Raw genomic sequence first — 68,485 nt, 5'->3', positions numbered from 1 at the left:
AGACAGGGAGAGAGAGACAGAACTATTATCTGTTTGTGAGACAGAGAGAGAGACAACTATTATCTGTGTGTGAGAGACAGAACTATTATCTGTGTGTGAGACAGAGAGAGAGAGAGAGTCAGAACTATTATCTGTGTGTATGTGAGAGAGAGAGAGACTGAAAAATGATCTGTGTGAGACAGAGAGAGAGAGAGAGAGACAGAACTATTATCTGTTTGTGAGACCGAGAGAGAGAGAGAGAGAGCGAGAGAGAGAGAGCCATTATCTGTGAGACAGAGAGAGATAGAACTATTATTTGTGTGTGAGACAGAGAGAGAGACATTATTATCTGTGTGTGAGACAGAGAGACAGAACTATTATCTGTGTGCATGTGAGAGAGAGAGAGAGAGAGAGAGAGACAGACAGAACTATTATCTGTGTGTATGTGAGAGAGAGACAGAAATATTATGTGTGTGAGACCGAGAGAGAGACAGAACTATTATCTGTTTGAGACCGAGAGAGAGAGAGAGAACTATTATCCATGTGTGAGACAGAGAGAGAGAGACATAACTATTATCTTTGTGTGAGAGAGAAAGAGACAGAACTATTATCTTTGTGTGAGACCGAGAGAGAGACAGAACTATTATCTGTGTGAGACCGAGAGAGAGAGACAGAACTATTATCTGTGTGAGACCGAGAGAGAGAGACAGAACTATTAAGTGTGAGACCGAGAGAGAGAGGGAGAGAGAGAGGGAGAACTATTATCTGTGTGTGTGAGCGAGAGAGAGAGAGAGAGAGAGAACTATTATCTGTGTGTGTGAGAGAGAGAGAGAGAGAACTATTATCTGTGTGTGAGACAGAGACATACAGAACTATTATCTGTGTGAGAGAGAGAGAGAGAGAGAGAGAGAGAGAAAACTATTATCTGTGTGAGACAGAGACATACAGAACTATTATCTGTGTGAGAGAGAGAAAGAGACAGAACTGTTATCCATGTGAGAGAGAGAGAGAACTATTATCTGTGTGTGAGAGAGAGACAGAAATATTATCTGTGTGTGAGACCGAGAGAGAGACAGAACTATTATCTGTGTGAGACCGAGAGAGAGAGAGAGAGAGAGAGAGAGAGCTATTATCTGTGTGTGTGTGAAAGAGAGAGACAGAACTATTATCTGTGTGAGAGAGAGAGAGACAGAACTATTATCTGTGTGTTAGACAGAGAGAGAGAGAGAGAGAGAGACAGACAGAACTATTATCTGTGTGTGAGACCAAGAGAGAGAGAGAGAGAGAGAGAGAGACAGAACTATTACCTGTGTGTGAGACAGAGAGAGAGACAACCATTTTCTGTGTGTGTGAGAGAGAGACAGATCTATTATCTATGTGTGAGAGAGAGACAGAACTATTATCTGTGTGTGTGAGAGAGAGAGACAGAACTATTATCTGTGTGTCAGACAGAGAGAGAGATAGAACTATTATGTGTGTGTGAGAACGAGAGAGAGACATAACTATTATCTGTGTGAGACCGAGAGAGAGACATAACTATTATCTGTGTGAGACCGAGAGAGAGAGACAGAACTATTAAGTGTGAGACAGAGAGAGAGAGGGAGAGAGAGAGAGAACTATTATCTGTGTGTGTGAGAGAGAGAGAGAGAGAGATAACTATTATCTGTGTGTGAGACAGAGAGAGACAGACAGAACTATTATCTGTGTGAGAGAGAGAAAGAGACAGAACTGTTATCTGTTTGTGAGACCGAGAGAGAGAGAGAGAGAGCGAGAGAGAGAGAGCCATTATCTGTGAGACAGAGAGAGATAGAACTATTATTTGTGTGTGAGACAGAGAGAGAGACATTATTATCTGTGTGTGAGACAGAGAGACAGAACTATTATCTGTGTGCATGTGAGAGAGAGAGAGAGAGAGAGAGAGAGAGAGAGAGACAGACAGAACTATTATCTGTGTGTATGTGAGAGAGAGACAGAAATATTATGTGTGTGAGACCGAGAGAGAGACAGAACTATTATCTGTTTGAGACCGAGAGAGAGAGAGAGAACTATTATCCATGTGTGAGACAGAGAGAGAGAGACATAACTATTATCTTTGTGTGAGAGAGAAAGAGACAGAACTATTATCTTTGTGTGAGACCGAGAGAGAGACAGAACTATTATCTGTGTGAGACCGAGAGAGAGAGACAGAACTATTATCTGTGTGAGACCGAGAGAGAGAGACAGAACTATTAAGTGTGAGACAGAGAGAGAGAGGGAGAGAGAGAGGGAGAACTATTATCTGTGTGTGTGAGCGAGAGAGAGAGAGAGAGAGAGAGAACTATTATCTGTGTGTGTGAGAGAGAGAGAGAGAGAACTATTATCTGTGTGTGAGACAGAGACATACAGAACTATTATCTGTGTGAGAGAGAGAGAGAGAGAGAGAGAAAACTATTATCTGTGTGAGACAGAGACATACAGAACTATTATCTGTGTGAGAGAGAGAAAGAGACAGAACTGTTATCCATGTGAGAGAGAGAGAGAACTATTATCTGTGTGTGAGAGAGAGACAGAAATATTATCTGTGTGTGAGACCGAGAGAGAGACAGAACTATTATCTGTGTGAGACCGAGAGAGAGAGAGAGAGAGAGAGAGAGAGCTATTATCTGTGTGTGTGTGAAAGAGAGAGACAGAACTATTATCTGTGTGAGAGAGAGAGAGACAGAACTATTATCTGTGTGTTAGACAGAGAGAGAGAGAGAGAGAGAGAGACAGACAGAACTATTATCTGTGTGTGAGACCGAGAGAGAGAGAGAGAGAGAGAGAGACAGAACTATTACCTGTGTGTGAGACAGAGAGAGAGACAACCATTTTCTGTGTGTGTGAGAGAGAGACAGATCTATTATCTATGTGTGAGAGAGAGACAGAACTATTATCTGTGTGTGTGAGAGAGAGAGACAGAACTATTATCTGTGTGTCAGACAGAGAGAGAGATAGAACTATTATGTGTGTGTGAGAACGAGAGAGAGACATAACTATTATCTGTGTGTGAGACAGAGAGAGACAGACAGAACTATTATCTGTGTGTGAGACAGACATACAGAACTATTATCTGTGTGAGAGAGAGAAAGAGACAGAACTGTTATCCGTGTGAGAGAGAGAGAGAACTATTATCTGTGTGTGTGAGAGAGAGACAGAAGTATTATCTGTGTGTGAGAGAGAGAGACAGAAGTATTATCTGTGTGTGATACAGAGAGAGGCAGAACTATTATCTGTGTGAGACCAAGAGAGAGACAGATCTATTATCTGTGTGTATGTGAGAGAGAGAGACAGAAATATTATCTGTGTGTGAGACCGAGAGAGAGACAGAACTATTATCTGTGTGAGACCAAGAGAGAGAGAGAGAGAGAACTATTATCTGTTTGTATGTTAGAGAGAGAGACAGAACTATTATCTGTGTGTGAGACAGAGAGAGAGACAGAACTATTATCTGTGTGTTAGACAGAGAGAGAGAAAGAGACAGACAGAACTATTATCTGTGTGTGAGACAGAGAGAGAGACAGAACTATTATCTGTGTATATGTGAGAGAGAGAGAGATAGAAATATTATCTGTGTGTGAGACCGAGAGAGAGAGAGAGACAGAACTATTATCTGTGTGTGAGACAGAGAGAGAGACAACTATTATCTGTGTGTGTGAGAGAGAGACAGATCTATTATCTATGTGTGAGAGAGAGACAGAACTATTATTTGTGTGTGTGAGAGAGAGAGACAGAACTATTATCTGTGTGTGAGACAGAGAGAGAGTCAGAACTATTATCTGTTTGTGAGACAGAGAGAGAGTCAGAACTATTATCTGTGTGTATATGTGAGGCAGAGACAGAACTATTATCACTGTGAGACCGAGAGAAAGAGAGAGAGAGAGAGAACTATTATCTGTGTGTGTGGGTGAGAGAGAGAGAGACAGAACTATTATCTGTGTGTGAGACAGAGAGAGAGCGAGAGACAGAACTATTATCTGTGTGTATGTGAGAGAGAGAGAGAACTACTATCTGTTTGTGTGTGTTTCTTTAGGGTGGAGCACGCAGGGGAGATCAGAATCAAACGAGGAATAAGAAAATGTAAGCAGTAAATATAATGTACACTCACACACACTCACACTCACACACACACACACTCACACACACACACACTCACACACACACACACTCACACACACACACACTCACACACACACACACACACACACACACACACTCACACACACACACACTCACACACACACACACACACTCACACACACACACACTCACACACACACACACACACTCACACACACACACACTCACACACACACTCACACACACACACACTCACACACACACACAGTATTTGTGATCTCTCCTCTAATGTGTCTTCTTGTGTGCAGATGCATGTGATCTCACACTGGACCCAAACACAGCACACACACGTCTCTCTCTGTCTGAGGGGAACAGAAAGGTGACGTGTGTGAAGGAGCAACAACCGTATCCTGATCATCCAGAGAGATTTGATGTCTGGAAGCAGGTTGCGTGTAGAGAGAGTCTGACTGGACGCTCTTACTGGGAGGTTGAGTGCAGTGGGAGGAAGGCTGGTATATCAGTGACATATAAAGGAGTCAGCAGGAAAGGAGCCAGTGATGACTGTTGGTTTGGACGTAATCTAAAGTCCTGGAGTCTGAACTGCTCTGATAACAGTTACACTGTCTGGCACAATAATAAGAAGAGAACTACCATCTCTGCCCCCTCCAGCTCAAACAGAGTAGGAGTGTATCTGGACTGGCCCGCCGGCACTCTGTCCTTCTACAGCGTCTCCTCTCACACACACACACTCACACACTTACACACACTCCACTCCACATTCACTGAGCCCCTCTATGCAGGGTTTTGGGTTTATTATAACTCCTCAGTGTGTGTGTGTGAGCTAGAATAGCCTCCTGTGTCCTGGAGGAACACCTGAGTCTGCAGGGAAACACACAACTGGTGAACATCATAATACACACATGCCTGCTGAGTATAAAATACACACACACACACACACACACACACACTACACCTTTGTGTGTGTGTGTCTCCCTCTCTCTCACACAGACACACACAAACACACAAAACACCTTTCTCTCGCTCTCACACACACAAACACACACACACAAACACACACACACAAACACACACACACAAACACACACACACAAACACACACACACAAACACACACACACAAACACACACACACAAACACACACACACAAACACACACACACAAACACACGCTACACCTCTCTCTTGCACGCCTGCACACACACACACTACACCCTTGTGTCACACACACACACACACACACACACACACACACACACACACACAATACCACAAAATACACCTGTCTCTCTCTGTCACACACACACGCACAAACACACACCTCTCACACACACAAACACACAGTACATCTCTCTGTGACACACACACACACACTACAAGTCTCTTACGCAAACGTATGCACACACACACAAAACACCTCTCTCTCTTTCTCTCTCACACACACCATTACACACACAAGTCTCTCACGCAAACGTACGCACACACACACACACACACACACACACACACACACACACACACACACACTACCTCTCTCTCTCTCTCCCTCTCACACACACACACACCTCTCTCTCACACACACTCTTACACACACTACACTTCTTTCTCACACATACACGCTACACATCTCTCTCTGTCATTCACTCTATACCTCTCACTCTTTTACACACACACACACACACACACACACACACACACACATACACACACACATACACACACATACAATAAATGATGCTCAAATAAAGGACTGAGCTGCAGTTGATTTCTGTACATATGACATAAATACTGTTCTACAAGTTACACATGCTGTGGAATCATAACCTCACTGTGTTAAACTCTGTACAAATCTACACATTAAAGGTGGAAATCTTTGGAAACTGAAAGGTTTCTCATTCTGTTTTCTGTGTTGGAGTGATACAGATGTTGTACACAGTAGTATGAGTGTAATGTATTATGATAGTTACCCTCCACCACAGTGTGTTCATATGGACTCTTGTGTTTAAGATGCATGTGTGTCTGTGTGTGTGTGTGTGTGTGTGTGTGTGTGTGTGTGTGTGTGTGTGTGTGTGTGTGTGTGTGTGTAAATTAACATACAGGAATTGTTTGGTTAAACTTTACTGATGATGTGATTTAATGAGTAATGTTTAACATGGAAATAGTGTTATTTAGTGAGGACCTGCAGAGAAAGAGAAATTTATTGTAAGTATTTAAGATGAAATATTGTTCTTATAATATGTTACTAGAGTTTAAGTATAATGTTTATCTAGCCAGGAAAGTCTGTATATTTGATTGAAGTAGGTAAAACAAAAGTAGATTAAGAGAAAAATAACTTACCTGTGATTATTTTTGTGGAGAGGCTTCCATGTTGTTTTGGAGGGAAAAGAAACCATAGTGTGTTAAAGGGGACTTTTATGGGGAATATGCCTGCCCAAAGACAGGAAGTGACATCACCTCATTTGCTGTTTTTCCTTATTTAAGTTTTTAAGGGAAAATTCAAGAGTGATGTTTTGAAGTTGATTGATATTGGAGAATTTATGATTGCTGGACTTTTATTTTTGTAAATGCTAAACTTTCCTTTTTTTAACATTTTTGTATGTTTTTGATGGGATGTGGTTTTTCTTTTGCACTGGAGCACTGGGAGCCAATAAAAACCTTTTCTTTTGTATCCATTTGGAGTGCTTAATGTTACCGCCAGATATTATTGCATTACAATAGTCCAATCTTGATGTAATAAATGCATGGACCATCTTTTCTGCATCATGTGAGGAGAGTGTTTTGATTTAAATTGTGAATGTGCTCATTATACCAAGGTACTCATTTTTTGTCCCTAATGATTGTATTCTTAAGTGGAGCAACATCATTAAAGGTGCACAGGAACACCACAAACAAAGCATACGGGGCAGAGCTGGGCAGAGATCTATTAATAATAAAGACAGAAACAAGGGCAGTTAAATTCCAAACTTATATCATTCTAAAGGTCTGGAGTACCAAGAGCTGAGCAAAGAGAACAGTGCCCTCACTCAGCTGGTCCGGAAATACAGTTCAGCATTAACACAGTAACACTACACTAACACACACTAACGCTACACATGCTGAGGACCAGAAAATAACAGCAAACCTAATCAGAATCACCAGAATTACAAACAACATCACTTATTGGGAAACTCAATCAAAATGTTATCTGGCCCTAAATCAAAGGTACAGCGTGGTAGATTACCTAAGAACAGTCTGATCCAAAACTGAGGTCCACCCTGACCAAGTACAGACTCAGTGACCACCGCCTGGCCATAGAGACCAGCAGACATAAACAGTGCTGTTTACCTGAAGAGCAGAGACTGTGTCAGCAGTGCCTGGACTATAAGACCCAGACAAAGATGCACTTTCTGAATGAATGTACAACATTTAGACAGATTAGAACTAAATTCTTTAAGAAAATTAGTCACGTATTCCCTGAGTTTAAAAATCTCCCTGATGAGGAGAAGCTGCCGTATGTTGTTGGTGAACATAAAGAGTTCAGCACACTGGCAGCGCTGTACATTCACTCCTGCCACAGTCTGAGGGACAGTGAGGGACCAAGTCACATACCAGAGACACAGAGACATTATTATTGTTGTTGTTATTGTTGTTATTGTTATTGTTATTATTATCATTATTATTATTGTTATTGGTATTATTATTATTAGTGGTATTGGTATTATTATTATTATTATTATTATTATTATTGGTATTATTATAATTATTGGTATTATTATTGGTATTGGTATTGGGTGTGTTGTAGTTCTATTATTATTGTTGTTGTTACTAATATTGTAAGCGGTTATAATATTGTTGTTGTCATCTGTTGTTAGTGTTAATGTCTTTATCAAAGCTTTGGCAAGAGAGAGGGAGATGCACACTGGGACCCAGACTGCTGATGGAGGGAGAGAGGGAGGGAGAGAGAGAGAGAGAGAGAGAGGGAGGGTCACACGGGGACCCAGACTCCTGATGGAGGGAGAGATAGAGAGAGAGAGAGAGAGAGAGAGAGAGAGCCAAGGAGGGCCACACTGTGACAGACTCTGAATGGAGGGAGAGAGTCTCCACTTCTCCATCTGGAGTTCTGGTCCCCTCCCTCTCTCTCCCTACATCCGTAGTCCCATGCAGCCCTCCCTCTCGTTTCTCTCTCTCTCTCGCTCTCTCTCTCTCTCTCTCTCTCTCTCTCTCTCTCTCTCTCTCTCTCTCTCTTTCTCTCTCTCTCTCTCTCCAGCCTCTTCTTCTACCTGAGGAGAAGCATCTAAGTAAATATTTTCCATCTCTTGGTATGATCTATAGTCACTGGTATACAGCCTAGTTTAGAACTGTGCTGCTCTTCTACGAATCTCCACAGGATCTCAGAGTACAGTACCAGAATTCAAGGCATGTATCCATCTGCTCTGACCATGTTTATGTTCTAAACCAACTTGGACAGAGAGTACATCTGTGTCACGTTCTGAAAAGGAGAACACACCAAAGCCCCCTGTGCCTTTACCCCAAGCAGGTCGGCTATTTTTTTTTTTTCTTTTTTACTTTAAGAGCCTCAATATCCTCCATTACAAATTGTGGAACCCAGCTGTTGGGAAGGGGCAGAGCCACGCCCCCAGACATGACACAGCCACACCCCCTGACATGACACAGCCACGCCCCCTGCCATGACACAGCCACACCCCCTGACATGACACAGCCACGCCCCCTGACATGGTGCTGTTGTGACTAAGGAAGGCTTTACCTTCTCACTCTCTCAGCCAGTCTGCTTCATTCTGTCTATCACTATGAGTTACTTGAGCAAAATCTACATCATTTCCTTTACATTTGATTAACTGAAAAAACTGTGTTCTTTTATTCACATCCCCAGCCCCATTAAGTGTTGCCACACCACACACACTCATTTTGAAAATGAACATTAAATCTAAACAAAAAAGGGACACAAAAATTAAGCAGTCTTCTTACCGTCATCGTTAAGTTGCAGGCTTAGATCAGTAAAACCTTCCTCCTATAAATTGCTTCTCACACACTGAAAAGACTGTATAAAACCTGCCAGATCTGGAAAGTCTTCTTCCACCCGAACCCCTTTTGCATGTTTTGTATTTTACAAGAATGTTCTGATTATTTTCAAAGTACACATTTCTCGAGGTCCACAGGGCTGTTAATACAAGGAAATGTTTCTTTCCTGATATCATTCTGACACACAGGTAAACAGGAATGGAAAAGACCTCCTGCAGCTCTGACAAAATCTGGGTCTGTACATTGTCAACAGTAGGTTATGAGGGGACTCTTTGGGGAGATCCACCTTTTGCTCACCTCTTGGCAATTCGGTGGCTTACATGATAACAGATTTAGATCCTTTCTCTCTCAGGTGATGATAACAGATTTAGATCCTTACTCTCTCAGTACATTCACTGTAAAGCTACTAACCTCTCTGTCTGATCACAGCCAAATCACTGTGTTCATTAATAGGACAGAGACTAACAGTGCTGCACCCACACTGACCAGTCAGCTGTTTAATATCAGGAGACGATACAGATGGGCCCAAAACAGCACAGAGGAGTTCCAGAAAGCTATCAACTCTCAAGAAATTCAAACACTTTTAGACACATTTCTTGAACACTCTTAATAAATCTAAATAAGAAGAATTGGCTTTTCAAAACACATATTGGATAACACATATTAAATTTCTTTACAATCAATTATTCAAAAATACAAGACCTGAACAAAAGCATATAACTGAAAAATTTAATATATTAGAACTACCAATAAAAGACTTCTAGAATCCCTTGGACTCACCCATTACTGAGCAGGAACTTAGAAATCAAATTTCTATTCTTAAAACCAAAAAAAAAGCAAGTGTGTCTGATGGCATTTGAAATGAAATGATTAAACACAGAAGTATAAAATTCCTGAAAAAGACCAAAAGCATCATTTTCCAAAAAGAGCCAGATCTCAAGCAAACACACCACACAAGTTTCACATTATGGACACAAATGCTAGAAACCTGTACAAATTATAATTACTCAGGATTAAAGATTATTTCAACTGGAAACTTCAATCCAGCAGCCAGTCAACTGAGAGAGAAAGCAAGAAGGGCATTCTATGCAATCAAACGTCAAATTCACATTCAAATACCAATTTAAATTTGGCTCAAAATATTCCAGTCTATTATACAACCAATTCTGCTATATGGTTGTGAAGTGTGAGGGCTACTCATAATGGAACAAACACCCAGCTGAATTATTTCAAATTCAAAAAAGGATTATTGAATAGTGGCTATACTTAAAAAAATGGTCACTACTACTGGTACCACTATAAAGCCCTGCAGTGCCAAGATCTGAGCAGAGAAAAGAATCCCTTCACACAGCTGGTCCCCTCACAAAGCAGGTCCCCTCACACAGCTGGCCCTGACACTGAGTTCATTAACAAACACTAACACTGTAGCAGACCAGGACCAGTCTGAAATACAAACAATCAGACCAAACCAAATGATAACACTACAAAAAACCCGTTGGACCACACAAACACAAGCTCAAAGCAAAATGCACTGTTATCTGACCCTAAAATGTCAGTACACTGTAGCAGACTACCTGTACAAAGTGAATGACATTAAACACAGAAACACGTTGACAACGTACAGACTTGGGGAACACAGCCTGCCCATCCAGACCAGCCAATGTAAGTCATGCAGTCTGCAGAAGAGCAGAGACTCTGTCAACAGTGTAAAAATGACACTGTAGAGACAGATCTGCACTTTCTCACTGAATGTGAAACATTCAGTCAAACACAACCAATTTACTTTACAAAATTTGAGACGACCCACCCCAACTCTAAGCATCTATTGAACACTGACAAATTGTCCATCCTATTGGCTGAAAAGAAAGCAGTGCTTTAACTGGACAATATACAGCTCCAGAAAAAAATTAGAGACCACTTCAATTTTGTCTTAAATCAAAATCTCCACATGTATAGCAGCCCTTCCATTCAAGTGTTTGTTGAATTCCTATTTTTTAATGGTACCAATAGAGAACTTAAATGAACATTTAACACTGTTATTTTCTGCACTGTTTGCTTAAGTATATCTGTACTCTGTCAGCAGGGCACTTATTTTAAATAAAAATCTCCACAGGTAATAAAAAATAAATAAAGAAGACCCACCCCTCACCCCCCACCCAACCTTCTCAGTCGACGGCAGGAAGGAAAAGAAGAATGCCAGTGCTGATTATAAAAAAGACATTTAATTGGCCAATGAATCGGTCGACCACTACTTCACCCTGTGCTTCATGATAAACAACTGACATGGTGAGGTCTCGTACGGAGGTCTAGGATCCATTCCTCAGCTATGATTCTACACCAATAAATTCCCCTCCAAAAAAAGAAACCCAGTTACCATAGCAACATGTTGTCACGGTTAGTCCCTCCCAGCTTCTGTGTTCCGTGTTTTCCATCTTGTGTATTTTAGTTCCATTCCGTAGTTTCATTTTCTCCGCCCCTCGTTTGATTTTCCACACCTGTCCCTCGTTTAGTTCATGTATTTAAACACTGTCTTCTTGCCCTTGTCTTGGTTGTTCATGGCATTTGCGTGTTCATGGTGGTTGTTAGGCTTCATTGCGTTTGGTGAATGTTTTTGAAAGCCTGTATATGCATGTATTTAAGTTTGTACTCCGTGCCTTCGTGTTTCCTAGACTTTGTTATAGCCTGCTTCCCCTGTTTGCCTTCGTGTGTTTTATTTGTTTGCTCATGTATCCACGTACTCTCCGTGTTGGCTCCATCACCCTGGACTACAACGATTCTGATTTTGGATTTGCCCGTAATAAATCTCGTTCTTCTCCACACTTGCGTCTGCCTCCTTACCGCTCACTTACATTTGTACAGGTCATTTACTGAGCAGTTCTGTGGTTACCACTGTATTCATCACCCATTCCACACTGCCACTCAGTTTTTAACTGTTTATATGTGATTGTCATGTAAGAGAGAGTTAAACAGATGAAATATAAATGACCACTGTGAACCACAAACATTACTGGGTGCTGAAATAGATTCAGTAATGAAACTTCATTAATTCTAGTTAACAAAAACCTTATAGCCAGACCTGCCTAATCATGAACACACAACTAATTAGATCAGGAAACTAAGCTGTCCTTTAGACACACTTACACACCACCATAAAATAGACTAATAAACATTATCTACATGTAGCCCTGTGGGGAAAGGAATGTGCATATGATGTTATATGTGTATGTATGTATAAGTACTGTATATATTTATTTCCTTTCTTCTTGTTGTTTGAAGGAGAAACGGTGAAATTGTTTAGTTTTTCATGTGTATACTTGATTTCTGTGAGCGTTATTGTCACAGACTGCTACTCACCCATAAGTCACGTGGTGAGGCCTGCCACGTGCAGGGGGATCCACACGTACTGGGAATAAATGTTTTGTAACCACGCCACTTCGGGATTACGTACACAGGGTTTATTGTTAAGTGTCAATGTGTCTATTTAAACCCTGTCCACGTGTGTCCCTTTGTTGGTCATTGTCGCTACGTGTGTGTTAACGCCTGGCCCTGTAGCAGTCAGTGATGGTGTAGTAGTTATGCTGTGTGTTAATATGTAAATGTAGTCAGTGATAGTGCAGTAATTATGCTGTGTGTTAATATGTAAATGTAGTCAGTAATGGTGCAGTAATTATGCTGTGTGTTAATATGTAAATGTAGTCAGTGATGGTGCAGTAATTATGCTGTGTGTTAATGTGTAAATTTAGTCAGTGATGGTGCAGTAATTATGCTGTGTGTTAATATGTAAATGTAGTCAGTGATGGTGCAGTAATTATGCTGTGTGATAATATGTAAATGTAGTCAGTGATGGTGCAGTAATGCTGTGTGTTAATATGTAAATGTAGTCAGTGATGGTGCAGTAATTATGCTGTGTGTTAATATGTAAATGTAGTCAGTGATGGTGCAGTAATTATGCTGTGTGTTAATATGTAAATGTAGTCAGTGATGGTGCAGTAATTATGCTGTGTGTTAATATGTAAATGTAGTCAGTGATGGTGCAGTAATGCTGTGTGTTAATATGTAAATGTAGTCAGTGATGGTATAGTAATTATGCTGTGTGTTAATATGTAAATGTAGTCAGTGATGGTGCAGTAATTATGCTGTGTGTTAATATGACAGACTGGAGCTTCAGCAGTGATCATAGTTATGACGGAGCACAGGTGGTGATCAGGGTGGTGGTTGTTGTTGTTGTTGTTGTTGTTGTTGTTGTTGTTGTGTACACCCCCCCCCCCACTGGTTCATTCACTTTGAACTCTGAATATATTTCTATTCTACATTTACAACAATATCTCTCTACAAGATCCAGATTTGTTTTAGTTTGATTTCTAAACAGTTCTCCATCACTGTACTAGTTACTTCCTGATTGAATTTGATTGAATTTGATCCCACAATCCCTCTTGATCTTGTCACAGTGACCAATCTCGTACATACACATATAATTATAACTCTGTATGTTTAAATACACACACACACACACACAGATCCGCACTGCCTTTCTCTGTCCCATTCAGGGGTCAAAGATCAGTGTATGTATACATGATTAGAGCGCTCCTGAAGCTCACCTGGTAGAGCAGGTACAGTAAGGTTTGATCCTCAGAGAGGACACATGCTGTCATATTGATGAATATGTATCAATCACTATAAGAGGATCTGCCCAGTACTGTAAATATGTTTATGGAAATATTACTATGCGATCCTGTGATGTAATTTAATGCAACTGTAAATACTTTTGTCAAGTCATGGAAAAACAGACAATTTTGTCTGTAGTATCTTTGAATAGTTTAAATAGTTTAGTTGCCATTTGTCAACATGTTTTATTTAAGAGTTCCCCTTATTGTTCAGGTTATTGTAATGGTGAGCGGTAATGAGGTGGTCGCATGTGCGGAGGAGAGCGAGATTTCTTAGGGGCAAATCCAGAGTTGTAGTCAGAGTAGTCCAGGGTCCTAGAATACATAACAAAAACAAGGGCTAGGATAACAAAGCCTAGGAAACACAAACCAAAAGCACACGAAGGCAAACAGGGAAAGCAGCTATAACAGAAAGAAGTAACATACGGAGTTAAGGAAATACAAAACAGCTAGAATCAAACAGGCTAACATAAACAGAGGCTTAGAAACAAAGACGAGCTTACACACATGCAATACATGCAATACATGCAATACATGCAATACATGCAATACATGCAATACATGCAATACATGCAATACATGCAATACATGCAATACATGCAATACATGCAATACATTCCACACAAACACACGCAATGAACAGCAAAAACACAGGGAACCAGACAGGGTTTAAATACTTGAACTAATGAACACTAAACAAGGCGCAGGTGCAAATCATGAACAGTGAAAACCAAAACAGGGACTGGAACAGGACTGGAAAAGTGAAACATGAGAAAGGAAACCATAGAGACGGACAATAGGAAGGACCAAACAAGACATTTATTCATGACATACATTCTGTTTCACAAGTGATGGGCACTATGTCCACAAACTGGACAACAGACTAAAGCAAACCAGGGGGAAAGAGAAGAAGAAAACACATCTGAGAAATTCATCTCATGCGATTGTGAATCCAGATTAGATTACAAGACACTTTTCTTGGTTTCTGTCTTTGAGGTTGTGATTACATTTTAATTTTTGCCTGATTTTACATTATCTACGTTTTGTCCTTTTACTGGAATCCCAGAGATGACCATAAACATCTTACGAGGCTTGTTTTAAATTTCATAGTTGAATTTCCTCTCAACTAAAACAAAACATTTATTTTTTTAAATATCTGCTGTGGAATTCCCTACATGTTCATGTGAGTCGGGTAGAATGTCAGGCTCTCTTGTTAATGCTTCCTTGATGTTTTTAATATGGTGCACCACCTAGTTTGAGTGGCTCACACCCCTCACTTCTACTCCTCATTCTCACCCTTCACTCCTATTTACTCTCTCACCCCTCACTCTCACTTCTCATTCTCACCCCTCACTCCTACTTACTCTCTCACCCCTCACACCTACCCACTTTCACCCCTCACTATCACTGCTCACTCCTACTCCTCACTCACCCATCACTCCTACTCACTCTCACACCTCACTCTCACTCATCACTCCTACTCCTTACTTTCACCCCCCTCCTCAATCTCACCCCTCACTCTCTCCCCTCATTCCTACTCACTGTCAACCCTCACTCTCACTCCTACTCCTCACTCTCACCCCTCACTCCTACTCACTCTCACCCCTCACTCCTACTCACTCTCATCCCTCACTCTCACCTCTCACTCTCACCCCACACTCCTACTCCTCACTCTCACCCTTCACTCCTACTCCTCACTCCAAGTGAGATACTAGTGATGGCCCCTACTGTGCCGAGGCTTCGGAGCATGTGTCGAGAGCTCCAGGAAGTCTTTTATGAAACATGTATCGAGGCTTGCTTCTTTAAGGATGAATGACATCACTGATGCTGCCTGAAACCTCACTGGTTCAGGAAGCATTTCGAGTGTTGGCACAATTTATGAACACACATAAAGCGCAATGGATCCATGCAAAATTTGCATGTTTGTGTTCTGTCAATTTGCCTGTGACATTGATGAGCTTGTTTTCATGGAGCCTGCTAAAAGGAAAAGGGTTTTCCCTGTATGGAAACACTTTGAGCAGATCTCTACAAATAAGGTATTGCACATAATATGCCTGTAAATAATGAAATGTGTTACTACTATAATATTCACAAGGCATTTTTTTTTTCCATTCCAAACCACTGGGATACAACAACAACATCTCATCTGTGTTATTGTACTTGTCATGTATAATGAGGGGGATAGAGTTGGATCCAGCCAAGGTGGGTATGGGTTTCCAATTTTCATATTTGTTAATCAACCATGATAATAATGACATTGACCACGATGCTACATTCATCACACACATCAAAAAATAAAAACAAAACATGTGCACATGTTCATGTAATGACTTCTGACATGCAAATACTGTAATTAAACCATAACCTAATTTAATTTTATTCACTGTTAACATTAATATGCATATATATATATATATATATATATATATATATATATATATATATATATATATATATATATATATATATATAAAATATAATGTGTATATACTGTGTATATATATATTTATATACTGCATTATTCTCTGCACCTTACATGTTATTTGCAGTTTGGATTGGATTACAAAGTGTAAAAATGACAAAGTGTAATCTAATCTTTACAAAGCAGTGACCAGAAAGGAAGAGCTGGATGAGGCTTTGGTCTTCATGATTGTTAGAGACACACAGCCATTTAGCACAGTTGAGGATAAAGGCTTCAGGGATTTAGTAGCAAAATTTGATCCAATCTATATTTTCCCAACTAGGAAAGTATGTGTGGTGACATGGATAAATTATGAGAGTAGTATTAAAAAAATAATATTTTCTTCCTTCCCTTTAGACCGCAAAGGCCATGGTTGAGACCAAATATCAACAAGAGAAAGAGAAGACCAAAGTTGAGGTCCAGAAAGTTCCTGCAGTGAGTGTGACAGCAGACAAACTACTTGGCTGTGACCTGCCATTTTATAGATGACAACACATGACTGAAGTCCACATTACTCGGTGTAGTGAAATTCCCACAGGCACACACAGCTGAAAATTTGGCCTGTGTGAAATCCTCTCTTATGGAAGAATGGGAAATAAAATCCAAAGTAACATGTCTAGTTACTGATGGCGCATCTGATATGATTGCCTGTGGTAAACAGCTGAAGCTGCATCATGCCTTCTGCATTGCTTACACCCTGAAAATAGTTGTTAAAAAAGCTCTTGAACTAACCCCAGTGCTGTCTGCCATTCCTACAAAGGCAAGGAAGCTGGTGGGCTATTTTAGAAGCAGCACAACTGTCAAAGTTAGTAACATTATTTTCACATTTGTTTACACATTGTTTTATATTGCTACATATGTAACGTTTAGGTTTTTATTGTTAAAGGAGAAGCTGGACCTTGTTCAAGAGCATATGGGAAAACCAAAAAAGAAACTGATTCAGGAGGTTGAAACAAGGTGGTACAGCAGCTTTCAAATGCTGGAGCGATTAGTAGAACTCAGGGAGCCTGTAAGCACTGGCAGGCTTACAAACTGGTATTCCTGCTCTGACCTCTGATGAGTACAATAATGTTTGTGAGCTCCTGTCTATACTGTCTCCTTTTCACACGGCCACTGTGGTGCTGTCAGAGGAGAAAAAGGTATCTGGCTCCAAAGTGGTGCTATTATTGAAAATGGTGGAAAAGATGCTCCAGGAAGAGGCAGCAAAGGCAACGGTCCCAGTAGCTAGTGAACTGGGAGAGACCTCATCAGGCTCCTTAGGGAAAAGCTCCACACAGCATGAGCATTATATCGCTGGGAACGCTGCTAGACCCAAGATACAAATCACTTGGATCCTTTATCCCAAAAAAGGCAGATGAAGGAATAAAACAACTCACCTTTGAATGTACCAATGTAATAGGGTCTAGACAGTCACATTCAATACCAGCTGCAGCTTCAACATCACAAGATGCTGTAGCTGAAAGACCTGGTTAATATTTTTGCATTGGATTAAAGTCAATTTCAGAGTTATGACCTCATTCATATTATCTGGTTTTGCTTCTCAGGAAACAAACTGTGGTGTGATTTTGATGCCACATTCATGGAGGCCAGAAGAACACACAATGTCAGTGCTGATGCCACAGTTGAAGTGCAGACCTGGCAGAACCGAACATCAGCAGAACACAGGATCCCCTCCAGTACTGGGAGAGGCAGAGGTGCATATATCCAAATCTCCACAGGCTTGCTGTGGGATACTTGTGCACCCCTGCTTTCTCAGTACCATGTGAAAGTGTTTTCTCCAAACCGTTGAGGTTATTTCCAGAAAGAGAAACCAACTGAGTCCAAGCACAGTGGAAAAAATATTATTTCTTAATAAAAGTGAATGAAGTCACCACAGAATTCGTAAGCATAACCATTGTCCCATCTTTGAAAAACACTGCAACAGTCTTAAAAACATCTCAACATAAACATTTCATGTCCTATTTGGTTTATTTAAACATTGACTGAAATCAACCTGTTTTTTGACAATAGTAGACCTCCAAAACCATTACCTACACATCAAAAACAGATTAGATGAATGAATGAACCACACAAAATCATATTAAGGTGTTTTTATTTCTATTGTTGGCAGTGACTATTCCCATGCTGTCACTGGTGCAAAACAGCCAAGAGATCCATCACAAATAGTTGAAATGACAATAAAGGTTTAGCCAGCAGGGGGGTTTCTGTGCACATAAATATATATACACACACACAGCATATGTGCATTTCAAACACACAGTCCATAAACACACTGTGGTGGAGGGTAACTATCACAAGACATTAAACTCATACTGTGTGCATCTGCATCTGTATCACTCCACCACACAGAAAACAGCATGAAAAACCTTCCCCAGTTTCCAAAGATTTCCAACTTTAATGTGTAGATTTGTAGAGAGACTTCAACGCAGTGAGTTATGATTCCAAAGCATGTGTAACTTGTAGAACAGCGTGTATCATATGTACAGAAATCAACTGCAGCTGGAGTCCTTTAGCATCATTTATTGTGCATGTGTTTTTTTTGTGGACTTCTCACTGGTACTCACAATTTATTATTACATGGGTAGTACACACACACACACACACATACTAACAAGCAATTTTTACATATTTATATGTCATCAAAGGTACAGAGATATTATTGTTTATTTAATGTTTCTTTTGAAAATGTTAGTTTGCTAATCGCAATGTCATGAAATCTTGTATCCTGTGTAAAAACCCCAGCTGCTGTGGTTGCTATGGTGACAGCGATGCTTGTTAATGTTAGCGCAGATCTTTTCGACATGTTATTATGTTGTTTTTTGTTGTTGTGATTTTCTATCTTTCATTGGTTAAATGATAGAATATGGGTTTTCTGGTTAAGTTTCACTTTCTAAATGTTTACTCGATTTGTAATCAACTCGTTATTTTTAGTATTTTAACATGCTGTTTGTAGTGGTTGATCATTCCTGTTCATATTTGTTATTATGACATTAGGCTACTTACGTTATTTATGTGACCTACAGGACATTGTTGTGCTGCGCTTAACATTACACAGCACAATATAGCAACTTAGATTTCCAGATGAAATTTTTTTTTTACTAACGGACCTTGAGGGGAGGAGAGTCTGCCAGTCTCTCTCTCTCACATGCACACACACGCACGCAATTTCATTTTTCCATGTTTTTACAGTAAAGGTTCACAGACCCAGTACTGCCGCTTGCCTCGTGATGTTAACAGTGCCAGAACAAAACGCAGCATCACAGCGAGTAGACAGAATTGTCGGGGTACACAAGCTGGCTTGGTATTGTGAAACAGTGCGGTTGTGCACAGCTGGATCTCTTGAGTTGTCGCGTATTTGTTCACTGAACGTATGGATGGACAGGTAGCTAGCTCACGTTAGTTGTAGGAACTAACCACAGCTTAGCTTGCTCTAGCTAGAAGTGTCCAATACAGCGATACGCTGTATAATGATCCCATAAACTAAACTTCATATCATTTTAAGCAACGGATCATCCAGCATATTGCAGAGAGGAAGAGCATGTTAAAGCAATGAACAAAAGAAAGCAAAAACATGAAGGCATTGTGTAAGGCATTGTTTATGTCTGTACCGACATATTCTGGAGGAGGAGCGGACGGCATGCCACACCTGCCCTCTATACTAACCTCAACTCTCTATTGCAGCGTGAAACTTTGGAGCATGGCTCCATCCCCCCATGAATATTTCTGCTCCATTCATGATGCTGGGTAAGAAACTGTGTAGGGTTATGCCTCCTAACATGACTGATATCAAAAATGGGCAGCTATCACATTTTTCTAGATGGCCCATGTTTTAAACCGTCTGATCGTTTCAATCGGTTATTCTGTCTGCTCTCTGCCTAACCTCATTTGGGAGGCTTACTTTCTCCCTTACAGGTCTGCTCAAGAATCTGAGCTGGTGCTGTTGACCAGGGTCTGCCATCTCCTCCGGGATCAGGTTGTCACCATCTACACTGATTCTCGTTATGCATTTGGGGTTGCTCATGACTTCAATAAGATTTGTCGCTCCGGGGGTTTTGTATCTTGGAAGGTAAGCCAATTTCTAATCCAGGACTAGTGTCTGCAATTTTGTCTGCATGTACACTACCAGCTTGGCTGGCTATCGTAATGATCAAGGGTCATGACACAACCTCTGAGTCTGACACGGCCACTGGCAATGCTTTAGCAGATGAGATTCCACGTTGGGCAGCTGTTAATGCCCCCTCATGCCCGTACACTATATCCTCGATGTGTGAAGCTGTCGCCATGTTTTCTCATTGCTTTGTGCCGAATAATATCAATCTGCGTTTCTTACAAACTCAGGGTACACAACAGGACTGCTCTCACTGGGCTGATTAGGGCTGTAGTCCTGATTAAAATGGTCTAATCCGTGACCCGGAGGGGCATGTGACCCAGAGGGGCGTATCACCCTTCCTAAATCTATTTTGCCATTTCTTGTGTGCTATTTTCATGGGATTTCACATATTGCACAAAGGGGGAGTGACGGCTAACATTCAAAAACAGTTTTGTATTCCTGCAAAACGTATAACTGTAAAACTCCTCCTAGATAGCTGTTTAACCTGTGCCAGAAGCAACCAACACAAGCCAAATATGATGCCTTACTGGCTCAAGAATATTCCTTTCAGTGTCTACAGATAGACTTTATGCACATTCCACCTTGTGGTCAGTTGAAGTACTTGCTAGTGATTGTAGACAGGTTTTCCAAGTGCACTGAGGCGTTTCCTTGTTCTAAGGAAGACTTTTAACAGGCCTGTCATCCCACTGGAACTTACGCTAACTTAATTTAGATTTAAAAAACTGATCAAAATGTTTCCTCTTTCATTTAAATCATCACATCCGTGTTCAGGGAATTCTTGCATCTTTATGGGACTCCCAGGAAGTTCAAGAAACCCGTGTAAGAACCCTGCTGTTCATACTGCCTTGTGTAACCCTAGTCAGATGTTTCTATCAGCAAGAATACAAAACAAAAAACAACAAAACTCCCCAAAACTGTGCAAACCATCATAAAACAATAAAGCTGTTCTAGGTACAGCTGCAATTTAGCAATTCCTGAAAAATGTATTTTCATCTCGATCAGTTCCACTCCTTGGTCCTCTGTGTTTCTTTGCACCTATAAGGCTTGTCTTGTACATATTGTTTGTTGGTGGAGTTGTTTGTGTTTACACTGCTTGTTTACACTCACCTGCTGTCAGAGGGTATATGTATTTTTTCTGTCATTTAGGCATCTGATAAAGTGAAAAAGGAATTAATCTACAAAACCAGTGGTAGAAAAGAGAAATTTTTTAAAACCAGAATTTATTTTTCACGTTACATTCTATATTAAATAAAAATACATTTACTTCAGATCTCAGGGCAGAGCTGTGTACTGTATGGCAAATAGTAAATTGTTAATACATAGATTTAATTAAGTATTTAATGCAGATCATTCGTATTGACTGAATGAACCTTTCACTCTTCTGTCATGTCTATCTGCCTAACTATCGTGTGTGTGTGTGTGTGTGGGTTTTTTTTTTTCTCTCTCTCTCACTCTCTCTCACACACACACACTCTCTCTGTCTCTCTCTCTCTCTCTCTCTCTCTGTCTCTCTCAATGTCACATTCTCTCACTCTCACTCTTGCATGCTGGCCTTTGGTAACATTGCCCTCCACCACCTGCACCTCCCGTTCTCCACCTGTACCTTGTGGCCTCTGCCCTCTGCCCTGTCCTGCCTTGCCCTGCACTGCCCTTCCACCCCACCTGGCTGACTGAGTGAGTACTTGGCCATTCCAGCCAATCCGAGCATCAGGGTCAGCTGTTGCAGAGGACAGACGAGTGTCACACAGTACACTGATCTAAGCCCTCTATTCACCCCTACACTGTTCTAAGCCCTCTATTCAGCCCTACACTGATCTAAGCCCTCTATTCAGCCCTACACTGATCTAAGCCCTCTATTCAGCCCTACACTGATCTAAGCCCTCTATTCAGCCCTACACTGATCTAAGCCCTCTATTCAGCCCTACACTGATCTAAGCCCTCTATTCAGACCTACACTGATCTAAGCCCTCTATTCAGCCCTACACTGATCTAAGCCCTCTATTCAGCCCTACACTGATCTAAGCCCTCTATTCAGCCCTACACTGATCTAAGCCCTCTATTCAGCCCTACACTGATCTAAGCCCTCTATTCACCCGTACACTTATCTAAGCCCTCTATTCACCCGTACACTTATCTAAGCCCTCTATTCACCCGTACACTTATCTAAGCCCTCTATTCACCCGTACACTTATCTAAGCCCTCTATTCACCCGTACACTTATCTAAGCCCTCTATTCACCCGTACACTTATCTAAGCCCTCTATTCACCCGTACACTTATCTAAGCCCTCTATTCACCCGTACACTGATCTAAGCCCTCTATTCACCCGTACACTGATTTAAGCCCTCTATTCACCCGTACACTGATTTAAGCCCTCTATTCACCCGTACACTGATTTAAGCCCTCTATTCACCCCTACACTGATTTAAGCCCTCTATTCACCCCTACACTGATCTAAGCCCTCTATTCACCAGTACACTGTAATGATACATTGCAAACTGCCCTGACTGCCTCTGTCTCAAATGCAGAGCTCCAGTGTAAGATCTGTCATCTACTCCACTAGTCAGCAGTCTGGCAGGAATGATCCACAAAGCATCAGCTATTATGGATCTCTGTATGGACCTCCATTCTCAGACGAGGACCATGGCAAGACTTTAAGGCCCATGCAGTCAAGAGTTTGCCAGTCTAAGACCACATCCTGTTTTATTAATGGACTAAACAAGGTACAGTTTGTTTGAGTCAAAACATCTGGTTTATGAAGCTCATGTGATACACCCATCATCTTTAACCCAAACTGGATCAACTGCACCAGTCGTTGAAGCTATGGTGGCATTCACGACAAATAAACAAAGAAGGATATATGACTGGAGGAGAGCAGCTCAAAGTGGTATGTGTTTTACTGCTTGCGGTGAGCTAGGAGAGTGGTGGATGTTGTATAAAGGCTTCGTCCTAGAGGGCCTTTATGGTGTTTTTTTGCTAGCCATTCATACCATTCTATTACTATCCAGTGATCCTTTAACAGCTCCCCTGTGCAGTTGCTTCTAAACTTCCAAACAGTTTCCTTGTATGTTCTCCAGGCCCTCTCTATATGCTGGGTGTGAGCCCCTGTAGGAGCATCCATGTATGATATACTGTGGTTAACTGTGTAATGTCTGTAGCCAAGCTGAGACAGAGCCTGCTGGTAGACACGTCACTCACCACTGAGGATTGTGGATCCCCTCCTTACATGCTGAATGATACGTGGCACTAGTTCCCTTCTGGACCTTCTCTGAACTAGGTGAAGAACTGGCTCTCTTTGTTTAGTATGGACAGCATTTTCACCCAGCATCCCAGAGACCCACTGCCTCCTCCACAACGCCCCAGCCATCCGCCCTCTTCCATACTGTGTAACATAAAACGTAAAGCTTTATTACATTTATTAAGAACTATTAACAAGATGAAAGAATTAAAGGTATGAAGCATGAAGACTTGTATGTCCATTATACATTATTAAGACTATACAAAATTCTATACCCACATAAAAGATGCACCTGCATTTCTTCTATGCCTGAAGTTACTCTCATCTATGACGGTGAACTGTCTGCATCCTCCTTTCCTTCTTCTGAGTTCTTCCATCGCCACCACACAAGCCTCTCTCACTTTCTTAGACATTTTTGACAAGAAACTTGAGAAAATCGGAAGGGACATAATAGTGCTAAATTTATTAAATCATTTAATAACTGTATTTAACACTTCCTTACTTAGATATTGAATGTACTCAGTAAAATTGTGAAGTTTATTCTTTAATTAAGTTAATTTGTTCATGTGAACTGTTCTGGTTATTTTGCTTCTTTTAATCAAACAATTGACTTGATTTGAATAAAACCAATTAACCTGCTTGTTACACATGGATGTTTGAGATTGCAACATTAAAATATTTTTTACACTACAGAAAGTGTCTAGATGTGCTGAACAAAAATCTGTTTGATTACAGTTCAAATGGCCACTCAGTTCACACTTGTATAAAGTAAGACACATAAGCCTGCGTGTGTTAGCTGCTCCCACCTGTACACATATGTCATCCCTTTGAAGAGACACTTCAGAACACTAAACACAGAGTTGTGTCTGATTGATCTCCTCGTCTGCCTTCCCCTGAGCACAGCACGTTGACACCTCCTGTATGAAAACAATAATATGTACCAGGATAGCGATCTGTACAGAGAGTCTAACAGTCTAGACCCAACGTTACATATGTTCTGCCTATTTAACACTGTTAAATTACTATTTGATGTTAGAATGTGCAAAAAATCACAATGAAAAATGCTTGTAATTAATCTCTGCATTCTTTAAGGGACAACGTTATTTGATAAAGTCTACGTTAGCTAGAAAGTTTAATTTAAGATAAAGTTACAGTAAAACATCTAAGTAAACTCATTAGCCTACCATTCATAGCAGTCCCAGCAGTCGCTGTTGTGTAGTTTCATTTTGTGGTGACAAAGATCGCATTTCATCTTTCTTTGTAGTACTTTCTTATTTTGCAGCCACTTTATTAATTTCAAATGTTTTCTTTTTGATTTCTTGCCCTCCATCAGCTTCCTCAATTTCTTCGGCATTTTGGCCCAATTAAAACCGGATACCTCCCCTTTACATTTGTTATACTGGAATTTATGGCATTCCAGATTATCATCAAGCTTTTAAACTTAACAATACAATGAATAATACATATAAATGTTTTTTTTTATATTGTGCATGTTTATATTCAGCAGACACATTCATATTTTCTGGACAAACAGCTCTTTGTGAATTTCATATAAACCATCAACAGTAAAGGTGGAGCGTTCGTGGACGTTGGAGTTCATTCAGGTCTGCGCCTCTAATGAGGAGACGCCGGTACAGGTGTGTTTGGAGTCGGATGACAGTGGAGATCAGCACAGCACCTGACACTCGTCCTCACAGTACACAAAGAAGAAGAGAGTTCACAGTTCAGAGAGAAAACCAGGGCAAAAATCATCAAAAAACAAAACAAAACAGCCAAGACACTGGAGAGAAATAAAGATGGAGAGGCTGGAACAGGTCAATGCTGTACTGTACTGTAGCTACAGTGCAGCTAAACTAGCGTTAGCTAGAAATCAACATTAGCAGATGTGTTTTCAGTAGTTTTCTTGAATACTAGCATTAGTGGGTTATGCTTGAACAACGCCATGGTAGTTCACCGTCTTTATGACCTTTAGTACATTTTATTCAGTATGAGTGGAATCTGAACACATCCGCTTTGTTAGATTACTCTGAAAGAAAGCTGTCGTACGTTAGCCAACTAGCTAGTAAACTAGCGCGACTGGAAAAGGTGCCGAACACCAGCTGACTGTCTCCGGATTACAGTGGAGATCAGCACAGCCGGTTTCTCCTGTTGTTTGAAGTTTAGCCCTTCGATCCGTTTTCGGTAGGTTTTACGCTCTGGTTCTTTACCTGGCTTTTATTCCCCGTCTACGTACGTCAAGAATGTAAAAGTGAGATTTAATGGGCAAAATTAGCAGCCACAACCGACCGACCGAACTAGCTCGCTAAATCGGTCGCTCGTCTCGGTCATTTATGTGTAAAATACAGAGTGTCTGACTGTCTGGCTAGATGACATTAAAATGGATGATTAAATGCACCCAGTTAGCTTGCATGCGTGTCTGAAGTGGTGCTTCACAACTCGAGATCGACCGTATTGCTGTATTTTCTGTATTGCAGACGTGCAGCGGTGTACCGCGTTCATTGTAAGTGTTCACTAAGCAAACCGCGACCGTGTCGGTACTATTCTATATGTGGCACTGATGTGTGTGTTCTTCTTTCTACAGTTTGGGTATCGACTAGGGATTCAACTAAGTAGCCTGTCAAAGATTTATGCGTGCGCATGTCGTATTTTGTCTCCACAGACGTGCGTGCGCACGATGTCTCTTCCTCTCGTTACCTTTTGGACAGAATTGGACTGCTCAGTGACCCAGCGTCAGCCACTTTGTCCAGGCCGTGTGCCTGGCGCTTTGTCCACTTCACCTGGCCGGTCAGACCATCGTCAGGGTGAACAGGTGGGTTGTTGTCATGAGGGACTACAGTGTCATCTAGGACGTAGTCCTCAGCAGCCCCGGCCTCATGGCCCAGACCCGTATTCAACTTTTTGAGTTGAATCAGCAGACACTGACCCAGTGCTGAGTTTACCGGGTTTTATATTTACCTTATTAGCACTGTGGACTATAAAGGCTGAGCACTAATAGGCTGGGCTGCATTTTTCGTTACGGGTACAATGCAAGGAACAAAAAGCAGGAACAGGATGTTCTGCACCTGAGCGTTGGCCAGTCCAACACTCCCATGTTGGCCCTGAAACCTCTCCCTCCCGTGCCGAGTAAGCTCCCAGAGCGTCTGACTCACGGGCACCCTGCTTTTGACTTTAACATCCAGCAGGATGTGTCTGGGTAGGCTTCTCAGCGTGTCCGAGGCCAGCCTCATCTTCCTCCCAGTGAGACCCTAGCACTAATGGATATGTAGATGTCGGAGAGTGATGTCTTATTATTGGTCTTATTTTGGCACAAATATATTTTACCTGGTTTTTCAGTGATAGACACTTCTGACCTTTTTTCAAAAATGCCGGTAACTCAGATACCACAGGTGCAAACTAAAATTAATTTCTTTACTCATAATGTCTTTAATCATATAGTCAATGTGTCAGCAATCCCTCTTCTGGCCAACAGAGGTCCTCCTAATCTGCAGTGCCATGGTATGAAACATTCATTGAAGTTTAGATTTTTGAGGAGTTCAATTAACTCACTGACTCAGTAGCCACGTGTTCTTGTACTATCTTAGTGTTTTTGAAGATGATCTTACATATAAAATATGCATGTTACACCATATACATAAAAGACACATTTTACATGCTTTTTATGTGTAAGACTCATCATCTAATTATAGGAGAAATATAATCTACTTGTGTGTTTATTATTTTTAAGTAGCTACTAGTATAAGGCCAGAATGGGAAATGGGAAATATTATATACTTTAACAAGCTTTAATATTACTATGCTTCAGTGTAACCAAAACCATATCTCATAGCTAGAAACACTACCAACCACAATATGAAAGTCCTCTGTAGTGACAGGTGGATCCTTTTGAGTTTCTCTCTGCACTGCACTGGCCAAATCTGTCAGCTTCTTCTGTAGCAGAAAACAAACACATAATACAACATCAAGTTGACAAGACATTGAGAACAGCAATTAATGACTGAGAAAACAATTTGACCGTGGATGTCTAAGCATTACATAAGACCAATTTTGTACTGATATATCAGCCCTTATTTATCTCTGATCATCTTTCAGACTGGGTCACAATCATACTTCCTTTTGTTGAGTTTTAGCCAATTGAGCCACAAAAAGTGAAGCTAAACAAAACAGAAAAAAGACCAGTTTGTTTCATACTGTTGAAAAGTTCACAGATTAGGTGCAATGTCTACAACCATCTTAAAACGTTTGACAACTGCAGAAAAACCTATGTTGTCAAGCTCAGTGAGGCCCACAACCGAAATACATACAGAGATATGTGTGACGTGAATAACAGTACACAAAGGCTGATTTTTGTTAATTTTCATTGGAAGATACTGTACATAATATATGTGACTGACAGATTCCCTAAAGAATGATTAGAACATTATTTGATGCCAGTTCTGTCGCCCCTTGTCTGGTATTCTCTGCCTTACTTCATTGTTCTCACCTGTTTTTCTCATTTGTAATTGTGTATATATACCTTGTGTTTGTGTATATACATATATATACTGTGTTCATATTGTGTATATACACAACCTATGTATATACTGAGGTGATAAAAAGAGTGTTTACAGGGAAAAGAGGTTTTTAACATTGAATTAGACATATTAATAACATAAAACATAAGGGAGTATAGAGATTCTGTCCTCTCAGTGTAACGCGAGTGCCGAAGGGTGTGGAGCAGGATGCACAGACTCTCTCGACGTGGACAAACATTTATTTACATAAAACATAAAGACTATAGTGGCATTCCATATAACACAAACAGTGAACATAGAGACACTTAACACTAACAATTTTTAACATTAACACAAGCTAGACAAACATGGTTACGAATGTTACATTTAGACATTAACTCACAAACAACATGCTACATCAACGATGACCAACAACACTGCACACACTGATGCAGGTTTAAATACACAAAGCCAAACAAGGTGCAGGTGTGTGCAGGCGTGGATACAAACAAAGATCCTGTCACTGCACGTGGCGGGCCAAACCACATGACTCGCGAGAGGCGAGCGTTCTGTTACAGAACCTCCTCCCAAGGGGCACGGCTCCCGACGCATTCTTCCAGTGAACACGAGTCTCAGGACACTGTGTACATGTACACACAAGCAGCCGCCTGGGAGAAAGGCAGCTTCTCTGTCTCTGTCAGGGCAGTCCGGTATGCCCCCAACAACGTTATGCCTGTAGATGTACAAAAGTTGTAAACACAAACAAACAATAGCGCCCACACACAAACATATAAGGCGCTGTGACATGGTGCCCGCTGTCTGCGCAGGCACCTTGTATGTGTCCGTGGCCTCAATGGACATGCGGGCGTGCACGCCCTCCCCGGTTCCAGACGTGCTACCTCCCCCAACGGTCCTCCACTCGCCTGCCACTCTAGGAGCATCCCAGCGGCGGTTTGCCTCCCGGGCTTTGGGCAGACCCCTCCAGTCTCGCTGGTGAGTCCACTGAAGGGAAGGGACACGGGCTTCAGCTCTGCCCGCTGGAGATCCCGATGGGTCCACCAAACCGCCCTCTTTCTGGTTGTTGTGGTGCATTTCGGTCTTCCTCGGCCTAGGCTCGAGGCCCCCCCCCCAGCCCACCCAAGAAATTGTTGGGGGTGTACCCCTCCACTTCCGGGGTGGACATAGACACCAGTCACGGTCCTCTCCCCAATCTGCTGGGATCCAGGCAGCAGGGCGGGGGTGCCTACGCATCTCCCGCTAGGAAGTCCGTCTTTAGCCGAAGGACCTGGCATCCTGTGGTGGTTGGTCATTCTGTACCGCGTTGGTCCGAGTGCCGAAGGGCGTAGAGCAGAGCGTAGACTCTCTCGACGTGGACAAACATTTATTTACATAAAACGTAAAGACTATAGTGGCACTCCTGTGTAACACAAACAGTGAACATAGAGACACTTAACACTTAACAATTTTTAACATTAACACAAGGTAGACAAAAATGGTTACGAATGTTACATTTAGACATTAACTCACGCACCTCCTGCTAGGAAGTCCGTCATTTGCCGAGGGAGTAAGAGTCCTGTGGTGGTTGGTCATTCTGTAATGTTGCTGCTGGCCTGAGCACCGTAAGGGATGGGCCAGGACACACAGACTACCTTGACTTTGTGAAACATTTATTAACATTAATCACGGAAAACACAAGTGGCAATCACATACAACTATAACAGTGAACATTATTAAACATTCAATATATCAAGCTGTACTCAGAGGCTTTCGGATGTCTCTGCAGATTTGTTAGCTAGGCAATAAATAATGAAAATGCCTCAGAGAGATAGAGAGAGATGGAACGAGAGGGAGAATGGACTCAATAAATCTCTCAGTCCATGCTTTTACTATTACTAGCTAATTACTTTTCATTTCCTAGCCTAGGTCCAGTTCAGACAGTGCACCATCTGTGTATAGCATCTAGCACCAAGGGGTTATTGAGCTGGTCCTTTCTGAGTTATGAAAGCTCCATCGATGAGACTGGCTGTGTGCTGGGCTGGTGACATAGATGGAAAACTGTATTGTTTTTGTCATGGTTTTAAAAATAATGCACAGTGAAATGTACTCCTGGGTCAAATTGCTTAGCTATAGTATGAATCATCTGATTAGGAACCAGATAAGTCAAAACAATGACTTGGGCAAGTGTTTAGGGCTCTAGGTCTCTGGTGATAAATATCTTGGTCAGCCCATTTAACAGTGTGTCTGTAGCTTTTCATTAACTTTTTATTGCTTATTGGTCACTGTGTATTGCCTTTTCTTACTACTCAGTTTGAAATATCAACAAATAGGACAGAACAAAACATTATCTTTATGCTATGGTCAACTAGTGTTACTGGCAAACCCAAAGAAATTGGTTAGAGTGGGGATGGTTTTGAAGTCGTATCAGCAAAAATTAGCATAACATAGATGTTTGTAACTTTGGGATTCGCCTGTCTACTGAACTTTTGGATGAAGAAGTCACGGAGCTGCTTTCTCAGTAGGACTCTGCTCTGAGTCTCCCTCCTTAAATGTAAGATATATTTTCTTCAGTAATTTGTGGCCTTTAGAATGGCTCCCTTAATTACAGCTATAATAGTGTACATGCCAGCTGTGTTGAATCGCACAACGATGTCAGAATCTGGCACAATTTAACTGTGGAACTAGGTGGAGAGAATCTGACTAGCAGTACATTGGTAAGGTTTGATGCATATCCCAAGATAAGTCATAAAGCCTTGAATAAAGATGAAGGCTAAGAGAGCAAAAGTTATGTAATTCTTCAAAGATGAATACTAAACGTACAATTCTGGCAAACCATGTCAATTACAATCCATTATACTGATGTGTTTATTTGATTCACTGGAAGACAACGAGTGACTTGTGTTTGGAACATAGTCTTCCTTCCCAAAGTTATACTGACTTCTTATTCTGACATTTTTTAAACATGTACAGACAGTTTTATTCCCTGGAAAGTAACATATACACACACAGACAGACACACACACAAACACACATATATCAGATATTTTGTCAACTTTCAAATATAAAAGGCAAAGCACTAATTTCAAATATAACAGTGTACTGTTTTTATTTTAGCTCTGCACAAAGAGCGTACAGCATGTATGTGCATATACGTGTACACGTGTGTGTTCAACCGTGTTATACACAATGCTGCAGTGGCCTGCTCTGCTTCAGCTTGCTCTTTACTGTGCTACACTTGACAGAGAGCTTTTCATGCTGCCTCTTGAGAATGTCTAGTTGGCTCTGCAGGTCCTCGCATGCATCCTTCACCTTCTCAAAATCCTGGAGCAGCTTCTTGTTTCTCAGCAGGCTGCAGCGCTGGTACAGGCGCAGATTGTCTGCACGCAGCTTGTCTTTAGCTATCATTACCCCTGCCAGAGCTTTCCGTTTGTTGCCGATCATTGCCTTTATCTTGGCCAGATTGGCTAGTTTGGCCTGGATCTCCAGCTCCACAAAGTTGATCGTTTCCTTGAGATGTGACTGGAACTGAGAGTGGAGGTACACAATACTGAGATTATTTTCTATGCATTCAAGACTCTACTGTACAATACATCTTCCCATCCTACTCCGTGGCAATAAATTTATTGCATTTTCAGTTTTAAATGGGGGCTCGAAATTTCCAAGTTTTGTGGTGGGATTTATGGGATGGGTCTTGTTATGTTTTCAAGTCTACTTGACAGTTCCATGGCTATCTAAAAAATCAACAGAAATTGCACCCACATTAGTCTTAATCTACTGAGTTTTATAGGACGTCATACCTGTCTAGTGCTGGTAATTCCTTTCTTTATTCGAATAATCTCCTCTTCATACTCCAAGATCATAGTCTTATAATTCTCATTTTCAAACTTCAGTTTTTCACACTTTGTCCTCTCCTCCAGTTCTCTAATAGATTCTTCCCGGCTTTGTACCCTCATCTGCAGCGCAAGGTTCCGTATTTTTGCAGCAGTGAGCTTATTCTCCGTCTTCTGCTCAGCTGCAAGGAGCCTTTTTACCTCAACAAGAGCTGCCCGCTTCCCCAGCCGCCGGGCGAGAGCTGCAACGACTACTTCTTGCATCATCATGATGAAGGCTTGATATTCACAGTCCCACTGCTTCTTCTTCTCCTGGCACCGGGGCCGGAGTTCTTCAACTTGCTGCTGGTAGAGCTGTGATTTGCACTGCCACTGCAACTTTAGGTCCTCTAGAATTTTTAGCTGGTCCTGGTAGCCATGGCGACTCCGCCTTGTACACACAGGCATTGGCACGTTTTCCCTTTCCAACCAGTCAGCTATTATCATCTGCTGCTTGCTGTTCAACTGGCAGAGTTCATCCCTTTCTGACAGGAGGCTCTGCAGAAGCGCTTGGTGTTCCTTATACTCAGCTTCAAGGTTACATCTCTCCATCTCCAGCTGCTCTTTGGAAGTTTCTATGTCATGACATCCATCCAGACCAGTCCTCTGCAGCTGCTCATATGAACCTAAAATTACAGGGCAGAGTTATACTAAAGAATCATCCAGTTATATTAATTAACAGATGGCAACAGCTGATTTTGCCCTCCTGAAATTGAGCTATGTTCAGATGAGAAGGCTCAGTTTAAAAATATATTACGACTCTTCATATGAAACCATGTGTTAAAAACCAACAGGAATGAATTGCCATGTAATTTTCTCTAGAATGTATAGACTTTATAGTTCTTTACCTTTTTTTCTCTGAAATGGTAGTGGATGGCTACCATTGATTGGAGGTAGAACAAGTTGAGCAAAATGTGTGCTGCCTCTAGTTTCTGGACTGTGCACACCCACATCAAGAGCCTAAACAAAGTATACAAGGTATTTTTCACACAAGAATCTACATACTGACACACAAGCACACATAACCATACACAACCTTCCATCATAGCCAAACAACGTTTTATTAAAATGTACTAAAAATGTATTTCTATTAGTTTCTTTCTTGAGGCACCAGTACAAATATTTTTAAGGTATCCCATATCATTTAAAGATTCAAAAACACATGCTCCTTCATTTCAGCATTTAAATAAAATGTGTATACACGTACCTGAACATTGTTTGCTTTCTGAGCACTGTGGTTTGGTCTTATTGGTGGCAGCTTTGTGCAGCCACCTTTCCTCTGTTCCATATCTACTGGCGCCTCTCGTCTTTTGATGTGAATTCTAAAGATCGATAAGCCTTTTAGTTTTTGGGGAACAGACCTCAGCCAATTACAATAAGCAGCAACGAAGCAATGAGTACTATTGGAATTGTGAAAGGCGTGATTAATGTGATAACTTGTGTGACTTCACAGCCCCTTTATTACATCATAATTATGCCACAAGTACCATCTCCACATCAATATCAACTTGCTAAACCTGCTAAACCTTGCACAGTTCAAGGTTTTTTCCCTTTAGATTTTAATCAATTTATCTGCTCATTCAACCACACGGAAATCAAGCCAACGTGTATCAGAAACAGTACACGCTGTATACATCACACGTGTAAAACCTAATAATGAAAGTTGACAATCCGCAAAGGTAGCTAATCTAGCTAGCCCAGTACTGCAGCTAATATTAGCTACCTATACTAGCCAGTTAACTCTATTGTAGCATCAGTACTTTTTAAACCTTCTAGTTTAAAATATTTTAATGACCGAGTATACGCACACACACACAGAGAGGAATACAACACCTTACATTATTGCAACAGAAGTAACTATAGCAGCAGCATTCCCCAGAGGAATACAACACCTTACATTATAGCAACAGAAGTAACTATAGCAACAGCAGTATTCCCCAGAGGAATACAACACCTTACATTACAGCAACAGAAGTAACTATAGCAGCAGTAGTATTCACCAGAGGACTACAACACCTTACATTATAGCAACAGCGGTATTCCCCAAAGGACTACAATACTTTACATAACGGGTATCCATAGCAATAGCAGAATTCTCCAGAGGCATACAACTTCAGACGCATATCCTGTCATTAATCTTGCCACATTGCATTACTTGAAGCACAAAACCTGATAATCTGAGATTTATCTGGGATTGGATAGGTAAAAGGCATACTTGAAACTTACTTGATACTTAAAGCCAAAATACCTAGATGTGCTTGCACTTGTTTTCTGTAGCCACCACCTTTTTTGTTGTGCGTGTCTGTATATGGTCTCATTAATGGGTGTGTAATGAAGACCATCAATAAGGAAGGTTAAATGGCTACTCTATCTTCTGTGCCACAGAGCTGGCTCTTTGATCTGGTGGTCAGGGCACATGTTTGTTATGGATGTGGATGTGGATTTGCTACCACACTGTCCTCAGCCTTCATGTCTTTACTTTTTTTTAAAGATTGGAGTTCTGTTATGGTGGTATGTTCATCAGACTTGAGGTGCTTGTTAAGGCATCATACAATTTTTTAAAACAATTAGATCTGCAGCAGATTATATTATTTGTGATACCTTTAAAGGGTAACGAGTCAGACTGTCAGCGCGTGAATCAAATGAAAGCATACAACATAAAGCATACAGTCGTGGCCACACATTTGAGACTAGCACACATTTTGGTTTTCACAAATGTTGCTGCTTTAGTTTTTATGGCAGCAATTTCCATTCTACATCGTGAAGAGTGATTAGATGAATTGCAATTAATTGCAAAGTCATTCCTTACCATGAAAATTAACAATCACAAAAATTACTGCATTCAAGCCACTGCATTTCAGCCCTGCCACAAAATGGCCTGCTAACATAATTTCAGTGATCATATCAGCTACTCACCACTCTGGTGGGTTTATTTGTAAACATATCAGCTACTCACCACTCTGGTGGATCAAAGCAGATAAAACCACACAAGCTGAGGTGTTATCCAGCTAGGAGTGTGTCTTTAGCTAAACCCCAACTTGTGGTAAACACCCACGTGCGGTAAACCCCATTTTATGGTCATAACATCTGGAGCACGTCACGCCGTGCTGTCACACATCTGCACTGAAGGCTTCGGCGCGAGCCTACGTCTTGTGTTGTGATCATCCATAGGGGTTTCTTGTTCTTTTAGGTAAAAATCTAAAATAAATGTGTTCTCCATCTTAATTAATCATATCTTGGCTCTAATGCACCTAAAGAAAATGTGTGTTAAGGCATATGTAGAACAGAAAAGTTTCATTTTTTGGAAATTCAAACCTTCCCTTTTTCTGTTAAATCCACTACATTTATAAAGATCACTTTCTTAGCTACTCATAAGGAAGGTGGATAAAATATAGAGCAATACTGTGCAAATAGCTAATCAGTTCACTATAGTATATTTTGAGATCACATGAAAAAAAATCTAATTATCAATTCACTGTGATATTCTTGGAAAACACTTTGCAACATATTCAACATATGACAGCAATGTTTTTACTGTAGGAATTTGGAGTATTTGGATGGCAAGCTTGTGTAAAATGTCTCTTTGGATCACTAAATACATAGCACATATTGAATCTTTATAAAATAAACAGATCAACTAATCCATTAAATTCGTGAAATACACTCTCTTATGTAGTTACTTTTAGTATGACTAAGTTGTTTTTACTGTAGAAATTTGGAGTAATGGGATGGCAATATGCTGTTAAATGTGTATTCAATTCACTATATATCACTACTTGAAGCTCTATAATAGTCTGAAATAGTTGCATGAAACAGTAATTTCGCATAAGTGGCGGTATTCCTAACGGACCTGCTAAAGCCACAAGCTACAGGAACCGCTGTGGCTGTGGTTAGATATCTAGACACAACTCATAATTTTAACTAATCATCCCATCGTAAATATCTTAGCCAGGTTAGCGCCTGGCCTGTATAAGAAAGCTAGCCAGCCTAACTAAAATATCGTAGCCAGCAAACTGAAAGTAACGTTTACTTGGAACTCTGCTGAATATTGGTATCTTATAGGTTAGTTAGACTTAAGATAACCGTGTAGCTGTCCTAATATTCATGAATATTATCCTATGAGAGCTATCTATGCAGTTAACACTAGCTTACTATATTACTAGCTAGCATTAGCTGAACAGTTATATATAGTTAAGGTAACAACCGCAGCCGCATATATCTGAACTAACCTTGTTCAGATGACATTGTTGTGTTAAACAGGTCACACACGATGGTGTGTGTTAGCTATTTTTATTACATTACTGTTATAGAAGCACCAAACCAAAATAATTTTTAGCTGGGTGGCTAACTGTTTATTGTTATGCTAACTGGGCGTTTTCACAGATGTGCCTTTACTCATACCAGGTGAGAAACAGCTGCTCACTAAGACTTTGACCTTTTGAGTGTTTCGCATTTTCCTATGGTATTGGTGAGGTGGCGATGGATCAGAGCTTCACAACATTATTGTGCTGTTAAGTGTCTATGTTTGCATGTGTGTGCTGACTGACACAAGCTCCTGAGCTCTGCATGTGGCCTGCCTGGCAGGATGTCGTGTGTGAGGATGGCTTGGAGGACTACTATGCACAATCCTCTTTGGCTGACTGGATCCAGCACGTGCTCAACCACCTGAATTCATCACCTGGGTCCTTTGAGTCAGACACTGATGACATCACTTCCACGCGGAATTACTGTGTGACCACAGTGGAGACGCTGCTACAGGAGCTTGTAGAGCTCATTTTCACACAGGTACAGACACAGATGACACCAATAATAAACACTGATCACATATGTACTATTTAACCCTTTAAAGTCAAGTGAAAGTACGGACAAATGAAATTCACACACCTGTTGGATGATCTGAAAATGAGTGCTCTCACTGAAAATGAGTGCTCTCACACAGTACCTGTGTGCCTCTCCCTGAGCTTCCCAGACTAGCAGTACCTGTGTGCCTCTCCCTGAGCTTCCCAGACTAGCAGTACCTGTGTGCCTCTTCCCGAGCGTCCCAGAGTAACAGTAGCTGTGCGCCTCTTCCCGAGTGTCCCAGAGTAACAGTAGCTGTGCGCCTCTCCCTGAGCGTCCCAGAGTAACAGTAGCTATGCGCCTCTCCCCGAGCATCCCAGAGAAACAGTAGCTATGCGTCTCTCTTCGAGCGTCCCAGAGTAACAGTAGCTGTGCACCTCTCCCCATTCTACATGGGCAGAATGCTCTGGTATGAATGAATCAATGAATGAATGAATGCGTGCTCTGGTAGTAAACAAGCTATACACACTACATGGTGTGATGAACCAGATGCTGTACTGCTAATTTTAGGACAATATATGGTAATTGGAATTATCTGTTAATCTGTGTTGAATAAATGGACTGGCTAATCTCACCTCCAGATTGCTTTACTATTAGTCACAAATACTTCCTGTTACAAAGTTTTTAAATGTGGTAGTGCTGTGGAAGACCAACACGCTTGCTGTAGAGTAAAATTACAAAATAAAAGCCACAGCAAATGTGATAAAGTGATGGCCCCTATTGTTCAATGTATGTGTGTGTACTTGTGTGTGTGTACATATCTGCGTGCGTGCACGCATGTGTGTGTGCATATGTGTGTGTGTGACAGGAACCAGCTGTGTTGTGGGAAACACTACTGCAGAGAGGTAGAGGGGCAAGAGGCACGTTGTTAATTTGTTAGATGTTTAGATGGTTGTGATTCATATTGTGTCTCGCTCTCGCTCTCTTTCTCTCAGTGCTGCACTCTATCTGGTTAAAGTGTTGAGGGGTGTGGTGAAGGAAACGGATGCAGCACACTCCTGCCACACAGGTGTAGTATAACACATCCACACACTGCTCCTGTGTGTGTGTGTGAGTGTGTGTGAGTGTGTGTGTGTGTGTGTAGTATAGCACCAACACACTGCTCCTTTGACTAATGGTGTGTTCTGTTTAGACTGGTGAGAGGTTGGTAGTTTTGTTGTTGTGCATGTGTGTGTATGTATGTGAGTGTGTTCTGTTCAGGCTGGTGAGATGAAGGTGATTTTATTGTTGTGTATGTATGCAGGAGAGGATCATGGGTAAGGTGGACGTAGCCAGAGTAACTTCCTGTTTCAGAAACGCCTCGTGTCCTTGTGTCACGTCCACAGACCGGAGCGTTCCCCGTTTCCCGGGCAACCTAGTTATTTCTGGGTTTATGTCAGTTTCTGTGGTTATCTGTCTCCTCCCCTTAGTCTCCAGCTGTTTTGAGTTTGTCCCTAATTGTAATGTTATAAAAACCCCATCCCTACGTATCCTGTTTGTTGGTCATTGGCTTAGTGTGGCTCGCATGGTTTCTGGTCAGTTCTCGTTTGGTCGCTATCATTGCATTTCTAGTCCGATCTCATTGTTTGGTTACTCTTGCTGCATGTTGCTTTCCTTGTTTAGTTCTGTATCTTCGTGCTCAATATTGTTTGTTCATCTTATATAGCCTAGTTCTGTGTTCCCGTTTGTCTGTCTTTATGCTCACCGTTATCTTATATTATTGTTGTTCTGTTAGTCTTTCTCTAATGTTTTATTCCCTCATTGCCCATTTCTCGCCATCACCCTGTTATCATCTTATTTTTCTGTTAGTCTGTTTGTTCTTCATTCTATTCTATATTGTTAGTCTGTGTTGATTATTATTAAATGTATTATTTGTTTATTCTAGTCAATCAGTTTGGTTTGTTATGGCGTCGTCACTTCGCACGTGTGTTCGCTCTCCACCCCCTCCCGCGTTACACCTTGATGACTCGCCGAAAAAGCCCCCTCACAGGAGACATGTTCATCGACCTCTTCAACAGATTCCCTGTGAGAGAAAACACACACACCACTTTCACAAACAGCCTCACATACAAAGGGGTACCACACACAGACATATAAATTCAGCACATACTCAAAACATGCAAAAACACACATTTGTTCATATTTGGTACCTACAGAATTGAATCTATTCTGGTCTTATTGTTGAGTTACTGTAATATAATAACATTCTTGTTCTCCACCTGCATCTGCTGGTGATGGCGCTTTTAGAATAATGTTACACAACAGGGTTAATGCTTTACATAACAGTAGTGTAGTGGGTTAGCCACCTTAGCCAGTGCTGAACAGTGCTGTTGAAATGTGAGTTCTCACGAATGCCTTTATACTAAAGAATATGTGTGGTTTATGCAGTAAATAAGTTCATTGGTGAAAAAAGTACTAATCCCTTTCCCTTTTGATTTCATTGCATGGGACAGCTAGTCTATTTAATGTTTTCAGGGGAGAGTTTTACTAAAGTTTGGAGTGTGAGGGAAAATGAGAAAATAATTAGATAGTTCATCTAATCACTAGTGGACAATAGTAGAAACACATTATCCTGAGTACACAAGAGAACCTAGCCTTCATAATCATTATAAATAGTTGTGCAGATGAAAACGAACTCACCTTACCTACAAGGCAGTAGTTAAGAGGTAGGGGGCTCTACAAGAAGAAAATCTGACATTCTTCCATCAGTGCTTATAAATGGAATGTAATACATTTTCAGTGCAAAAATACACCTGCCTGTAAATATTTTACAAAACCTCTCTAGCTTTGTCTGATCATAATTAAAATATACTGTATTTGGAAACAAAGGTAAGACAACAGTGGTAAAACATTCAGTGATTAGAAGTTCATCATAATGAATTGCTGGCTGATAACATTACCCAAAAAGTTGGGTGTTTTGTTTTTTAAATAAACATCCTGCTGTGACACAGCTCACAGGTGATGGTACTAATCCTCCCCAGAAAGCAAGACTTAGAGAATGTATGTGTCCAAGTTGAAACCTAAGAGATGATTGCCCCTTTTCTATATTTATTTCTACTCCATAAAAAAAAAATCTGTTTTACACAGACCAAGGTGTCATGTTCCCTTCAATAGTTGTTACAAAGGCACTTTTGATCATTTTAAGAAAGAAATGTTGATATGGAAATATGTAAATACTGTTTGCATTAGTGATAAAAGTGGGATTGATTATTTTATCACCTAATTAGTGTGTGTGTGTGTTTGTAAAAGCTGATATCTATCCATAAAGCATCCTTGAGTCTGAGAAATATATATAAATGTATATATTATTATGTAACTAATAAGAAGAAGAGGAAGAGGGAGGAGGAGGAGGAGGAAGAGTCTACTCTGATGTGCAGGATCCCCTCCAGTAGAACTTCATGTAGGAGACGTTCTACTGTACAATGTACAATCAGTGTAGATGGACCACACACAGGTGATGTATTTTCTATTTATTAAGTTACTTAAAACAATAGGAACGGTTCATATTACTGGTCAGTAAATGCATTTATTATTCAAAACAGTGAGTTTCACTATATTTTGATTGTCTTAATACTGAAGTATACAGTTCAAACTAATGAAAATACAAAACAGCAGATTATAATAAATACTCACCTTTTACTGGAGCCAAAGTCATGTCGGTGTCTGTGTTCTTTCCTAAAACGACAGCAGACTTATAAGCAACCAAAAATCATACAGATAGAAACATAAAGAAAATAAAATCTTGCTATTTGATTTACACATGAGGTTACCTGAGAGTATCCTGAACATGACTGTGCTCAGGCAGGTTAAAGTCTTACCTTCTACGGTGACCCTAAAGGTGAATACAATCTCCTTATTCCTGATGTCCCATATGATGTAAACGCCACTGTCAGACTCTTTCAGCTGCAGACTGGAACTGAATGACAATTTCTGTTCATACTCAGAGACACACTGACCTGACTGCGTTTGGACTGATCATGTCTGTTATTAAGCGCAGTGAGTAAACATCCACAGTGTTGGCCAGAAAAGGTCAGTGCACATTTAGATTTAAAAATGTACACCCAGGGGCCTGTTTCAGAAAGTGGGTTTAGTGAAAACTGTGAAAATCACACAGAATATGGAGCAGTCCCCATTTATTGGATGTAAAAGTAAAAGATGTCAAAAACAGATGTCTGTCTTAGAAAAGCAATGTTAATCACCTCAAAAATGATGGACGTGCTAATAGCAGTTTTCCTGCATGCACTGCCTTTAGCAGAATGCGTGCCAACAGTTTGGAGTTACTCATCCATGCAGTCTGTACTTCACATGTGGACTTGCTATCCAAATGCATCATTTTTTTCTTTCTTTTTTCCATTTTCATTCGATAAAGCTGTGATTGCATATGAGGTAATGTAAGCCAACAAAATTAGTCATTTCCAGCACAATCTTGGCCGATGGAATGTTTGCTGAGCGAATATCTGACAACAGTTAACCAGGCTTGAATATCTTTACAGTTAACCAGGTCTTCCTTGCACTTGGTCAGCTTCTCTAACTGCACAGTATTGGCTTTCAAAGTGTTCTTCCAGTATATCATATAACAAATTGCACATTAATGTTTATTTTGTGTGTGGTTCCTTCTTCAGTGTCCAGGCTGTCCTGTTTTAAGAAGTTTGCTTATTTCAGCAACATCGTTAAGGTTTTACACACTGGAACATTTTTACAGCATATTTTTATTCATATACAGTATAAGTAACATCTATTTAACTCATATGTGCACCAACTACACCCCCCACCACCAACAACACCACCACTGTTAGAAAAAAAAGAAAAACCTGCACTTCCTCTTACCCTTCTCTCTCTCTAGCATGCCCTGCTTACTGGACAAATGGGTCTTTCTAGTAAAATTGATCAGTCAGGGACAGGTGTCCCAACCGCAGCTTCAGTTTGAGCAGTAGCTCAGTGTTTACTGCTGGTTCACGGACGCGATAACATAAATATGCGCCACAACCTGGACTCCCACAGAGACACATTCAATAACACGGACAGACACATGTGTGCACACTCACTGAGTCAAAACGTACTTTCACCTTTGGCCTGAAGAGGAATCCCTGCGGTCAAGAACAAAATCTAAAACTCAAACAAAACGCTATGACTAACAATGATGGCATAATTTCATTTTAATAGCAAAATACTATTATTGTATAAATGCATAAATGTTGCAATTTTCTATCTACGGATGAGCGACAGGTAAAATGACATCTGTGAGATTAATTTCAAATGAATTTAAGTTAACCTAAGGTAATGGAGTACTTAATAAAAATCTTTGCCATCTAAGATTGCTGAAAGTGCAAAGAATAGTCTCTTCCACATAGCTCTAACTGGTGTTTCTGATCTTTCTTCCGAGTCGGGTAGGCCAACAACAGGCTGTGTAAACATTGTTTTTTTCTTTTGTTTTGTTTATAATTCCACTCATAATGTTACATCCTATTTTAACAGAAATTATTCAAGAGAAATAAAACCTCGTATATTTCATTTATTCAATTCTTGTATGCACTCTCAAAGGTTCTAAAGTTGCCTGAGATACCGAGTTTTTGTGTAATTGATCATTATTACGTAGTAAACTAAGTCACGCAACAATATGATATGTGCTAAGCATTTAAACCAAAACACTAAACAATCTTCATTCTTGTCGGTGATTTTATCGATAACAAACCAAGCTGAAAGCTACAGTGAAATGTACGTGCACTAAAAAGTACTGCACTAAATGTGTTCAGATTGTATACATTTTAAATCCTTCATCATAAATATTTAATCCAATACATTTTGACGTGTAATTTGGCTACCACCCATACCGAATGTTCTATAAAGTAAACAGAGTCATAATGCAGTTACTTTGAAATTCAAAATATTCCTGCCCCTACAAGAAAGAAAAATGAGTTTATATTCTGTAAACCTTTGCATGTGCAGTTCCTTTATACTCCACCGTTAGGGAGCGAGCATTATTAGATTAAGCGCGTTAATGTCGTGCTAGTCTGATCATTTAGAAACAACCAAATGCGACGCAAAAGGAGGAGTTTTTGGCAACTGTCAAACCCCATCCTGGACAGCTATCGCCTTTTCATCTGCCTCTGCACGCACATTACTTTTGTTCAAAGACTGCGTCTTTTAATTAATCTATTTCGCTGTGCAAAATAAGTCGGTTTGGCCAGTAAGATAATTATTTGTTGTTGATGCGGAGAAGCTTTGGAACAATGCTGTGCTGGCTATCTGCACTTTGTTAGCTAGCTAGCTATAGCGGGCGGTAGATTCACCATTATTTGTTATTATTATTTATTGTCATTTTGTTAGCTAGCTAGCTATAGTGGGCGGTAGATTCTCTGTTATTTGTTATCATTATTTATTTTTATTTTGTTAGCTAGATAGCCATAGCAGGTGGTAGATTCTCGATTATTTGTTATTATTATTTATTGTAATTGTGTTAGCTAGTTAGCTATAGTGGAGGGTAGATTCTCTATTATTTGACTGAATGCCTTCCTGTGGAGCCAAAATTGAATCACATATGCATAAAAGATATCAGACGCAGGATGTTGAGGCACTTTCTCTTACTTAATCCTGACAAAACAGAGGTGCATTTATTAGGCCCAGAGACAGCTAGGTCCTTGCTCTCTAATTACTCAGTGAACCTCAATGATCTCCCAATCACATCTTCTCTGTTAAAGATCTTAAAGTTATGGATCCCAGTCTCTCGTTCGAAGCTCATGTAAATAATATTTCCAGGACCGCCTTTCTCCACCTCAGGAACATGTCAAAGATTAGGAACATGCTCTCCTCACAAGATGCACAAAAACTAGTCCATGCATTTACCACTTCCAGATTAGACTACTGTAATGGTTTACTATCTGTCTGTACCGTTAAGTGCCTAAACAAGCTTCAGCTAGTTCAAAATGCAGCAGCCAGAGTTCTTACTAGAACTAGAAAATTTGATCACATCACTCCTATCTTTGCTACTTTATATTGGCTCCCAGTAAAACTTCATGTTGATTATAAAACACTTGTAATGAACTACAAAGCACTGAATGGTTATGCCACACAGTACCTAGAGAACTCCTAGTGCATTACGATCCATATCTGCTTAGATCAAAAGGTGCAGGCTCTTTACTAATACCAAGAATAAGAAAATCTACCACAGGCGGCAGAGCCTTTTCCAATAAAGCTCGCACACTAGAATAACCTTTCTGTAAAGGTTCAAGACTCAGTCAGGTATTTTATTAACTACTTCCCCCACAAACATGTCAAGGAAGTCCCAGGAAAGGTGCAGGACAAGGACAGTGAGGTGAACTCCACATTTTACACCAGGCCAGAAGTGGGTGAGGTCCTCTACCAGGACCTGGAGAGCCTAACGTCAGACCGCCAGTATGACTCCAAGGTCGAAGCTTCCCGGCACCAGCAAGACCTCAGCTGCCACAATCCGCTGCTCATCAGGAGGGTGACCTTACATAAGGTAGAGAGCAGAGCTGCATGCCCAGCTCTGCCTGCCCCCTCCCTGATGCCGCAGCGCAACCGTGTGCCCCAGGTGTGCAAGACTGAGGAAAAAACCAAGAGGCAGGACAAGTGCCAGGCTGGCCAGGCTGCCTCTACTCCCCCTGGAGCCAAAGACACATCAGTTGTGAAGGTTTATTTCTCTCTGTTGTTAATAGGGAGAAGGAACTGTGGGCTTGACCAGGTGGGACAACAGACAGGTGAGCATAGGATCAATGGGTTAAAAAAATGACTTCTTTTGACATTTACTTCACCCTAGAATACTAGAGTATTGAGTTAATTGAGTTATTTGGTTCTGTGTATCATATAGCATTTCATCAGATAAACTAGAAAATGTATTAAACGATGGCAGCCCTAAGGATATTTGAGAATGGAGTCTGCAAAAACTGCAGCAATGAATGTACGAAAGAGATTACATATAAAACTCCTAAATTAACCTTATATTTCATAAGTAGTGAAAAAACAGTCAGTCAGTCATTTTAGGCAATAGTCCTGTTCAGATTTGTTTTATTTGTCTTGTATCTCAGCTCCTGCACCTGTGCATGTGAAATAAACCAGGGTCAGTGCCTTGCATCCTCTGGAAGCAACAGAAACCTTCAGTGCCATGGTTGCACACTTGATCTCCAAAGCTGATTTTAAAGACTGCATAGACCTACAGATCGTTATGTAAATGACCACAATACAATAAGAAAATAAGTAAGTAATAGATAAGTAAGTAATAGTAAGTAATAACTGTCTCTAAGCCCCATTAACCACATTAGTACTTTAATACTGATTTCAGAACAAATAAATAAATAAATAAATAAATAATAGTACAGTAGAAATTGCCCAATCTTGCAGTTGTGAAAGTCAAAGGCTGTCACTCTTTGGTGGTAGTGGAAGTGATTTGGCATTATGGGAAAAGTCATAGATATAGTAATCATACGTTCTCTGTATGAGTGAGCATTTAAACCCCATTAAAAGTAGGACTTCAATATAAATATATTTTTAAAAACTGCCACAGCAGAGTTTTTTCAAATTTGATCTGATAGCCAAGTGCCACCGCTGTTTTTTTCAGTGTGATTTTTCAGCACTGGAGATCCCCTTGGTCTGCATATGTGGAATATTGCACTAGTGGTAAGTCCTGTTGTAGCTGGCAGTCAAGCTGTATGATAAACCTCTGAGAAACACTACATAGGAATATCATTTTGAGCAGTGCTTATTAAGCTACTTTAATATATTATTAATAGTGTTGATGCTGAGGTTTTCTGTTTCACAAAGAGGGTTTGGCTGACTGGGCTCACTGCACAACACCGGGTATTTGCTATTTATTTGATGGGCTATTTATTTTTATCTGATGGATGAGCAGCCAAGACAAAATGATGATGTACCTGTAATCCTTAATCAAAACCTGCACAAAGAAAAATGTTTTTAAGATCCAGATTTAAATAATCGCACATAATATGGAGCAGTCACCATTTATAGGATGTAAAAGTAAAAGATGTCAAAAACAGATGTCTGTCTTAGAAAAGCAATGTTAATCACCTCAAAAACGATGGACGTGCTAATAGCAGTTTTCCTGCACGCACTGCCTTTAGCAGAATGCGTGCCAACAGTTTGGACTTACTCATCCATGCAGTCTGTACTTCACATGTGGACTTGCTATCCAAATGCATCATTTTTTCTTTCTGTTTCAATTTTCATTTGATAAAGCTGTGATTGCATATGAGGTCATGTAAACCTAAACATTTCTAATTTGCAGGACAACCTCGGCCAATTGAATGTTTGCTGTCTAACACTGAAGCTTGAATATATGACAACAATTTACCAGGCTTGAATATCTCTACAGTTAACCGGACATTGAGAGCGCTTCCAAACACACACGGCCTTGACAGACACACACGCCTGCTCCCTGCTTTCATAGACCCAGTCAGTGCAAACACAAGGAAATAAAGGTAGAGGCATATCGGAATAGCAGCAAATTAATAAGAACAACAGGTGTCTTTGTAACACATTTCAAGTAGAAACTAGTACTATGTAAATTATCATATGTCAGGTTTGTGTTGGTCAAGAGCATGTGCCATAATCAGTTTGTCCGTCTGCTTATGCTGTGGTATCTAGAATGTCTCACAGTCATTAGAAAAATAAGTGCCAGAATCCTTTATCGTTTTATTTGAAAGTATGTGATCTGAAATAAATCATCTAATTGTAGGTATTTCGCTCAAAACTAGAGTTCTATTATATAGAATGTCATTAGGTTGAATGGGAATGTAAAATAGTAGCTAGTGGGACCTCTGTGTTCCGTCCCACTCAATGAAGCACACCAGGTTGTGGATAAAAGGGGTTTCCTTTTATTTTCCACACTATAACAAGTTCAGCAACCACATTTAATTTCACTGAGGGCTCAGCTAGCAAGCCCACAGGAGGTATGTCTTGCTCTGCCATGCACCTCCCAGTAAATGTTACAACTTCTTTCATAATAACAATATAATAAAATATATAAATTAAAGGAAGCTGTTGTCATATAGTGTAGTCATTTGATTATAAATAATAATCTCATAATAATCTTATCTGCATATTCTTATACATTTACAGAGTAACATTCACTCATATACTCAAATTCCATATCATACATAGAAAACGTCCATCTCATCCATTGTAGTTTTTTTTCCTGATCAATAATAGAAAAAAAAAAAAATGAACACCCAGCGATGAAGCTCAATTATTTCAAGCTAACTATAAAACAGCTTAAATCAGCATTTGCTTGCAGCTAGAACACAAAATGTTCAGATTAATGCATCTGAGTTAAAAATTAAACACAATGAAATCAAATTAAATTGACTCACCTGCAACAAGCTCAGCAATCACATTTAATTTTACTGAGTGGTCAGCTAGCTGGCCTATACAAAACAGGCTATTGTTAGAAATTCTGCACATGTAATTCACTTAGCTTCACATCTCACACTGCTTATAATTATAAGATAACGTATCCACATTTGTAATAATGTGATGAAATCTGCCAACAATAGTGAGACTGAGCATATTAAATAATAAGACAAACTGATCACTTAGTCCACATATTTCTAAATGAGAAGAAAAGTTCTTACAAACAATATAAAGCACACAATTATATATGGGAAAACAGTTACATTTGTCATTAAGAGAAGCATTACTTTATAGATAGAAAGCACTACGTATTACACAAATGTCATAACTGACCTAATATTAATAGTTCAACAGTCTTCCTCTGTCTATTATGCACACTGTACACATGTTAAATATCTGCCTTGCTGTTACAATGAAATGACTTCCGGCACCCTGAAAATTGTTTTACACACGCAGCTGTAACGAGGTGGCCTGAGTACCGAGGAGGGGGGGGGCAGGATGCACAGACTCAATCGACATGGACGAACATTTATTACATACAACATAACGGCACTCACATATAACATGAACATGAATACGTTTAACAATAACGAGACTAATCTTGACATCCACAGGCTACACCAACAATAATCAACAATACTGTACACACTAACAAGGGTTTAAATACACAAACAAGATGAGGTACAGGTGTGTGCAGGCATGGCCATAAACATATACTCCCAAGTCACGTGGCGGGCCAAACCCTGTGACTCGCGGGAGGCGAACGTTCTGTGACAGCAGCCACACTCATACACACACAAGCATAGTGCAACTCTGTGTTTACGCATCAATGATTGAATGTGCAAGTGCATGTATATGCAAGTTTAAATTATTATGCACAAATGTAAGTAGTAGGCTATTTATGGGAAAATGTTTCATATGTATGTGCAAGTACAGTTTCCCTGATTTCTCTTTAAACGGGCCCTCATAGTTCAGCAGTAATGAGGCTAGTTAGATTTTGCTCAGAATTAAGTACACTTTGGAATGTTATATGTATCACAGTCTCTGGTGGTGAGCCATACATGGTTAATCAATCCAGACTGAGGAACCTGTTAGAGTCGCTGCATTAATGACATATCTGTTTGCATTGTCAGTTGTTGCTATGGCAGCAATTAAATTAGGAAATTCAAAGAAAAACAACTCATCTACACCCTTGGAACTTTAGAACCCCATATGTCCCGTGTCATAATGTCACACATGAGGGGAATCCCATGAACACCTTTACAGATCAGTCTGTGGAAAGACACTGAAGAGGACAGATCAAACAATGAGGCATTTCTGGAGCTGGTGTGCTGGAGGCATCGAGAATCAATATATAGACACAAAGGAGGTGGAATCCAGGAGAGATCTAATAAAGAAAACAAAAAAAGTAAAGCAGAAGTGGAATCTAAAAAAATTGAAGATAGAGTGGAAAAAACGTCCTACAGTTGGTATGGATATTTGATTATTTTTTTCTGCTTTTTGGGCTTGCCTTTCTAAAAGGATTAATTTAAATCTCATGTATAAAAAAACACAGTAAACTAAATAATCTTTACAATAAGGGACAAAAACGGACTTATTGAAAATGCTTTTATCCTCTGATCAGCAGTGACTAAAACTCTCATTTAAAATATGCAACACCACTTAGTGCACTATAAGTGCATTATTAATCTATTACAAGATTTTAGGCTCTTGTCAGGCTGTATGTAGTACATACAATATGTGTTCTATATATATCCAGAAATAATGATACTTGCTCTGGCAGATTTAAAGATGGCCCATGAACGGACTGTGGCAGCATGTCTGAGTGAAGTGACTGATGGATATGACCTGCACAGATCAGCCAGGACCAAGTAGAGGCACTCTGTGGCACCTGCTTCACCAGCCCTGAAAAGGGTCAACAAAGACACCAAACCAGGTGTGGATACAAAGCAGTCAGTCATCTTCCCTCTAGGGCCAAGAGAACATGAGTGGCTTGTGAAGTGTGCTGCAGGACAGCAGGATCAAATCTGTCAACTTCTGCTCCAGGACATCAAGCTGGCAGAGAAGAGAAACTTCATTTCTGGCTTCACAGTACTTCACTGGGCTGCTAAACAAGGAAACAGTGAAATGGTGCGCAAGATCCTTCTTCTTTCACAGCAAGGTGGGCCAGGGGTTGACGTTAACACCAAGAGCTACGACGGCTACATCCCACTACACATCGCTGCTATTCACAGCCACGAATCAGTCCTGAGTGTTCTGGTGCGTGATCATGGTGCCAACTGCAACATACGTGACAACAGTGGCAAAAAGCCCTATCACTACTTACACAAGGGTGCCTCACCCAAGGTGAGAGAGATGCTTGGAGACCCTCACGCTGCGGATTACAAGCCCTCAAGCCATGAGCAGCACTTTTCCAATCCATCCAAAGGGTTCAGCACTTTGAGTAAACTATTTCAGTCCAAGTGCAGAAAAATACTCAGATGCGGATCAAGATTCCACTCAGGCTTGAAGCAGCTTGACCAGCCTTGACCAAGATGAGGACAGGATAGACTATACATTAATTTCCAGAATGTTTCCATACAATGAATTTCCCAAATTAAATAGCATATCCTCAAACAAACATTTTCTCTAATTTCTTTCACTCCTGATTTTGAATCTGTGATCAAAACCTTAAGCTTTGAAATAAATCATTTGCACATACATGTTTGAAATATTGCATAGTCATATCTGCCTTGAACCATTATCTGTTTTCTTTGAATATTCTCTAATGTTTTGTCTTTGAGTAATGAAATGTTTTTGAGGTATTTCATCAGCTGTGTAAGCAAAGTGCTTCTGAATTAGTAGTAGGAGAAGCCAGATAATATATGAAAAATGAGTAGTGTGCTTTATATTGTTTGTAAGAACTCCTTTGTATTTATAAATGTGCTCAGGTGAAATTGAAGAATTTTGTACTTAGAATAACATCTTATTTTATGTTTGTCAGATACCCAGTTTGTTAGTCTGTCTAAACTCGATTCATTTGCTCTTCACTACTCAAGTCAACTTAAGGTCATCTTCTTTTGGCATTGGTAGAATTTGGATTAGTACTGTTTGGCCGACAGTAATCACCTGATTATATCACCTGATATAATGACCTAAATAACTGTTGCAGCTAGGATTAGTAAGCACAACATCCAAACAGTGTCACCTGAAGTCCAGGTTTACCATGCTCTGTGTTGTGGCCTTGACAGTATGCATAAGTGAACAGTACCATTAGGTGCACTAAGCCTAGTGGGTTAATTTGGCCTCCTGTTTCTCATGTGACGTTGGAGTGTGAGGTTGGCTGACTGACTCTCTCCGACGGGTCACATCAATCCAAACTTTCACTTTCATTGCACATCTGCCATCATTAGGTGCTGCACCGGGCCACATGAAACCCATCCAGGGGAGTAGGTGCCATGCACAAAGTCATACACACATACACACACACACATACAGTCTAAAGTTTATTCGATGTAGCAATTTTGTGTAAGTGCCATTGTCGACCTTAGTTCACATTTCTCTCTATAATAAATGACTGCAGCATGCAATGTGATAGATGAGGGCCAGGGTTACAGGTAGCCCCGCAGGCCCGACAGGGACTCATCACTGGGATCAAGCTCAATCTCCTGCCCTGTACACAACTCCAGTGGCCAGCCAAGATTTGCTCAACACAAAGCACACACAGCACCCAAGATTAGTATGATGAAATGTTTGACTGTGAAGGACAACACCTCCTTAATCAGCCCGTAATGTAGCATCAGCAAAACTCTACATCTAAGGGAAGAGAATAAAAGAAAAGAAAAAGAAAAAAGACAAAAGGTTATATACAGCAAACTTGAAGTGTTACCATCTGAACATGATGCACATATAACAAGTTTAAAAGCAGTTTGTGAGAATTTCAAATCACTTCTTCTCATGTCAAGCACCTTTGTGTTTGTTCTTTCCAGCAGGATGAATGTCATGTTTTCTGTTGGAGGCTGTTCACCTGTGACTCCTCTGTAAATCCCGAAAGAATAGGACTTAAGAATAATGTGAGGTCTTTCACTTCTGTAAAGGAAATACTATGTGCTTCAGTGATTCACATACATTCAGCAGTATCCTGTTCCCTAGGAAAAATGTTTATGTAAGCAAAGAACTTTAAGGGAGTGAGACCGTAGATCAGATAAGCAGGAAGATGTCTCTCGTTTTATTGCCTGCAATTGCTTTATTGCCTGCCATTGCTTTATTGCCTGCAATTAAGGGATGACAGTCAAGCAAGATTCTTACCCGCCGGCCTGAAAGAGATAAGCAACGCTTAAAGCTGAATGGTATATGAGCCATAGCAACAAGAGGCAGGAAGTCTGTGATTGGTCAAGGCATACAGTTAGAATTGTATATCAAGCAATGCTCTGTATGACTCGGGGCTTCTCTTGGTAGTGAGCCCCACACTCTGTGGAATCTTTCTTTTCTATTAAAAACCTTTTTTACTTATTATCCACATCTGACTCCCCGTTTCATTGAATTTCCACCACACTTCTCTCGTGCCAATCTCCTAGGTGTAGGTTCCGCTAGGTTTTGCTGTTATTCTTTATATCTATGAAATACTTGTTAGATAGAACTACATATATGCATTAGTTGGGGAAAACAGTACAGTCTTTGGTAAATGTAGCTTTAAAATTGTCATGTAGCTTATGCTAGGCATAAATCAAGCATTCACGTATATGCCAACCATTCATGAAAATATTCAACCATGTTCCTGCATTGACCAATGGAGCCCATGAGATAAAACTGGAAAACACAGCAGGCATCGATCTGCAAATCAATTCTTCTTTATATAAAATAGGATAAAGCATGCGTTTCCATTGGACTTCCTTTACATTTCCAAGGAGTCATTGCTACGGAAATGCATTTGTGGTTAATTATGTGCGCTTAATTGAAAACGTAGCAAAAGAAGAGCCTTTCTAAAGAATATACATAAAGCCCAAGAGAGAAAAAACAATTATTTATATCAAAGTTGGAGCTTGATTCACACTCCACACCCACTACAGTTGCCAGGAAGACCCATCGCCCTGCAAATACATAAAGCACATTCATCAAAATGACAACACAACCCGGTGCAAATTCAGAAAACTTACACAACTTCAGAAATGCTGCAAATCCAGTCACAACACAATGGAAGTTTGCCACAACAACAGAATGGCTGTTTGCAGAGGACACGGGGAGGAGATGGACTTCTGAGATCAGCGCCAAGTCTTTTGGAAGTGAAAAGTACGTTTTTTGGTTACCATGGTTTTATTATGATATACGTGATACAGAATGAAAGACCGACCTATTCGTGCATATTTATTTATGCTAGGCTGTAGGCAGCCTTAAAAATGATGATTAAAATCCAAAATACTTACAATTAGATTGTTATTTATTTGAAATCACATTTTGTATGCATGTAGCTATAAGCATCACACTTCAGATAAGATAAGAACAAGATAGTTGACCAGCATGAGCAATAACCAAACTGGTCGACCAGTATAATCAGATTTGACCAGTATGACCCTGCTGATTATACTGCTTGAATAGCTTGGTCAAGTTGTTTATGCTGCTGGACCCACTGTCCAGTTGGAAATTATAGCTAAACCATCAAACTTGAACCAAAACATAGCCTTTGCTGGTCTACCAGTTTAATCAGCTGGTTTAACTGCATAAGGTACATCTATTGCCTGGGTGTCCATCTTTTCAACTATCTTGACCATCATTGACCAGATTAGTTCATCTGACAGCAGCAAATTAGCTGGATTTTGTAGCTAGGGCTGTAGCATGCCTGTTACTGAGGTCCAGTTTACCATAGATATATACAAATCTAACAGTGCAAGCATAATAACAGAAAAGTAGTAACCTAATTTAGGTATTTAAATAAAACATTATAATTCATGAAAGAGAATGTCCCCACAATTTGCACATTCTAAAGACATCACCTGTTCATTGCAGCATGTTTGGTCAGCGTAATCTCAAGAGAGAGATAGTATTTGCTAACCGTCAAAATGATTTATTGCCTGATTTGATTGATTAACTTGACAACGGTGGCCATAAACATCCTCTCAAGTCATGTGGTGGGACTCGGGCTTCAGCTCCGCCCTCCTCCTGGTCGTTGCAGTGCCCTTCGGTCCTCCTTGGCCCAGGCTAAACAGCCTCAGGCCTCCCCCAAGAAATTTCTGGGGGTGTTCCCATCCGCTTTCGGAGAAGACCCGGACAGCAGTCGCTGTCCTCTCCCCAATGCAGGGTGGGGGTGCCTACAGACCTCCTGCTAGGAAATCCGTTTTTTGCCGCGGAAGCTTGCATCCTGTGTATGTTGGTCATTCTGTAACGTGGTAGCCTAAGTGCCGAAGGGCTTGAAGCAGGATGCACAGATTTCCTCGACATGGACGAACATTTATTCCAACACAACATAAAGGACAAATGTGGTCCTCACGTGAAAACAAACAATGAACATGAGCACACTAAACGCTAATGATTTTTAACATTTAACATGATAATTAAACAAACAGTCAAGCCTCAATACATAGTTACAAACATGCTACACTAACAATGACCAACACACTGCCAGCTTGACATGAGTTTAAATACACAGACAAGACGAGGTACAGGTGTGTGCAGTCGTGGCCACAAACATCATCCCAAGTCATGAGGTGGGCCAAACCCCGTGACTCGCAGGAGACGAGCGTTCTGTGACACTTCAAAATAGTTTTATTGACTTTTTAAAAAATTATTTAATTGAGAAATAATCAAGTGATTAAAGTGAATAAAAGTTATGAGTCTTAAATGAGTACGTACCACCCAGTCTTTAATGTTCACTCTGCTCCGCTGCCAGTCATGTACTGATACTCAAACACGCATATGGGTCTCGGTTGTGTGTCTCTCTCTCTCTCACTCACCCACTTACTCACCCATCCCACTCTCTCCCATTGGCTGATTCTCTAAGAAGTCACACCTCCTCACAAGTCCTCCCCACTACCATGCAGTAAAAACTTTCTGACAAAATTGATATAAGGTGTCCTTCTGCCTAAAATCAAACTCCTCCAAGAGTCAGGACTAGGCCAGAAAGATCAAATTTTGCCACCTTTTCTTACTACCCAACCAACCGGTCTGACCAATCCTGTGCAGCGTGCAACTCCTCCCACAAAACCAGACCCTCATACCCGCTCATTCAAGTTTAGTTGTACCCCCGATGTTTGAGTAGGAATCATTGAAATAATTATTTAATAATGAAATAATGTGATTAAAGAAAATTTAAGTTTTCAGTCTCATACACCAGCTTTTCTCCACTTTCTCTGTCTGTTCAGTGTCCTCTCTGACACACACTCTGCAGTGAGAGGTCATTGATTGATTGATTCTCATTCTCTCTCTCTCTATCACACACACACACACACACACACAGAGACACACTTCTCCCCAACACCTCTTCACATCTTATCTGCCATATGTACTCAAACAGGGCAATAAGCAAACTTTTCAGAAAACATCACAAAGTTTTCATTTTTTAATTTTTTTCTCTGATCTCTATAAGTTTTATCACACAAGGTTTTTGTCCGTTATCACACGTTGTACTCTTACCACTTTCAGTGCATTCCACAACTGAAAGAGGTGTTTGAGGGAGGGACGTAATTTACAACTTTTATCTGAAAACCATCTCTTTCCCCACCGATTTTTTCTTAAAGCCGTATATTCAGTACTTCACTCCTTTAGTTCACAGCCATAATTGTAAGCGATACGTCTGAAAACTTTGCCAAGTCGTGCGAACGAACATGGACATGGATCAACCGTTATCCATTTTTTTAATAATTCTGTTCTATGTATTTCTATAGTTTCCGACATTCACTTTCTTGACTCTGAGGAGAGAATTGCCGACCAAGTTAATTTCTTATTTGTGAACTTTTATACATTTGTTTTGTTTACATTTTTTGTTACCTTTTATTTGCAGATATGAGGACACAAGCTGATGAAACAGTTCATATATTGAATGAGTTATTACAAGGTAATCTTTTCTAGAGTGCGTCTACCATATGTTAAAACTCCGCTTTATGTCTAAAAGGTTATGCAGTGCGTTAATTTGTCACACAGAGGCAGAGGGGGTGAATCCCTCTACCATCATCCACTATTCATCGAGCCCTCCGGCGGAGCTCACAAATATTTCACCTCGTACAACCGGCAACGTCTATAGAAACGTATACAGAGGTCACTGTAGCTTATAACATACATCTAAATATCTCTATGCCTATTCACGCTGTTCAACCACACTAACCTGTAGGCCACCATCTCCACGTAAGTATATTTTTAAAAGCATGTTTATTAATCACATTTATACTAGAATAATTGGATCCATTTTATTAAGATGGCTCTGACGACAGGGATAAGGAGCTGAGTCTGTTCGACTGGAAGGCTGAGCGGTCTAGACCTGAAATTAATTATGACACTAAGCCCCACCGAGTTAAATCATACAACGCATGATAAAGTATTTCAACCATTAGCTAAATAAATAGCTAGATACATGCCAGCCTTTTTAGTAGCTTATACTAATATGTTTTAACAGATAAAAAAGAACGTACCTGTTGAAAACATGTGAGCCATGCCCATGTTCATTCGGAGGTCTTGACAAAAGTTTTCAGATGTATCGCTTACAATTATAACTGTAAACTAAATAAGAAAAGAAGTGTAGGTGTAGAAATGAAATGGTTTTTGTACAAAAGCTGTAAATTACAATCCACCCCTCCCCAACACCACTCTCAGATGTGGAATGCACTGAAAAATGTTAAGGGCCCAAACTGTGATAACGGACAAGAACCTTGTGTGATAAAACTTATAAAGTAACCACATTTGTTTAGAAATCGCAGAAAAAATAAATACATGGAAACTTTATGATGTTTTCTGAAAGGTTTTCTTATTGCCCTGTTTGAGTACATCTGGCAAATAAGATGTGAAGAGGTGTTGGGGAGAGGTGTGTGTCTGTGTGTGCGTGTGCGTGCGTGAGAGAGAGAGAGTGAGAATCAACGATCCCTGACTGTAGAGTGTGTGTCAGAGAGGATACTAAACAACATAGAAAGTGGAGAAAAACTGGTGTAGTATGAGACTGAAAACTTAGATTTTCTGTAATCACAATAACACTTCTCAATTAAAGGAACCTCTTTTAAACAGGTCTGGTTGGTTGGGTACAAAGAAAAAAAGGCACCACAATTTTATCTTTCTGGGCTAGTTCTGACCCTGGGAGGGATTTGGTTTTGGGAGGGGGTTTCCTGCATGGTAGTGTTAGTGGGGGGGTGACTTCTTAGAAAATCAGCCAATGGGAGGAGAGTGGGATGGGTGATGGGCTATATATCAATTTTTTTCAGAAAGTATTTTCTGCATGATAGAGTGACGACTTTTGACAAGGTGTGACTTCTTAGAGAATCAGCCAATGGGAGGGAGTAGGATGGGTGAGTGAGTGATTGGGTGAGTGAGAGAGAGAGAGAGAGAGAGACACAACTGAGACCCATATGCATGTTTGATTATCAGTACATGACCGGCAGCTGAGCAGAGCAGACATCAAAGACTGGGTGGTACGTAATCGTTTAAGACTCGTAACTTTTATTAACTTTAATCACCTGAATATTTCACAATTCATTTTTTTTTTAAGTCAATAAAACAATTTTGAGGATCCCTCCTTGTGTTTTAATGTATTTTCATATAATATTTCTACATCATATAATAATTATATATATATATATATATATATATATATATATATATTTTTTTTTTTTTTTTTTTTTTTTTTTTTTTTAATGTGGAGGGGGGCAAATCAAATCAAGCAATAAATTTTTTGACAGTTTGTAAATTCCATCTCTCTCTGCCAAACTTCTGTACAGTCTCCAAGAAGAAAACATAAAGGAACTCACTTACTCTAGTTAGTACACTGACAGCACATTATCAGACTATATTCACTATAACATTACATAATGAATTAACCTAGAACTCACTCACTCTAGTTAGTACACTGAGAGCACATTATTAGACTATATTCACTATTACATTACATAATGAACTAACCTATAACTCACTTACTCTAGTTAGTACACTGAGAGCACATTACCAGACTATATTCACCATTACATTACATAATGAACTAACCTATAACTCACTTACTCTAGTTAGTACACTGAGAGCACATTATCAGACTATATTCACTATAACATTACATAATGAATTAACCTAGAACTCACTCACTCTAGTTAGTACACTGAGAGCACATTATCAGACTATATTCACTATAACATTACATAATGAATTAACCTAGAACTCACTCACTCTAGTTAGTACACTGAGAGCACATTATCAGACTATATTCACCATTACATTACATAATGAACTAACCTATAACTCACTTACTCTAGTTAGTACACTGAGAGCACATTACCAGACTATATTCACCATTACATTACATAATGAACTAACCTAGAACTCACTCACTCTAGTTAGTACACTGAGAGCACATTATTAGACTATATTCACTATTACATTACATAATGAACTAACCTATAACTCACTTACTCTAGTTAGTACACTGAGAGCACATTACCAGACTATATTCACCATTACATTACATAATGAACTAACCTATAACTCACTTACTCTAGTTAGTACACTGAGAGCACATCACCAGACTATATTCACTATTACATTACATAATGAACTAACCTATAACTCACTTACTCTAGTTAGTACACTGAGAGCACATTACCAGACTATATTCACTATTACATTACATTACATAATGAACTAACCCATAACTTTTCCATAAAGGTTCACTTTCATCATATTAATCCTAAGACATCACAGCAAGTCAGCTGTAAATACTTAGCTAATAAATAATAAATCAATTACATTTACTTCTGTTGTGTCTACACTTACTAAAAGACGCACACAGCTCTTCACACGCCACAGACTAACAACAACACACTGCTCTCCACACAACAAAGACTAACTGGAAATTCAGACAGAACCCTCTTAACTTCTCCAGTACTGAACGTTGTTCTTCTTCAACCTGAACTGCGCTGAGCAGAACTGCGTCCTTCACATCATCAGTCTTTCATACATAACTTAGCCAGCTAGCTGCGGATCACAACACACAATAAACACACCTGAAAATGTCCTGCTGTGTAAACTAACTAGTATTTATGAACATGGGACACTGTGCAGCTGGAGCCACTGTTGAATTAGCTGTAGTCACCAGTGTGTAACACAGATGTTAACAAACAGCGCTGAAGGCACAAACGTGAGCTGGACACTGAAGGACTGTAGGACACATGAACGCTAACTAGCTAATAGCAGAAAGCTAACTAGCCTGCTAGCTAAGTTCAATCTTTGGCAAACTCCACATCTAAAGACACATTTACCTTTACGTATGCACCTATGTTACAAAAACAACCTGTCATTATACTATTTAGGATAATTTCACTGAGTATCTGTTCAAAAATAGCTAACATTTCTTACCTGCGCGCTGAGTTGTCCTGTTGGACGCATCGTAAGCAGATATTACGCTGCCCTCACAGAGCTCCATGAAGTGAGAAACCTCACACTGTAAAGTGTCTGTTAATCATTTAAACTGAAACAACACGTTTCCTAAACTTTTTAGTTGGAATACAGTGTTGTATTTTTAAAGTTCAAAATCAAGACTTGAAGTTTCAGTTTTAAAAATGAGTTTATTTTCAAAATAATAAAACTATTTGGCCGGATGTGGCTCAATCTCAGGAAACATTGAAGCTATGGATTAACCATGAGGAACTATGGTGCCGCTGCAATACGCGCTATGGCCACTACATTTAGCTGACACTTTTATCCAAAGCGACTTACAGTTATGACTGATTACAGCTTGAGCAGTTGAGGGTTAAGGGCCTTGCTCAGGGGCCCAACAGTGACAACTGGTGGGGCTTTACCCAGCAACCTTCCAATTATAAGTCCTTACCTTATCCACTGAGCTACCACTGCCACATGGTCATCTTGCACTCAGGACATACAGACTATTGGGAGTTGTGCATTAAGCGTTTGAGGCTTATGTTTTAAGTGTGAGGAAATGCATAATAAAAATATTGAATTTAATACATATTATGGCCACTAGATGGAGACAGTATTCCTCTCTCGTCAACAATGAGAGCTTGTTGGCATCAGTGAAAGTGACTTTAGATAAAGTAGCTTGTAGGTTCTAAATTCAAAATTACAGCTAGAAACAACAACTTACAACCTTTACTGTGTCATAACACACACACACACACACACACACACACACACACACACTAACTTTAATATAAAATATACACACTCCAGTCTATAAAAGTGCTATATACAATAAATATTGTACTTGTATACTTACTTACTATTTACCACTGCCTGATTAAAAAGATGCCCTCACACTCTCTCACACTTGTCTTTTATGTTGGCCACTCGGTCTTTCCTTTATCTCAGAACGGTGTCCATTAAACACTCAGTACTTCACTCCCATTCCAGTCTAACTCCTCCTTGTCAGGGAAACATAACGATATTGTGGGTGTTACCCCAGAATGGGTGGAGAGGTTCACTTCACTCTGGCCCCAGAGCTAAAATGCTAACAGCTCCCCTGAGGTGTTCAGCCCATGGTTCAGAGTCAAAAGATAACAACCAGACCTGCTGAACTGGTTTCTGGTAATGAAAACTGCTGTGGGCAAATTACAAACTGTTATTCAGAACTTGAACTGAAGCTAAATCCTAGGTGCTCATTCTTTGTACCCCTCCAATGTCTCTCTCTCTTTCTGTACCCCCCATGTCTCTCTCTCTCTCACACACACATGTGACAGCAGCACTACACCCTGATGGATCTCTCTCTGTCTCACACAGCACATGTTGATAGAAAGTGTTTCATTCTTTTTTGAACTCAAGCATCTAAACTGCTTTCTGGTGATGACAACTGGTTGTGTCTGAGTTCCAAACAGAACCTAAACAGAAAAATCCCCTGTAAGAATGAATACCTACACTGTTAGTGTAGTGACCTGAAGTGCTAAATGTGTAAGGGTTGGCACCAGGCTGAGGCTCCTGCCAGCCACCAGAGGGAGGCCTCGTGTCAGGAACACCACTAATCAGGCTCAACGCCCAACAGCTGGGGGTGGACCTTATATAAGCTCAGTGACCCACACATTCAGTGCTTGGTCTTTGCCAAAGTTCTGAGCCAAGCTCCTAGCTGGTACCTTCAGGTATTGAGGTCTGTGTGCCCTCATGCTACGCCTTACTTCTGTGCTGCGAGAGTGTTCGTGTTTTTACACGTCCCCTCCCCTCTCCAGTTTTCCCTCTTTTGCTAGACCTTGCTTCTGTGCTGCGAGGGTGTTCGTGTTTTTACACGTCCCCTCCCCTCTCCAGTTTTCCCCTCTCAAGTCTGTCTCTCTCCCGAGGCTTCCCTTAGCCATTCAAGTTCTTCCCTGTTTTCTGGTGTTGTTTGGGAAGTTTGTTTGGATTGTTTGGATTTGCCATGGCATCCTTTGTTCTCCCTTTTGCCATGCTCGGCATGGTGCTTCGTTTTTTCCTTTTGTTTTACCTGGTCCAAGACCGAACTGTTCTGCACACAGGCCCACCATTATTAAAGCCCAGTAGGCTGTTGGTGGCATCAGCTAGCCGAAGTGGGTTCGAGCCCGCCTTACAGAATGAACACCTACATTGTTATTGTAGTGATGTGAAGTGCTGACATTACACATGTAATGTTATCTGAACACTTGCACAGTGATGGTAACACCTGCAGTGTTAATACACCTCTTACAGTATTCATGGTGTTTACATATTTGTATTGTTGTCTGTCTCTGTGCTCATGTTTGTTTCCCTCTTGTTTTCTGGATCTGATTCCATGTTTGTTGCTGTGTCTTCTGGTCCCAACATGTCTGTTCATGTATCATCCTTCTGTTCCCAACACACACACAGAGGGAGATATGGTATAAACACACACACACACACAGAGGGAGATATGGTATAAACACACACACACACACACACAGAGGGAGATATGGTATAAACACACACACACACACACACACACACAGAGGGAGATATGGTATAAACACACACACACACACACACACACACACACAGAGGGAGCTATGGTATAAACACACACAGACACACACAGAGGGAGATATGGTATAAACACACACACACACACAGAGGGAGATATGGTATAAACACACACACACACACAGAGGGAGATATGGTATAAACACACACACACACACACAGAGGGAGATATGGTATAAACACACACACACACACACAGAGGGAGATATGGTATAAACACACACACAGAGGGAGATATGGTATAAACACACACACAGAGGGAGATATGGTATAAACACACACACACAGAGGGAGATATGGTATAAACACACACACACACACAGAGGGAGATATGGTATAAACACACACACACACACAGAGGGAGATATGGTATAAACACACACACACACACACAGAGGGAGATATGGTATAAACACACACACACACACACAGAGGGAGATATGGTATAAACACACACACACACACAGAGGGAGATATGGTATAAACACACACACAGAGGGAGATATGGTATAAACACACACACAGAGGGAGATATGGTATAAACACACACACAGAGGGAGATATGGTATAAACACACACACAGAGGGAGATATGGTATAAACACACACACACAGAGGGAGATATGGTATAAACACACACACACACACAGAGGGAGATATGATATAAACACACACACACACACACAGAGGGAGATATGGTATAAACACACACACGCACACAGAGGGAGATATGGTATAAACACACACACACACAGAGGGAGCAATGGTATAAACACACACACACACAGAGGGAGCAATGGTATAAACACACACACAGAGAGGGAGATATGGTATAAACACACACACACACACACAGAGGGAGATATGGTATAAACACACACAGAGGGAGCTATGGTATAAACATACACATACACACACACACACAGAGGGAGATATGGTATAAACACACACACACAGAGGGAGATATGGTATAAACACACACACACAGAGGGAGATATGGTATAAACACACACACACACAGAGGGAGATATGGTATAAACACACACACACGCACAGAGGGAGATATGGTATAAACACACACACACACAGAGGGAGCTATGGTATAAACACATACAGAGGGAGCTATGGTATAAACACACACACACACACAGAGGGAGATATGGTATAAACACACACACAGAGGGAGATATGGTATAAACACACACACACAGAGGGAGATATGGTATAAACACACACACACACACAGAGGGAGATATGGTATAAACACACACACACACACAGAGGGAGATATGGTATAAACACACACACACACACAGAGGGAGATATGGTATAAACACACACACACACACACAGAGGGAGATATGGTATAAACACACACACACACACACAGAGGGAGATATGGTATAAACACACACACACACACAGAGGGAGATATGGTATAAACACACACACAGAGGGAGATATGGTATAAACACACACACAGAGGGAGATATGGTATAAACACACACACAGAGGGAGATATGGTATAAACACACACACAGAGGGAGATATGGTATAAACACACACACACAGAGGGAGATATGGTATAAACACACACACACACACAGAGGGAGATATGGTATAAACACACACACACACACACAGAGGGAGATATGGTATAAACACACACACGCACACAGAGGGAGATATGGTATAAACACACACACACACAGAGGGAGCAATGGTATAAACACACACACACACAGAGGGAGCAATGGTATAAACACACACACAGAGAGGGAGATATGGTATAAACACACACACACACACACAGAGGGAGATATGGTATAAACACACACAGAGGGAGCTATGGTATAAACATACACATACACACACACACACAGAGGGAGATATGGTATAAACACACACACACAGAGGGAGATATGGTATAAACACACACACACACAGAGGGAGATATGGTATAAACACACACACACGCACAGAGGGAGATATGGTATAAACACACACACACACAGAGGGAGCTATGGTATAAACACATACAGAGGGAGCTATGGTATAAACACACACACACACACAGAGGGAGATATGGTATAAACACACACACAGAGGGAGATATGGTATAAACACACACACACAGAGGGAGATATGGTATAAACACACACACACACACAGAGGGAGATATGGTATAAACACACACACACACACAGAGGGAGATATGGTATAAACACACACACACACACAGAGGGAGATATGGTATAAACACACACACAGAGGGAGATATGGTATAAACACACACACAGAGGGAGATATGGTATAAACACACACACACAGAGGGAGATATGGTATAAACACACACACACACAGAGAGGGAGATATGGTATAAACACACACACAGAGGGAGTTATGGTATAAACACACACACACACACACAGAGGGAGATATGGTATAAACACACACACACACACGCACACAGAGGGAGATATGGTATAAACACACACACACACAGAGGGAGCAATAGTATAAACACACACAGAGAGGGAAATATGGTATAAACACACACACACACACACACAGAGGGAGATATGGTATAAACACACACAGAGGGAGCTATGGTATAAACATACACATACACACACACACACACAGAGGGAGATATGGTATAAACACACACACAGAGGGAGATATGGTATGAACACACACACACACACAGAGGGAGATATGGTATAAACACACACACACGCACAGAGGGAGATATGGTATAAACACACACACACAGAGGGAGCTATGGTATAAACACATACAGAGGGAGCTATGGTATAAACACACACACACACACAGAGGGAGATATGGTATAAACACACACAGAGGGAGCTATGGTATAAACATACACACACACACACACATACACACAAAGGGAGCTATGGTATAACACACATACACAGAGGGAGATATTGTATAAACTTGCACACATAGGTAGATATGTTATAAACACACACACAGAGGGCGATTTGCTAATCGTAACAAGACAAGGCTTGTTCTTCTACTCTTGTGATGTAATGGCACTTAAAAATTCTCATACTGGCTTGGTTCTTTCTAAAGAGAAAAAAGGTGCAACCAGATTATTGTTCAGATAGAAACAGACAGTGTGTGTACAGGTGAACTCCAGTGAAGAAACAGAGAGTGTGTGTACAGGTGTATTTATAGTAATAACATTGCTTATTATGACGAGCTACAGTGGTGAAAACTGCAGTAGTGAAACAAGAGATAAAGTGAGTGTTTTAACATAAATTAATGTTATCTGCTGTAGTTCTGTAAACTCTGGACATCCTGATGAAGACAGAACCAGACATTCTTCCTGAAGACTTGCAGACTGAACCCAGTAAAGGTAACACTGTCCTCATGTTTCGTAGATATTGCTGTAATCTCGTGTGTTTCTCTCTGTTAGTAATTATGACCTTCAGTAAGATTCATAAAACCAACCATACGGCCAGATTCAGAAAACCAATCATGTAAACTTAAGGTCAAATTCACATGCCAGAATGCCTAGATCTGCAAGACTTATTAAAAGTCCACATTCCTGGAATACTGGATTTTAACCTTTCCTGTACAAAGTGTTCGCTTTGCACTGCAACAAGACTAAACTCAAATAAGGAAAATATTCTTTATTAATTCTCATGAATCCAACAAGATATTTGATTGTGTGGACTATGAATCCACAGTGCCCCTTAGTGACTTTAACAGGTTCTTCAACCTGAACTGTTCTGAGTCCCTCTTTATAAATGTATGTTAACTTTCCCTGTCTTTGAAAGGCTCTGAGCGCGAGCAGAGACGGAGTCCCAGTATGGTGAATGCAGTTTACCTATGAATTAACCTGTCATTGCTGTATTCGCATATTAACCTTTATACTTGCTATTATGTGATTACCTCTTCATTTCAAGTATAATAGACAGAGGAAGACTATTTGATCTATTAATATGAGAACAGTTATAATCATGCTTTCTCTTAATGAAAAATGTAACTGTTTCCTATATATAGTTATGAGCTTTATATTGGTGGTAAGAACTTTTTCTTTTAATTTAGAAATATGTGGACTAAGTGCTCAGGTGAAATTAGTGTGATAAAATTGTTCCCACCTGTTATGGCTTAAATGACATGTGACGGCCCGAGTGCCGCAGGGCAAGGAGCAGGGCGCACAGACCTCTCTCGACGGAGACACACATTTATTAACGTAAAAAACAAAAGATAAACAACACACGTTAACGGCATTCACACGTAACATCCAGTACACCATGAACATCTACTCTGAACACACCTAACATTTAACATGAATAATGACCAACTCCAAACTACACACAAACAGGGGTTTAAATACATACATAAACAAAACCAAGAACTGGGTGCAGGTGTGTGCTAAAAGGGGGCGTGGTTACAAACAAGTCAGCATGAACAGTTAACAGTGAGCCCACTGCACGCGGTGGGCCATACCACGTGATCAGAGGGAAGGGGAGCGTACCATGACAAGACGATTACCACCCAACCCCAAGTAGCAATATATCAGTATGTGTTCCAGTTGTTTATTCCCCCTTTCTTTCCTTTTTATTTACTGTATTAAATTAATCATGTCTTGTAAGCTAACTCGAGATAAATGCCTGAATGAATCAAAACCTGAGATTGAAACAAAGAAACTATGAATATGCATGAACAGAGCTGTTGAGCCAATCCTTCCATGCTGCCCCCGAGATCAGTAGTTAAAAATCAATTCTCAGTATCGGATAGTCAGTTCAAACTCTACAAGAAGTAACTTAAAGGCTGCACCTCTCATGAGAAGAATTACATAATTATAACAGTGTTTTATTTTATATGTTTGTCTTAGACCCAGTCTGCAAATCTATCTAAACTCATTTCATTTGCTCTTCACTACACCGTCAACTTAATCATTTTCTTTTTGTTGTTGGTAGAATTAGGAATTGTTCTGTTTGGCCAACCATAATTAGTTTTAATATAGCCAACCGCCAGCCTTAGGTTTAAAACAGTCTACATCACCCGCCTACAAGCTTGTGTGCTTCCTGAAATACCTTTCCTAAATCTCAGGAACTCTGGCGAAGTTCAGGGCTGTCCAAAAGATTCGGCCCAGCCCATTTTGCCATCTCGGAAAAACTTGGGTGATGAGCTAGGGTCACTGACAGTGACCACACTGACAGTGTGTGTGGTGTAAATTCATCCAGAATTCAGCTACTCCGAAGCTCTGCAAACTCTCCCTGAGCAGAGTAATCATCTGACCCTTGACTGACCTCGAAACACAAGATCATCTACTTCATTCACAGGATAAGCTCTGGGTGCCAGCCATGATCCGTCATTCACATAAATAATTCTATACAATAATTCTATAATTCTTAGGTCTAAGTTCCCGTTAGGATTCCCCAGATAGGTGTTCTTCCCTTTCAGACATTTTTACTCAATTCTCGCTAATTAATTAATTTAGCCATAGTAGCCTCTTGCCTAGTTAGCTTTAACTAAGTTGTGTGTGTAGGTCTGGGTCACTTGATTACTCAATCCACTTTATTGGAAGTCATTCTTCTCTGCTCATCTCATCACGGGACGCTCCCCCCCCACAAGTCACGTGGTACGGCCTGCCACGTGTGGGGGGTTCACTCTTGTTTGTAGCCACAACCCCGTGATGGCACGCACCTGTATGGGGTTTAACGTTGAGTGTGTGTCTGCCTATTTAAACCACCGTCAGTGCCTTAGCGTAGGTCATTGTTTGTTAGCATAATGTTAGTATCCATGTCTGTGTAGCCCATGTTATTGTCTGTATAGCCTATGTTATCCTTAGCGTTAAGTGTATTTATGTTCACTGTTAATGTTATGTGTGAGTGCCACCCTTCTCTTAAATGTTTAATGTCATTAAATGTACAAAAGTCGAGGGAGTCTGTGCATCCTGTTCCATTCCCTGCGGCATTCGGGCAAATGTCACACATCTTATTTAAAAATTTTTTTTTTCTTTTTTCTTTCTTCCTTCTTTCCCTTTTCATTTGTCCACAAGTCCGCTAAATATTTGTGTTATTCATTAATCAGTAAACTTCACATTTATTCATTAAGTTGGATATAATGGCAAGTATATTTGAAACAATGGCATTCGGTCCCTGCACAAAATATGAAGTAATTTAATTTGGTAATTAATCGATAATAAATGATAATCTTTTCCCTACGTTCACGCCTCTCCACATCACTCACACAGCACACTTCACCCAGCACACTCACATTCACTCCTCACTACATCACTCACACAGCACACTTCACCCAACACACTCACATTCACTCCTCTGTCTATTCCTGCACTGTGAACATAAACCATTGAACATGTTTGTGAACCTTCAGTAATCTGGAGTCTGTTGTCTGGATTCAGGATGGACAACATTTCAAAACTACTGCTGGACATTCTAGAAGAGCTGAAGATAGAGGACCTAAAGAAGTTTCAGTGGCATCTGACCAACAGTGTAGAAGATGACAAACGCATCCCAAAGTCCCATCTGGAGAATACAGACAGACTTGACACTGTGGACAAGATGGTGCATAAATATGGCCCAGATGGAGCTGTGGAGATCACACTGGACATCCTGAAGAAGATGAACCACAACCAACTGGCTGAGACCCTGAGAATCAAACACAGTGAAAATAAAGCAGGTGAAATCATATTCACTTTTTAAACTCACTATTTCAGGATTTTATATGCTGATAGCATTTGGTTTTGTTTTGTTAGTGAACTCAATAGACAAAGAATGTAGTGGAAAACAATGCTTAGTTAATTTATACACACAGCACAGCCAGTGACATGGGCAGGGAGGGAGGGAGACGTGAGTGGTGAGGTCAAGAGTCTTTATTGCCCTGTGTGCTGAGGTCAAGAGTCTTTATTGCCCTGTGTGCTGAGGTCAGGCGTCTTTATTGCCCTGTGTGCTGAGGTCAAGAGTCTTTATTGCCCTGTGTGCTGAGGTCAAGAGTCTTTATTACCCTGTGTGCTGAGGTCAAGAGTCTTTATTGCCCTGTGTGCTGAGGTCAAGAGTCTTTATTACCCTGTGTGCTGAGGTCAAGAGTCTTTATTGCCCTGTGTGCTGAGGTCAGGCGTCTTTATTGCCCTGTGTGCTGAGGTCAAGAGTCTTTATTGCCCTGTGTGCTGAGGTCAGGAGTCTTTATTGCCCTGTGTGCTGAGGTCAAGAGTCTTTATTACCCTGTGTGCTCT

At 40.5% G+C, this 68,485-nt stretch overlaps 1 protein-coding gene, 2 long non-coding RNA genes and 1 pseudogene across 8 annotated transcripts in view; 3 read left to right on the top strand and 1 right to left on the bottom strand.

Annotated features, from left to right (window-relative positions):
- The window catches only part of LOC118241459 (NACHT, LRR and PYD domains-containing protein 3-like), a 53,231-nt pseudogene extending 46,472 nt beyond the window's left edge, over window positions 1–6,759 (top strand). The window contains exons 12-13 of the transcript XR_014122873.1: window positions 4,028–4,074; window positions 4,383–6,759. The product of XR_014122873.1 is annotated as an NACHT, LRR and PYD domains-containing protein 3-like (transcript). The remainder of the gene's footprint in view (window positions 1–4,027; window positions 4,075–4,382) is intronic.
- Window positions 6,760–15,897: 9,138 nt separating this feature from the next.
- Window positions 15,898–17,836, top strand: LOC145652037 (uncharacterized). Its single transcript, XR_014118216.1, has 3 exons — window positions 15,898–15,976; window positions 16,593–16,670; window positions 17,780–17,836. It is a non-coding gene; the product is annotated as an uncharacterized LOC145652037 (long non-coding RNA).
- A 32,971-nt stretch (window positions 17,837–50,807) lies between these two features.
- LOC145659942 (uncharacterized) lies at window positions 50,808–51,844 on the bottom strand. The gene is made up of 2 exons (XR_014126129.1): window positions 51,088–51,844; window positions 50,808–50,935 (listed from the first exon to the last, which is right to left on the bottom strand). It is a non-coding gene; the product is annotated as an uncharacterized LOC145659942 (long non-coding RNA).
- Window positions 51,845–64,060: 12,216 nt separating this feature from the next.
- Window positions 64,061–68,485, top strand: part of LOC118241327 (NACHT, LRR and PYD domains-containing protein 3-like) — a 52,029-nt gene continuing 47,604 nt past the window's right edge. For 2 of the 5 annotated variants that reach the window (XM_081711404.1, XM_081711408.1), the window contains exons 1-2: window positions 64,441–64,633; window positions 67,627–67,932. In XM_081711404.1, the coding sequence (XP_081567530.1) occupies window positions 64,579–64,633; window positions 67,627–67,932 (361 nt within the window). In that variant the 5' untranslated portion in view covers window positions 64,441–64,578. The other 3 variants (XM_081711398.1, XM_081711384.1, XM_081711390.1) reach the window with 3 other exon arrangements.

This window comes from Electrophorus electricus, chromosome 1 (genome assembly GCF_041902795.1).
Source record: "Electrophorus electricus isolate QZ-2024a chromosome 1, ASM4190279v1, whole genome shotgun sequence".
NCBI lineage: Eukaryota > Metazoa > Chordata > Actinopteri > Gymnotiformes > Gymnotidae > Electrophorus > Electrophorus electricus.
Note: the sequence above shows the minus strand (reverse complement) of the source record. Positions and strands in the feature narration are given on the sequence as shown.